Source organism: Mauremys mutica, chromosome 3 (genome assembly GCF_020497125.1).
Source record: "Mauremys mutica isolate MM-2020 ecotype Southern chromosome 3, ASM2049712v1, whole genome shotgun sequence".
NCBI classification, from domain to species: Eukaryota; Metazoa; Chordata; order Testudines; family Geoemydidae; genus Mauremys; species Mauremys mutica.
The window spans coordinates 87,714,402-87,782,129 of NC_059074.1; the positions used below are offsets into that span (position 1 = coordinate 87,714,402).

At 48.9% G+C, this 67,728-nt stretch overlaps 1 long non-coding RNA gene across 1 annotated transcript; it reads left to right on the forward strand.

Annotated features, from left to right (window-relative positions):
- The first annotated feature begins 15,933 nt into the window (after positions 1-15,933).
- Positions 15,934-52,900, forward strand: LOC123366491. The gene is made up of 3 exons (XR_006578107.1): positions 15,934-16,018; positions 49,445-49,554; positions 52,654-52,900. It is a non-coding gene; the product is annotated as an uncharacterized LOC123366491 (long non-coding RNA).
- The last annotated feature ends 14,828 nt before the right edge of the window (positions 52,901-67,728 follow it).

Here is a 67,728-nt window from a genome sequence, read left to right on the forward strand (position 1 = left end):
TTGTCAATAGAAAGCAATTTGTCCCATGAACCAGAAAGAAACTTAGAATATCCTCTTCAGTATTATCAAATATATCTTCCTTCAAGAAATGAACTACAAGAGATTTGCCTTTCTAAAGTGTTTTTTTTTCATCTTCTTTGATCAGTTACAGTTAAATGGCAGTAAAGCATGTCATCACCAATATATTCAGAATGGCAAACATATTTTTACTCTTAGGAATAAGTTTTCTCCAGCAGTCAAATTATCTACAGCACCTTTTTATTACTTTATTATTTCAGTAGCAACTCTCCTTGCTATTACAAACTGCATTACTGCCAATTTCTTTTCTTCTCTACACAATTTCATTTAAATGTAAACCTGTAAACAAATAGTTGATTGAACTGTCCAATTTTCTGTTCTAATACTGCTCCAGTAAACACTATATAATGCTTCTCAGATGGAAGCCTGCTCCTCAAATAAAAGTCACCAAGCAAGAGTCAGATTTTTAAAGGTGTTCAGATGCCTAAAGAGTCTGAAAAACACCTATTGGGATCTCCAAAAGAGACTAGGTACTTTATCACCAATGAAATCAACAGCAAGTACCTAGGTGCTTTTGAAAATCCCACTAGGCACTTATCTGCGTCTTCAGGCACCAAAAAGCCTTGAAAAATCTGGCCCAAAACTGCTCCACTGTAGTTCATAAACTGAATTAGCAGCTCCATCAAAAATATTAAGTTGTTGAAAAAAGTAGACAAAGGCCAGCTCCTCAGCTGGTGTAAATTCATGGAGCTACTCTGAATTAAGTGGAATTGAGCAAACTTACACCTTCTGAAGTTCTGACCTTTTATATGGATGTGGTGTCCATCTACATTTTAATTACACATAAAGTTAACAGTGGCTGTTATTTAAATTCATTTGTGACTCACCTGTGTTATAATGTGTTTTGGTCCAGTTATGCTTTAGAGGTTTAGATTAGGGTATCTTTTATAACCCTCTTGTAAAGTTGTTTTGTTCCAAACACAGAGACTGGGTTCACCAGTGCTTTAACATGGTTGAGCTGCACTCCAGTTTAAAAAAGTGTTAAGTTTTGTTATTTTCATAGTGTAGACAGGGCTTAACTGTCTCCTCAGACTGCCTGTGCTCAAACATTACAAAATTGAGATGACAAATGCTTAGAAAATGAAATTCAATGTCACAAATGTATTCCTTGACTAATAGATGTATCGTCGTCACTAGAACACTAGTGGTGACAGATTCACTTCTACTGAAAAATTCTGATGCAGCACTTTGTGCTTGCTGTACCTGCTCCCACTTTATAAGACCACTGCTATCAGTTTGGCTAGTACAGAAGAAGTGAAGTGCAAAAGGATGTTTAAAGCTAGCCACACTTTTAAGGAGTTTATTTTAAAAAAATCAAGTTTGTTTGTATGGGTGTAGATGCAGTACCCCTGAAATGTGCATGATCGACAGACCTGCACTGAAATCCTCTGTTTATCTACAACAGGTACAGCCTGGCAGCAGCTACGTGAGCAGTGCCCTTCCAATGTGCCCAAACCTTGATTTGAAGGGAGGCAGTAGCTGAATCTTCATAGCAATCATTGGCCAAGGGCACCAATTAATGCCAATGGTGAGTTTTGCAATGTTAATACATAGTCCATTTGGAACTGGACTGAGACCACCATGAGCTACTGAAGAGCTCCCAGATAGTACAAATCTTGCTAATTATTGATTTGAAACTGGGTACAACTAGTACAGTCCTATAGACCTTTTGCTTGTCTATATTTCTATTTCAGTGACTGTCGTCACTCTTTCCATGAAGAATACAAAAAATTAAACTGTTTTCCAACCACAATCATCCTCCCCTACTGGCAAGAGTTTGTTTATTTCTGGTGACATGAGAAGGAATTATGGTTATCAAATATTTGTGAAAGTTGAGGCAAGTCTGCTAACATCCTGGTACTTCCTGGTTCATATTCAGTAGCAATTGCTATGTCAACATGCTCTTCTAATGCTCAGGACACCTGTGTGCTCCCTTGTATCGATTCATTAAAGGAACAGTGTTTAACAGACTCAAACAGCATCTGTGTGCTCAGAGAACTGAATGCAAATAAGTGTGTTATTTACTAATATCTGTATCAGTGTTAACAAAAATGATGATTAAATGTCTTGACATTCCCTACTATTTTTATGTATCCTTCTTTCCACTGAAAGTCACTACCTCTCCCCTCCCATACTGCCCAGAAAATGCTTTGCAACCAAACAGCAGAATTCTAGTCCAGTTACCAGCCCCACAAGAACCCCTCTACCAATATCTAGGCTAAAGACCCTCTTCCAATCCCACTCTGTTTTCCCCCATACCCATCCAAAGCTTGCACTCCTGCATACGCTTGCTAACCTCACCTCTCTATCACTCCCATACCCAGATCTGTCGCCTTTATCACCTCCCCAGAAAACTAAAAAGTCATGATCAGTCTCCCTCCATCCCAGCTCATTTCTGAGGAACTTTCTCATCACCACGAGAAGATCTTCTTTTATGGGGATTGAGGGGAAATAAGGATTGTGGGCAGGTCAAAGGCCTTCTCTTCCCTTCTGTCCCAATGGCATTGGAAGGTTAGTAGGACAACTCATACGCACAGTTGGTCCTAGCAGCAATTTTTTTGGTCCCCCAAGGGACCTATATGACCAGTAATTCAAGCATTCATGTCTCTACTTTCACTGCAGCAGAACAGGAAGTGCTTCTGATATGGACAGTCTGTGCGCAGTCACTACGTTCACACATGTATGAGAATGTGAGGGAGAATGTGTGTCCCCCTGCTGCAGCAGGGAAATGACAAGAGAAGATTTACTCTTTGCCTAAAAATAAGAAAGAACAAACTTGGTGAAATGAAAGGAAGATTAAAAAACAACAAAAACATACATTTACAACTAACCTTATTGACCGTGGCCCTTCAAATACCATGAAAAAAAAATGAATAAGCACCACTCTGATATTTCATTATGTGATTTAATCAAGATCAGGACCCTATTGTGCTAGGTGCAGTACAAACACATGCAAAGACACAATCCCTGTCCCGGAGAGCTTTCAATCAAAGCCTCCCCATTGAGGATAGCATCCCTATTCGGAAAAGTGTTTAGTCAGTAAGGGTACGTCTACTCTACCCGCCAGGTCGGCAGGTAGCAATCGATCTATTGGGGATCGATTTATCACCTGTAGTGATCCCTGATCGCTCTCCCATCGACCGCTGAACTCCAGCAGTGCGAGGGGTGGAAGCAAGGTTGACGGTGGAGCTGCAGCCGTCGATCCCGCGCTGCAAGGACGCAAAGTAAGTAATTTAAATTTGATCTAAGATACATCGGCTTCAGCTACGCTATTCTCATAGCTGAAGTTGCATATCTTAGATTGATCCCCCTCAGTGTAGATCAGGCCTAAGACTTTAAGCAAGTGCTTAATGTTCAGCACATACTGAGTGCTTTCATGGATTGGGGCCTGCAGATGAGTAAAATTTTGAAAAGCACCTTTTTTACTTAGGCTCCTAAATCACTTTGGGGCTTTTGAAAAAAAAATTGCCCTATATCTCTTGAAGTAAGGGCCAAATTCTGTTCTCAGTTATGCCTATTTGAATACAGAGTAAATCCACTCACTCGGTATTCATAGCAGCATAACTGAGAACAAAATCTGGCCCTTAGCATGGAACTTAGCTGTCTTTAGCACCGAAAGGTAGCCCACTCAAAATGTGTCATTCATTATAAAGCTATATAAGTGAACTAAAAGGAGTGTTGCTTATACCTTAGAGAAAAATATGCCTGAAATATTATACCAGTGTGTGAACATTAGCAATGTTTTGAATAACAAATTCAATAAATGTGAAATACGTTTCAAAAACATCGTTACATCCATCTAATCCTTGTCAGAGGGAAAATGTGGGAACAGAAATCTGACATCCTGATTCTAATATGAAACCACTTCAAGACAGATATCAGCAAATATATGTGCACTTAATCTCCCATCTAGGAAAATGAAAGCATGAGAACAAACACTAACTTCTCTCATAGACAGCTGACATTGGTGTAAATCACTTGCACATTAGTATGTTATTTTCATTTAGAATTATGTACTAAGCTATTTATATAGCCTAGGATTCCTGCTCAAATCTATTTAACAGAAATATCCATGAGCTTTACCACTCTCCAGAAATACAGTACAATGGAATTATTCTAGTGCTGCAAAATGGCTCACTCTTGCTATACAAATCACTTCAGCAGGCACTAAATCTGACTGCAGAAGAAAAAGCTTGTGAAAAGAACTATCCTTTCAATAACTCAGGCTCACAAAGATTTATCAAATTAATGGAAGGAAGGAAGAAAAAGTGGATGAGCTTCTGGAACGAAGATAAAAATCTCTGGCTTTCACACAGTTAAAAATAAGTCAGCTGTTATTTGCAGTTATTAGGTGCCTTTGATTGATGCCCTGGAGTTCCCAGTTGTAAAGGGGAGCAGAATCTAGACAAGGAGAACAACTGGTCTCAGTTACACCAGTCACTAGTGTAAATCTGTTGAGATCAATGGAATTATCCCCAGATTTACAGCAGAGTCACATCAGTCTGACTCTGAATGTTTGTTACAAGTGAAGGTATTTCTTTCCCACTTATTGTAACGTACGTCTGTAAATGGCTGCTATGCTTAAAGAGATACTGACCGACTTATTTTGTTAAAGCAGAGTGGTTGGACAGCAGAGTTTTTAAAAAAGTTTTCAATTGCATCTGTATATTTAAATGTCCCTGAAACCACCAGCTAGCTGCATGTCTCAACACTACAGTCACTTGTGGAAGGAGGACAGTGGTCAAGTGCTCCACTGTACTGGCCTATCCCCACTACTCTGGGCCCTGCAGAGGTATCTCTTTAGGTACAGAGTTTGAGCTGGAGGAGGAGGAGAAGCAGGCAGGCCAAGGAGAACACTGAACTCCTCTAGCCCCGTGGAGACTCCTGGAAAGATGAGATAGACTGGACCTTTTCTCCTGAGGTCCCCCATCCGGGTGGTATGGGGCAGCTACAGGTAAGAAGTTGGGGAGGCACAGGGGCTAGATCTGGTGGAGAGGCCCAGGACCTCTATGTCTGCCCTCTTGCAGATTCTCTAGGATTCATGCTGATCCCTAAAGATCCATAAGGTTTGGGTGTGCCTACGCTCACCTTATTCTAGGGAGAGCAGAAACTGGAGTGACTGGAAAGTCACTCAGAGGGGATCTTCACGCAGACTTCACAGCTTTGATACCCCTCCCACAGGTATTGCCATGGGAAGGGATAATCCAGGCCAAAATTATGAGGAAAGATGTGGATCTGTTCCATTACAATGTCAGAGTTAGCCTCAAATGAAAATAACACCTGCTACAGAGCCTTGTCTTAACTAGGGAATTCACAATTATGTAAATGCCTCTGCATGTGACCTACTCAGTAACTTCCCCGAGGAAGACACAGGGAAGGCCCTGTCTTTCAGGAGTACAGCACAGCACATCTATAAATGAAGACTGGACATCTTTCAAAAGAGATGCTTTAGCTCAACCAGAAGTAGGGGTTTGATGCAGGAATCACTGGGTGAGATTCTATGGCTTGTGTCAAGCAACTAAGTGAACACAACAGTCTCTTCTGGCCCTAAATTCTATTATTTTTCACTAGGAATTTGCACAGGTGTGGCCCCTTTCTGATCATATTGTAGTGTAGATCCTTGTTGCCCAGGCTTGAAGTTCCTCACTTGCTATAACCATCTGCTCTCACTTCCTTTCTGTGTTTCACTGTCTTCTATTCTCTTTGCTCCCTCCTCCTCTTCAGTTTTCATCTCCTACAGATTGATAAATTATTAACTAAACATTGTTTCATAGAGTTTAAGTCCAGATGGGACTTTTAATTAGATCCTCTAGTCTAACCTCTTGTCACAAGGAATGAAATTTCACCCATATACCTCTATATTTAGCTCAATAACTTTAGTTAGGGGAAAACATTTCAGTCCTCAGGAGACTAAACTCCATTCCACATGCAGAGAACAGGACCTATGCTTAAGGTCCCTGCAGTGGCTGGGAATTGATTAGGTGAAATAAGCCTCGATGGTTTTAGGAGGCAATCTGTACTCCATGCTTCAGAAGAAGGTGAAAAAATCCCAAGGTCCTGGCCAATCTGACCTGAGGGGAACTTTCCTCTCAACGCCAAATCTGGTAACCTGTTTGACCCTGAACATGTGAGCAAGGCACACCAGCCAAGCACCTAATAAAGAGGATTCTAACTACTACCTCAGAGCACTGGTCCACCTTGTCCAGTGTCCCATCTCCAGCTGTTGCCAATCCCTAATGCTTGAAGGGAAGGCCACTCCTTTCCGGCAAATACATCTAGTCAATTGCATATTGGGAGAAGGGGTAAATTCTTCCTGACCCCTTCAGATGACCAGCTGAAGCAATGAAGCATGAGATTTAATTCCAAACACGGTCTTAACACAGCTGCAAGGAAGGGAATGAATAAGGGGATTGATAGATTCATAGATTCCAAGGCCAGAACAGCCAAGGCCACCCCAAACCATTCAACCCAACCCACTGCTCACACAGGTGATAGAATTTCTCCCAGAACCTGTATTAAAGCATGTCTTTTAGAAAGTAATCTAATCTCATTTTAAAGGCTCCGAGTGATAGCAAGTCCACCACCTCCCCTGCTAAGCTGTTTCAATGTTTAATTACCTTCTTGCAGAAAATTGCATCGTATTTCAAGGTTGAATTAACCTGTACAATGTAAAATAAGCGATCTCACCCTCATTAGGTTATTTTCTATTGTTTTCCTAAATAGCAGCAAACATATTGGGACATATTAAAATTTTAAATGTTTCCCATTAAAGTTTTCCATCCAGTGTGGTTTGCTCACGTTAAAGTAAGGTTATTTGTGTGGCCTGCCTCCATGGCCAGACTCTGGCTAGCTGGCCATTGGTTCATCTGCAATTTATGCTTGGTTTGAGCTACAGTGCAGCATGATACAATTTATACTTGCACTGCAGGATCCTACTTCCAGTTCACAGGTTCCAGGTCACCTATGGTATACAGCAATGGTTCTCAAACTGTGGGCTGGGACCCCAAAGTGAGTCACAACCCCATTTTAATGGAGTCATTGGGGCTATCATCAGAATTGCTGGGGCCCAGGGCTGAAGCCCAAGCCCAAGCCCCACTGCCTGGGGCCCAAGCCAAAGCCCAAATGCTTCAGCCCTGGGTGGTGGGGCTCAGGTTACAGGCCCCCTACCTGAGGCTGAAGCCCTTGGGCTTTGGCGTCCTGCTCAGGGTGGTGGGGCTTGGGCTTGGGCTTGGCCCTACCCAGGGCAATGGGGCTTGGGCAGGCTCAGGCTTCAGTCTCCGCTTCTGGGGTCATGTAGTAATTTTTGTTGTCAGAAGGGGGTTGCGGTGCAATGACGTTTAAGACCCCCTGGTGTATACTATGGGCTCAATTGAGCCCCTTGGACCACTCTTATGGTACAAAGGGGACAATAGTTGGCTTAAACAGCCAGCCGTGGATTCCCCTGGTATAGGAGCCATAGCCAAACCTATGCAAGCCCTCTTCTAAACCTGTATGTACCAGGGGAACTGTAATGGAGTGGCCTGTCCCTTGAAGGGACAGAGGCCTGGAGCTGGCCAGCCTTGAACAATTAACCCTGCCTGCCACATCTGGACTGGGATGTGAGGGTTTAATTAGTAGAACCAGCTGGGTATGGAGGACCTGATTCTCTTATAAAAGCAGCAGGAAGCTGCAGGCAAGGAATGCAGTACTCAGAGAAAGAAAGTGGAGCTAGAGTGAGACTTCAGCAGAGGCCTGCCAAGACACGAAATGGATGCTGGGAGTGAGTAGGCACCAGCAGGAGACCCTAAGGGGTTGCATGGGAATTGACTGCTTTGAGTAAGTAGATGGTAGTCAGGGAAAAGACCTCAGGTAAGGAAGGCCTGAGAAACCCCAGCACCAGGAAGAACTGGGAATATGGACTTGATGGGGATGTTCAGAACTTTGTTTGGGATTGATTTTGTTGTTTTAATAAATCCAGTCCAAGGGGGGCGTTGCTGAACCAAAGAAGAGCAGGATTGATATTTTGATTTAAGGAGCCCTGAGCAGAGTAGGGAAACCGAGGAAGGACACCTGCAGAGCTACCGCAGGCCACAGGGAGGTGCTCCGGAGGCAGCCATCCCATTGATAGGGTTGTGCACTGCACTGAACAATTCCCCACTGGTGGATGGCCCTGTGAGGGCTAGGGCAGCTGAGCAGAGTGCAGAGTAGCCTAAAATCTGCTCTAATCTACACTGTGAGCCAAGCCACAAGGGACCACGTGGAGGAGGAGGGGACTGTGAGGGACCATGCTGTGAAAGAAGAGTGGCCATGAGGGATGAGAACAAATGCTGCTCCTCTACTTGTGCTGCACCCAGCAATGACTGGGTGCATCAGAGGGCTGAGACCAGTGTCTAAACTTGCACCACTTTGACACCCTATCTTCAGCATTTTGTCCACTGTGAACAACTGGCAGAGTGATAAAACCTGAGTCATTCAGAGTCAGAGAATATTAGATTCAGTTATGACACAGCTGATCAAATACACACCTTATCTGGAGACTGGACAAGAGACGATTCAGAGGCTTTCAACTTGTACTGCTGTACAGCTATGTGGTGCTGACACAGGAGCTGTCAAGCAAGATGAATTAAGTCAGAATTAGATTTAGGCTCAGATTTTCTGAGCCACCTAGGGAATGTGGACACCCAGTTCCCATTTATTTACTTAAAGTGCTTAGGTAGCAATGAGATCTCAGTGTCAGAGTCCTGACTGAGCTCCCCTTTGTGGATGCTCATGAGGACTAATGTCCCCAGGTCTCCCCAATAGCGTAAATCCACCTTCCCCAGATCTCCATCTTTATGGCTGCTCCAGTTTACAGTTTGTCTCTTCAGGACAAGTGCTGGTTGAAGCAAGTAACAGACTTTGCAGAGGGATTTCTAAACCAAACACTTTACCTCATAGACAAATCACAAGAGACACACAGCTCTGGGCAAAATAATAAATATCTGTACACAGTTCCTTCTCTGGGTATGTCTGCGGTGCAGTAAAAGACCTATGGAACAGCCACAGCTGGCCCAGGTCAAATGATTTAGGTTTGCAGGGCTCAGGCTACGGGGCTATAAAATTAAAGTTGTAAATGTTCAGGTCAGGCTGCAGCCTGGGCTCCGAGTCCGCATTCAGGGTGAAGGTCTCCAAGCCTAGGCTCCAGCCAGAGCCCAAGGATCTACACTACTATTTTAAGCTCTGCAGCCTGAGCCCTGTGAGCCTGAGTCAGCTGACCTGGGCTCTGAGACTTGGTGCAGTGGGTTTTTCAACTGCAATGTAGACATACCTTCTGAGTCCTCACCATGCTTGAGTAGCCTTTGGGTTTTAGTGAGTGCTTTCATGAGTCCCTGGACCCTATTTCTCTTTCCTTCCTCCAACATAGTCTTGCCTTGTTCTATTTGGAGACCCAGCCACTAAGAGCAGACTTTGTCTTTTTACAACTTCCAGCCCACTCTGGCAGGTAACCCTTTTGGACAGCCTCAAAACTGCCATCACGTGATCCATTGTTTGGTTACCACTGTTGTGATTTTTGGACCTAAAAGTTTACCTTAAGTTCAATTGTAAAAAGAGTGTGAACATTAATAAGCTGTTACAATAAACTATACCAACAAATGTTAATGGAAAATAGGTCAAGTTATTTTCAGCAGTAAATGATACTGTTCAAGAAAACCAGACAAAAATTGAATTAATCCAAACAAAAAGGGCCTGCTCATATGGTTCAATGACTGTTGAAATCATTGTTGGTAAAAACAGAAAATGTGGAGCCACAAATTAATGAACCTAAATTGGTGTGGCAAATATTAGGCCTAACTGGTGGACAAAATAATGAGGGGATGAACTATGTTGCCCTCTTTTTCCCTTTTTGGGGTTCTTAAAAAGAGACTTGCATCCCTGTGACAAAGTGGGAATGTTCTTAATGTGTTCTTTGAATACTGAAGGGGGAGTATTGACCTGGGAAGGATGCAAGAGAGTTTTGCTAGGACTGTCTGCATTGGAGGATAGGAGACTTTCCTTGAGGGAGGATACCTGAGCACGTAACAGGAAAACCCAGGAGGGGGGTTGGAGACTAGGTAACACCTCTGCCCGGGAAACTGGACAAAGGCTGGGGGAGGAGCCTGGGGGAGGCTGAGTGAGACAGCTGGAGGGAGTTTCAGTTTGGAGCTTGCTGGGACAATGGAGGGGAGCCCAGATGGGCTCTGGCCTCCCTTCCCACCCTCCCCCCCAAGAGGGACCTAACTGAGGGGGTCCTATTGTCTGTATCTGCAAGACCTGCCTTGGACTGTGGTCCTGTCGTCTAAATAAACCTTCTGTTCTACTGGCTGGCTGAGAGTCATGGTGAATTGCAGAAAGCCGGGGGTGTAGGCCCTTGTTTCTCTCCACACTCCGTGACAATCCCAACTCAGCTCATCTTTCCTGACGCCAACACAGAAGGAGCAGACCAGACTGAAAGACTTTTTTACTGAGAGAAAAGCCATTAGACCTTGCTTTTGTTTAAGGAACTTTGTTTTTCTTAAAAAAATCATCATATCATAACATCCTCTCCTCAGCCTGTCAGTAGGGATACCCAGTTGCCAGCACCACAGAGCTATATAAGATCCTGTTCTGTCTGCCTTCCTTTTGTATTACTTTTATGCTTCCCTATGCCTTCCTCCTATCCTCTCTCTCACTCTCTCAGCATTTGATCAGATTTTAAATCAACTGCACTGCATCAGCATAGCATTGAGATGACCACAATCCTGCCCTGTCTAAGGAGAAAAGACCCAACCACATGATGATGTCCCTTACCAGAATGTGAAATAGGGTCCAAGCAACAGGTGTCATGGTTGACAAAGCATCCATTTGTAATGGACCCAGCCATTCCAAAAAGTGTTCCATCAAAGTCTTATTTCCCCCATCTTCTATATCCTGTTTCTCCTCCACCTTGTGTCTGTCTGCCTACCTGTTAAAAACAGAAGTAAATACCCTTCATACATCAGGACTCAGTGTAAAATTAACCATTTACTTTTCACTAAAAAGGTTGCTTAAAGACTGATGGTTTGCCTCCAAAAAACCCTGACTTTAAAAAGTTCTAATTAAGTTTGCAATTCCAATTGCAGTACAAATACTTGTTTTAATTTCTTGTTCTCGCTTGTTTTTGATAAATAAACTTTCAACTTTTGAATGCTTTTGGGTGTGTGCCAAGAAACTGAGTAAACCATGCCTCTGTAGAATAAAAGCCTGAACTTAAGTACCATTGTTTTAATGTTGGACAGTGAAAGAGTTTATAAACACCTCTAACTCTTTCAGACGTTGAGATCAATATACCACCAGTCACCTCAAATCCAGACTGAGGGGAAAAAAAAAAAGATTTATTGCAGCTTTTGCCACACTTCAGCATCATTTAACTCACTACACTGAGACCACTAGATACATTCCAGAAGGTCAGAGTCCAATACATGTGAGGGGGCAAACTCACAGTCAAGTTACCACAAGATCAGTAGGAGCAGGTATTGCAGTGGGAGCACTCCTGAGCTGGGTGAACCCAGTTGCATAGACAACTTCCTTTTCCTGTGCTTGGGTTAAATAAAGGCTGAGGACCAATCAGGATTCTCAGGGTTTCACCAATCAGATCCCAGGACTGGAGTCTTCTGTCAGAGTTCAGCTGGTATTGTAGCACCTTTTAGCAGGTCACTGTGTGGCAGGTTAGGATTCTCTAGCTCCTAAGAGTGCCATGGACCAGCGTTCAAGACCTGCAGTCCCTGACACTTGGGTCATCCTGCAACTAATGTTACTGCAAGTCCCTAAAGCCAGAGATGTAGGTGGCAACCTAACAGGGATTTGTGGGTAAGTGAAACTATTTGAGGGAGAAACAGAATGTTATGGTAGAGCTCAGAAGAAATGAGCTACTTCTCTGATCTATGTATATAACCCCCATCAGCCTTAACAGGAGATAGAATTACAGGATTAGAGCAAAATCTTGAATTGTAGTGGTCAGAGATGGAGAAAATCTGTCACATGTATCCATCCTACTGGCAGTAAAGGGTAGCAGGGTTTTTTGGTAATAAATTAATGTGGAAGGCAAAAGAAACAGAGATCAAAGAAACTACACAGAGAAGCTGCTCAGAAAATATCCAGTAATAAAAAGACTACAAACAAATAAAAAAGTGAAATAAGATTATGACCCAAACCTAAAAAATCAGGAGGTTCAAAGTTAAATTGATCAGTCCAGCCTATTTATTAATGTCAAGCATTAGGGCAGGGGTTGGCAACCTCTGGCACACGGCTCACCAGGGTAAGCACCCTGGTGGGCCGGGCCAGTTTGTTTATCTGCCGCGTCGGCAGGTTCAGGGGACCGCAGTTCCCACTGGCCGTGGTTCGCCGTCCCAGGCCAATGCGGGAGGTGGGAAGCTGCGGCCAGCACATCCCACGCTGCTTCCCACCGCCCCCATTGGCTTGAGGCAGCGAACCACAGCCAGTGGGAGCTGCGGTCCTCAGAACCTGCCGACGTGGCAGATAAACAAACTGGCCTGGCCTGCCAGGGTGCTTACCCTGGCGAGCCGCGTGCCAGAGGTTGCTTACCCCTGCGTTAGGGCAACCAACTCTCAGTTAAGGACGGAGAGTAACTATGGACTTGTAAAATTCTGGCTTGTGTGTTACCAGTTTAATATTATTTAAACACAGCACTTTTACATTGTTAATTCCATCTTTATTTCCATAGAAAGTTGGATGTGTATTAGTAATAAATCTTTAATAGAACTGTGCATTTAGGCTTTCATTATAACACATTTACCGTGTTAAATATGTCTTTTGATATGCATCTTTGAAACACTGGTGTCATCCATATTAATTACACAATGAACTGCAATTACTGCACTGTATATTTCAGTCAAGCTATGACTGAATAGCTAATAGAAATATGGTAAAATGCAAAAATGGAAGCTGATTTTTCATTTCTTACTGGGCTTTAGGTTTTCATTTCTAAGTACAGAAAGCACACAGATTACATTTGAATAAGTTGCTTTTTTCATTTTTTACATTTTAAGACATTTTAAGTGAAAACTAGTTTATTCTCTAAGAGCCTAATCCCAGACCCTTTGAAATCAACAGAATGACTCTCACTGACTTCAAAGGGCTTCGAAACAGGCCCTAAGGCCCAAATTCTCCCTTTCAGCACACACCCTGAGTCTTGGGTTGTGCACTGGGAACCAGCAGGAAGGATTCCTCTCCTATAAGCCATGAACTCACAGCTGTCACAGCTCAGTGATTGCAGCAGTCCTTGTGGTCCTAACATGCCCCCACACAGGGAGCCATCATGGAGTCAAGCACTGCACAAGAAGAGCTTAAGCTTAATTAGCATATATTTCACACACACACACACACACACACACACACACAATACTGAAAGAACATTATTAATGTTGCAAAGTCAAGTTCATTCCTTGAATAGGGTGACCGGATGGCAAATGTGAAAAATCGGGACAGGGATTGGGGGGTAATAGGAGCCTATATAAGAAAAAGACCCCAAAATCAGGACAGTCCCTATAAAATCGGGACATCTGGTCACCCTATTCCTTGAAGGAAGATATTTCTCATAATGCTCAGAGGCTACTCTAGGAGGTTTTTTTCCTATTTCATGCGACAAGCTGCTTTCAATTCACCATAGTCAATTCATAATATATATCATCTAGAAAAAGAGAACCGCTCGAGGTGCTGGGATACTGTCAGGAACTCAGCTGCTTCTGGGCTTGGTTGCCTTGCTGGGCACTAAGTGACTTTGCTCCCTGATTAGTTAGAAAAGCCATCAGATCACCATTTTAGCCCTTTAGCAGCAGCAGAACAGTGGCTGCTCAATGCCCGCAGATGGGCCAAACCTGCTTCCTGTCCAGTGCTTGCTCTTCCCCTTGCCTGCTCCACTCCAGTCCTTAGTCTCTGTATGCCTCTGAACTCCTGATTCCTAACTCCTGGTTCTGACCACTGGCTTGTCGTCTGACCACAATTCTGGCCTTGCCCTTTAGTTCTGTTCTGACTCCTGGCTCCAACCCGCATCTAACCAAACCTCCATTTCTGCTCTCTGATTCTGCAACAACCAATAGGTCAGACTCCTTATCAGACCAATAGGTGCACCTCAGTGCGTGACAATACCACTCCCCCAATTTTTGTGTCATATGCAAACTTTCCATGTGAATATTTCACGTTTTCTTACAGGTCATTGATAAAAATGTTAAATAGCGTAGAGCCAAGACTAATCCCTGCAGGACCCCATGAGACACTTACAAGTCCCCATTTACAATTACTTTTTGAGTCCTAACCACCAGGTTTTTTTCCCCCATTTTATGTGTGTCATGCTAATTTTATATCATTCTAGTTTTTAATCCAAACGTTGTATGATACCAACTCAAACGTTTTACAAAAGTCTAAGAATATTACATCAGATGTCTTACATTTATCAACCAAACGTAATCTCATAAAAAAAAATCTAGTTTGACAGGACCTATTTTCCATAAACCTATGTTGATTTCCATTAATTACATTACCCTCCTTTAATTCTGTATTAATCAAGTCCCGAATCATCCGCTCCTTATCTTGCCCAGGAACGATGTCAGGCTGACAAGCCTATAATTAGTCAAGTTATCCTGTTAACCCTTTTAAAAAAATGGTACAACATTAGCTTTCTTCCAGTCTTCTGCAATTTCCCCAGTGCTCCAAGACTTATAGAAAATCAACATTAATGGTCCAGTGAGCTTGTCAGCCGGGTCTTTTAAAACTTTTGGAAGCAAGTTATCTGGACCTCCTGATTTAAAAATGTCTGTCTTCAGTGGCTTTTGTTTAACATCCTCCAGAAATACTAGTGGAATGAAAAGTGTGTTATCGTCACTATATGATGAGACCATATCATCTGTTTTTCCCCAAATATGGAACAGAAATATTTGTTGAACACTTTCTGCCTTTCCATCTTGTAATGGACCAATAGTATTGTCAGCATTCTTTTTGTTCTTAATATATTTTAAAAACTCCTTTTTATTGTCCTTAATGCTGCTGGCCATCTCATTCTCCTTGTGTCCCTTTGCTTCCCTTATCAATTTCCTAGTTTCTGATTTATGTTCATTATTATCAACTTCCTCTTTCTTCTGTTTATTTTATACACAATTTTATATAGCTGCCTTCACTTCCCTACTGAACCAGGTCATATTTTTTAGCTAATATGGCCTTCTTTCTTGATTGTGGTATTATGGATATTTGGGCATCGGATACAGTGTTTTTTAAACTATTCCCAATTATCATTCACATTTTTCTGTTTTAAATTCTTTCTCAAACCATATTTGTCCGTTTACATAGGATGGAATTTAAAATCTCTCTCAGTACTGAAGTCCATCTGGGAAAGGTTTCTGTAGAACACACACCAGCTACCTCAAAGACTTGATGCCTTGAGATACTAATGTATCAGTGCCTGTGGTGGTGGTCATGGTGGGGAAATGTTTGCCCCTCACTGAGAAAAGAGAGAGAAGGAAAAAAGTGCTCCTGAGTTGTACAATGCTCCCAGAATTCTGCGTTCAGTGAAGGGTTTATATAAAGTGCAATAAATAAGACCTAGGTCCACACATTCTAGTCTTTTTGGTTTCCATCTGTGGTATATGAAAGATGAGTATAAAAAGAAATATTGAACAGCTGCCTCATTTACTGAGACTTATCCCTCCTGTGCCTTTAATGAGGCAGGGGCACAATGGAAAAAAACAGTACGTGTTTAAAGGCAGCTGGGACCCCCCTGTGTCCTGAATATATTTCATCACAGGAGATGATGCAACAATGCTCTGATCTCAGCAGCTGATGCCCCGTTGCTGCCTGGCAGCCCCCAACTCATTCTGACATCAGACAGCAGCAGAGGCAGGTGAGCCACAGGGAAAAATTATGGGTAAAAAGATCAGAAGGACAAGGGAGAGACCTGACAAGGAGAAGAATAAAGGTAATCCCCGAAAAGAACTGTAAAAAGGAAGAGTGACCCATGAGGGAACTCCCCAAGAAGGAGTGGACTGAAAAGAAGTGGACAAATTTGTGCACATTTTCACAGATGCAGCGAAAGGCACATCACATCCCTGACACAAAGGCCACTCAACCGCCAAACTTCAAGGGCCGGCTGCACAACATGGAAGCACTAGAGCTTCTCAGCTAAATGGTTGTAAGAATTTTGTTAACATTTTTTGTGTCTAATTTAATTATTGGAAATGGCTTAAACATTTCAGCTTAAACCTTCAAAACAAGTTAAAAAGTCCATGGGGTAATTGAGGCTGTGTCTGCACTGAGCTTTTTAACCAAAGATTTCACATTATTTCTACTCCCAATTAAGCACCAACTACTGTATGCTGGGGTAGACTGGCTGCCAATATTTTTCCCACTGTGTCCCCTAACCCTGCTCAGAGAAAATCCACTTAGCACACATGTGAAAATGCCAGTGGCTCTTCCACTGTTCCTACCACTGATGGAGCTCAACCAGTGGTAATAGCCTTAAAAAAATGGCAAGTCTAGTCTAGACAAAGCTTTAGACACATAAACCTGGTTGTGGGGGAGTGTTGAAATATGGCTATGGTTGGAGAAGTCTAAAGAGCTGAAAAGAAATGCAGATTAGCTTTACAGAAGAGACCATTTAGAATGCACTGCAAGAGAGAAATGTACCAAAAAGAAAAATGTGAAGAAACTGTTATGCATCTCCAGGGCAGCCTGAAAGAATGTTTGTTCACATAAGGATCTATGTAAAAAGAGTAAAATATTATCCACAGGGGATTTTAACAGCCTAGACATAGCTAGAATTAGAGTGGGGATATGATCAAATAAGGGTGCATCCCTCTGAATATAATACGGGATTGTTTCCCTTTAACATTGTGCAAGCATCACAATCAGAATCTATTCTGGACTGAGTCCTAGGAAACAATCCAGATCCAATAAATCAGATAGAAGTGGCTGAATATCCAGGGAGTTGCTATCATAATATGATGGTATTTGAAAGACTCACTCTGGAGGTTGATGCAAAAGATAACAGAAAAAATATTGGAGTTAAAAAGAAAGTCTTTGGACAGTAAAAAGGAACTCTTCCAGCCAGGCTTGCAATGAAATGGGACTTATCTCAGACAAAGGAAACAATCAATATTCAAACGATATTGTTCACTGCTTTCCAGCAGAATCTCACATGTAGTATCTGCAGCAGGAGGTAAGTCTCAGGTGATCATTTTACAGTCCCTCTATAGGGTTAAACACAACTGAAGATACCACGAGAGATAGTTCTGCTGTTGGGCTTTTGAAATTACAGAGATGAAGAAATATTATCCAATAGCTGTCCTTGAACAAGTCTCCAGGACCTGACAACTTCATTAGAACTCAGCCATAATGGCTGTACTTTGAGAAGGGCTGAATTTCTGAGTTCTCAGGAGACAAACAACTATGTTAGTCATATAATTCATTTACATAAGAAGGTCCCTGTGTTATATGTTTTATATCACTTCTTATTGTTGGCAATAAAATCCTCATCAAAATTTTGGCGAGCACGTAGGAAAATGTTCTGTCAGACTCCATTAATACAGATCAGTCTGGTTTGCTCTGCATAAACCAGAAGATTATCTTCTTCATGCAAATGGTGGGTTTTTTTACCTCTGTATACAGCATTGGTAAGACTGATACTGGAATACAGCATACAGGTCTGGTATCCACATTTAAGAAAAGATGTTGAAAAACTAGAGGTTGGAGAAAATAGCCATAAAAAGTGATGAGAGCTGGAGAAAATGCCTTACAGTGCAAAAGCGGTAAAGAGCCCAATCTGTTTAATTTATCAAAATGAAAATTGAGAGGTAACTTGATGGCAGTACCTTCTTGGGGAGAATATAATGAGTGCTAAAGCATGCTCTAATCTAGCAGAGAAAGGCATAAAAAGAACAAATGGATGGAAGCTGTACTCATACAAATTCAAATTGGAAACAGCAAGGGTGCTTAACCATTGGCACAAACTACTGTGACAAAGTTCCTCCTCTACCTTGGTGAGCTCTGTACTTATTGGCAGATTTGCTCACCTCAGTGATCTTCCCCACACTCTGGGCCAACTTCTCCTGTGTCTGATCAGGAGTTGGGAGGTACCAGGGCCCACCCTCTACTCTGGGTTCCAGCCCAGGGTCCTGTGGATTGCAGCTGTCTATATAGTGCCTCCTGTAACAGCTGCATTACAGCTACAACTCCCTGGGCTACTTCCCCATGGCCTCCTCCAAACACCTTCTTTATCCTCACCACAGAACCTTCTTCCTGGTGTCTATAAATAATAATAATTGGAGATCTCCTAGAACTGGAAGGGACCTTGAAAAGTCATTGAGCCCAGCCCCCTGCCTTCACTAGCAGGACCAATTTTTGCCCCAGATCCCTAAGTGGCCCCCTCAAGGATTGAACTCATAACCCTAGGCTTAGTAGGCCAATGCTCAAACCACTGAGCTCTCTCCCCTGAGTCTGATAACACTTGTACTCCTTAGTCCTCCAGCAGCACAGCCACAGCCTCTCCTTGCACCTCTTGCTCCCAGCTCCTCACACTCACTTCCTCTCCACTGGCTCCCCTTTGCCTGACTGGAGTGAGCTCCTTTTTAAACCCAGGTGCCCTGATTAGCCTGCCTTGATTGGCTGCAGGTGTTCTAATCAGCCTGTCTGCCTTAATTGGTTCTAGCAGGTTCCTGATTACTCTAGTGCAGCCCCTGCTCTGGTCACTCAGGGAACAGAAAATTCTTTCTCCAGTGGCCAGAAGATCCCCCTTTGACTCCTCTGCTGTAGAGGCTAGGAGGGAGAGGGCTGCTGCTGCTGTTGCTGTTCCTGCTGGGCCCTCGCTGCTGCTGCTGTTCCTGCTCCGGCTGCTCCCCTGGCTGGGCTAGACACCACCACCCACCCCCTTTCTCTGCTGTCTGCTTGCTGGCTGGCTAGTAGATTTCCCCCCCACCACCTCAGTTGCTGCTGTTTCTCCACCTACAGCCCCTTTGGGGGGGGGGGCTGCTGGCCCGCTCCCCGGAGGAGGGGAGTGAGGGACCCCAGCTCCAGGCCTTGTTGCTGAGGAAGCCACCACCACCATCTTCTGAGCGGGGTCCCTCCTGCCTGGCCACCAGACCACCACCTGGAGCTGCTGTGTTAGCTGCTGGGGAGCTGCTGGAGCCCCGAGGAGAAGGAGAGTGCTGCCTGCTGCTGCTGGCGGACCTCGTAGAGACTCTGAAGGCCACTGTGGAGGGGGCACCTAAGGACTGAGTATTTTTCGGACTGTGCTCTTGTGGTGGGGGCTTGGACTGTGTCTGTTGGGACACTGGGGGTGTGGCGTGGAGCCTGCCCCCGGTCCATCTGTGTCCCCCTTCGCCCCCACCACCGTCGTTGCCCCCTCCACCACCCCCGCTGGTGTTTTTCCATCTGCCTCATTCTCATGCCTCTGGGACTGAGCTGCTCACCTGGCTTGCCACGCCCACCTCCACCATTTGGGCCTGCAGCAGCAGCCAGCTGCATTGACTTTTTGCACAAGTGCCCGTGGGCGCACCCCCCACCCCCACCCCCTTGGCCTGGCCCCCTCTCCTTTGCCACATTTGTCTGCCCCACCCATTTCCCTCTGTGGCCCTGATTGTCCTGCCCCAGCCCTGCAGCTAGCCCCATGGTCCCTCTGCCCCGCTCCTAGCTCAACTTTCCCCCCCCACGTGATCCCCCAGCCCTGATTGGCCCCTCCCCTCGTGCGCCCATGCCCCCTCCCATGCGCTTGTGCCCTTCCCCCTTTTGAGTTTGCCCTTGTTCACTGCACCCCCTATGCTGTTAGCCCCCCTGATCCCCTAGTGCAACTAGAGGAGCCGGAATTCCCCTCTGGGTCGGTGGCCTGCCACCCTCCCGTCCCTGGGTCCTTGCTTGCTCCCCACGCCCCTTTAGCCTTCCCTTTCTGGCACCCTCCTCCCCTGCCTGCAGCCTAGCGGGGAGGGGTGGTCGCCTCCTTTCCCTCCCCTCCCCTTGCTGTTTGTCCCCCTTCCCGCTCTCGTTATGGCGGGGGACGCGGCGGGGGAGACCCCTCGCGATGCTCCCACCGCCCCTCCTCCCGAAACCCCCGTGTACAATCCCCAAGCCTCTACCTCGACCGCCGCTGCCGGTTTACCTGCCACTGCCCCCGCTGGGGCACCGGCACCGGCGTGTATCGGGGAGACGTCCGCTGCTGCCACGTCCTTTGCCCCTTCCGATTCGGGGGGAGCCCCCCCAGCCGGTCGGAAAGGTCGGGGTGGGAAGAAAGGTAAGGGCCCAGCTATAAAGACCAGGCCCTCCATGGCGGGGACCACCCCCGCTGCCGTGGTCCCGCTACCGGCCGCGGCATCCCTCCCCGCTGTTCCTTCTACCTGCTCCGCAGGTGTCCCTCCCCCGGCCCCCAGGGCATATGCCCAGGTGGCGGCGGCCCCCCCGCCTGCCGCTACTCCTCCGCCTGCCGCTTCCACTTCCATCTCTAGCGGCCGGGGACCCTTTCCTACCTTGACTAGGAAGCACGGCGTCCGTTGCCTCCTGGTGCCCGCCTCGCCCCACGTCGAAACCTATGTGAGGGCGTTGGCGAGGGTAGTGGGGCCCACGGCCATTGTGGCGGCCTCCAAAATGTACGGGAAGGTGGTCTTCTTCCTGGCGTCGGAGGCCGCCGCCCAGGAAGCGGTGGAGACGGGTCTGGCGGTGGGGGGCGTGTTTGTGCCCCTGGAACCCTTGGAAGACCTGGGGGTCCGCTTGGTCCTGACCTCCGTCCCTCCCTTCCTGCCCAATGCCGCCCTGCTGCCCGCCCTTTCTGCCCTGGGGCGCCCTATTTCTATTATCAGCCCTCTCCCGTTGGGCTGCAGGGACCCCGCCCTCCGTCACGTCCTCTCGTTCCGCCGGCAGGTGCAGCTTCAACTGCCGCCGGCGGCACGTGACGGAGAGGCGCTCGAGGGGTCCTTTGTGGTCCCCTACCAGGGAGCCCGCTACCGGGTGCATTATTCAACGGGGGAGGCCCGGTGCTACCTCTGCCGGGCGATGGGGCACGTCCGGAGGGACTGCCCCTTGGCCCGGCACGGAGGAGCGTCCGGGACCCCCGAGCCCCAGTATGGCGCCGGCCCCGTCACCGCCAGTGCCCCTAGCTGCCCAGCACCTGAAGCTGCCCCTCCTCCTTCTCAGTCCACCGCTGTGGAGGAGGGTGCGGCAGAGATAACGCCGGGCATGGGAGAGGGCCCGCCCCAGGGAGACTCCTCCCTCGTTCCTGTTGCCCCTCCGTTGCCTCCCCGAGTCCCTAAGCCGCTGCCCTTGCCCCCTGACCTGACCCCTGTTAGCCAGCCCCCGGATGATGCCATGGAGGGCTGGTCCTTAGTGCAGGGGAAGCGGGGCAAGCGGAAGGCTCCGGTCCCATTACATCTTTCGGATTCGGAGGCCCCCCGGAAGAGCAGAAAGGGGGTCTCTGATGACGAGCCTTCCGCCTTGCCCCCCGACGACGCCCGTTTTGTGGTGCCGGCTGGGCGCGACGTGGCAGCACCGGACGGTGACGCTGCCCCTTCTCCGGGGTCCCTTCCTGAGGAAGCCCCCGAGGGAGCCCCCCTTGCCCGCTTGCCATCCGCAGCCTCCGCGAGGACTGAGGTGGGCGTCGCTTCGGGTGTTGGCGGGGAGGGCCCCGGGGTGGCGGACGGCGATGTCCCCTCCATCTACGAGGAGATCGAGGCCCTGGGTCTGACCCCGGTTACGCAGGGGGAGGACGACCCTTTACTAGCAGGCCTCGATCTGAATGACCTCACCTCGGTCCCCCTGTCCCCGGTTTCCCCTCCCCTGACTGCCGCTTCTGCTCCTGCCTCTGAGGGTCCCCTGGGATCCTCCATCATCCCGGCTGCGGGTGGCACCCCGCTGACGGCCGCCGAGCCCATCGAGGCGACGGCCGATGCCCCGCTGCCCGGACCCGATTCCCAGGGGGTGTCCCTCTTGGGTGTGGGCCAACCGACCCCTTGCCCTACTCTTGTCCCCTCCACCTCCCGTGATGCCATTGCCGCCCCTCGGGATACTCCCCAGGGTGCGGCCTTAGTTGTTTTTCCCTGCTCTGACCCATCAGGGGCTGCTGCTCTCCTTCCGCCGCCCCCTGTTGAACTGGGGAGCGGGGCGGGCCGCGTGGCGTCGGCCCATCGGACGCCACGTCGAGGGTCTGCCCCCTGCCTGCCCGCCTTGGTGGGCCACGGGGCTGTGACGGGGGCCCCGCTGGGGGACGGTCATCAATCCGTTACCCCGCCCCCCCATGCGCTGAGGGAGGAGCTGCGGGCGTTCCTTGAGGACGTCCGTGGCTCCCGTAACAAAGTCCATCTTGCGCTCCAGCGGTGGGGGGATTTCCATCTAATCCTCCGGGCCGCAAAGGCCCTCATAGGGGAGGGTAAGGGGACCGGGAAGCAGGCCGCCGCGGCCTACCGGCGGGTCTGCTTCTTCCGTGACTCTCTCCTCACCCACGGGTTTGGTCACGGATTGCTGCGCGGCCCGACAGAGGCCGTGGGCGTGTCTGCCGGCGAGGATCCCCCCCAACACTCCTCATGGCGACGATCATCTTTGCCACTTTGAACGCCCGGGGCTGTAGGATGGGTCTCCGCAGGAGCCAGGTGCTCTCCTTCCTTCGGGATGGAGGGTACTCTGTGGTTTTCCTGCAGGAGACCCATACGGATCCGGCCGCTGAAGCTAGCTGGCGGCTGGAGTGGGGGGACAGGGTCTACTTTAGCCACCTCTCGGTTCGCTCGGCGGGAGTGGCGACCCTGTTCTCCCCCGACCTACGGCCCGAGGTGCTGGGGGTCGCCGAGGCTGTGCCGGGCCGCCTGCTGCACCTCCGGGTCCGCATGGAGGGGCTTGTGGTTAATCTCGTCAACGTCTATGCCCCGACATCGGGCCCGGAGAGGTTGCGTTTTTATCGGCAGGCGTCCGCCTTCCTCGGCTCCCTGGATCCTCGTGAGTGCCTGGTCCTGGGCGGGGACTTTAACACCACCCTCGAGGAACGGGACCGCTCGGGGACCGAGCAGTGCCCGGCCGCAGCGGACGTCCTCCGGGAGATCGTCGAACGCCACTCCCTGGTGGACGTCTGGCGCGACCACCACCCGGACGACGTCTCGACTTTCACCTTCGTCCGGGTGGAGGCCCATCGGTCGCGCCACTCCCGGCTGGACCGCATTTATCTGTCACGTTTCCACCTTTCACGAGCCCACTCCTCCAGCGTTCGGCCGGCCCCCTTTTCTGATCACCACCTTGCCACCGTGACGGCCTCTCTCTGCGCGGAGAGGCCGGGGCCGGCCTACTGGCATTTTAATAATAGTTTGCTGGAGGACGTGGGCTTCGTGGCGTCCTTCCGGGAGTTCTGGCTGGCCTGGCGAGGGCAGAGACGCGCCTTTCCCTCGGCGCGGCGATGGTGGGACCTGGGGAAGGTGCGCGCCCGGCTCTTCTGCCGCGACTACACCCGGGGCGCCAGCCGACGGAGGGATGCGGCGATAGAGCAGTTGGAACGGGAGGTTTTGAAGCTGGAGAGGCGTCTGGCCGCCAGCCCCGAGGATCCATCCCTCTGCGGAGCGTGCCGGGAGAAGCGGGAGGAGCTCCGGGCCCTCGAGGATCATCGAGCCCGGGGTGCCTTTGTTCGATCCCGCATCCGCCTCCTTCGGGAGATGGATCGCGGCTCCCGCTTCTTCTACGCCCTGGAGAAAAGGAGGGGGGCCAAACAGCACGTCACCTGCCTCCTGGCGGAGGACGGCACCCCCCTCACGGATCCGGCGGAGATCTGCGGGAGGGCCAGGGCCTTCTACGCGGCTCTTTTCTCCCCGGATCCGACCGATCCTAACGCTTGCAAAGTGCTCTGGGACGGACTCCCGACGGTCAGCGTGGGCGACCGGGACCGGCTAGAGCTGCCTCTCACTCTGGCCGAGTTCTCGGAAGCCCTCCGTCGCATGCCCACCAATAAATCTCCGGGCATGGACGGGCTGACCGTGGAGTTCTACCGCGTGTTCTGGGACGTCCTCGGCCCAGACCTAGTCACCGTCTGGGCCGAGTCTTTGCGGAGCGGGGTCCTCCCTCTTTCGTGCAGGCGAGCCGTGCTCGCCTTATTGCCAAAGAGGGGGGACCTCCGCGATTTACGGAATTGGCGTCCCATCTCGCTCCTCAGCACGGACTATAAAATCGTTGCGAAGGCCATTTCGATTCGGCTAGGGTCCGTGCTGGCGGACGTGGTCCACCCGGACCAGACCTACACCGTCCCGGGCCGCACGATCTTTGATAACTTGTATCTGGTCCGGGACCTTCTGGAATTAGGGTGTAGGGATGGTCTGTCGTTCGCCCTCCTGTCCCTGGATCAGGAGAAGGCGTTCGACAGGGTGGATCACGGGTATCTCCTGGGCACTCTGCAAGCGTTAGGCTTCGGACCCCAGTTTGTGGGTTTTCTCCAGGTGCTGTACGCTTCCGCGGAGTGTCTGGTCAGGCTCAACTGGACCCTGACCGAGCCGGTCAGCTTCGGGCGAGGAGTACGGCAGGGGTGTCCCCTCTCGGGTCAGCTGTACGCTCTGGCGATCGAGCCCTTCCTCTGTCTCCTCCGTCGGAGGTTGACGGGGTTGGTGCTCCGGGAGCCGGAGCTGCGGCTGGTCCTGTCGGCGTACGCCGACGATGTGCTCCTCGTGGTCCAGGACCCGGGCGACTTGGCGCGGGTGGAGGCTTGCCAGGCCATTTATTCGGCGGCCTCCTCCGCCCGGGTCAACTGGGTCAAGAGCTCTGGCCTGGTGGTAGGGGACGGGTGGCAGGCGAGCTCCCTCCCACCCGCGCTTCAGGCCATCCGGTGGAGCGCGGGTCCGCTGCTCTATCTCGGCGTTTACCTTTCTGCCACGCATCCGTCTCCGCCGGAGAACTGGCATGGTTTAGAGGGCGGGGTGAGGGCGCGGCTCCGGAAATGGACAGGACTACTTCGGTGCCTCTCTCTCCGGGGGAGGGCGCTGGTGCTGAATCAATTAGTCCTGTCCATGCTCTGGTACCGGCTCAACACCCTGGTCCCGGCCCCGGATTTCCTGGCCAACCTCCGGACGGCGGTTCTGGAGTTCTTCTGGCCAGGAACGCACTGGGTCTCTGCAGGGGTCCTCCACCTTCCCCTGGAGGAGGGGGGGCAGGGCCTGAAGTGCCTGCGCACTCAGGTCCACGTCTTCCGCCTCCAGGCCCTGCAGAGGCTCCTGTACGGTGTGGGTAGTCCGGCGTGGAGCATATTGGCACACACCTTCCTCCGTCGCTTCCGAGGGCTCCGATACGACCGGCAGCTCTTTTCTCTCCATCCGAGAGGTCTTCCGCGAGACCTCTCTGGGCTGCCGGTCTTCTACCAAGACCTCCTCCGGACCTGGAAGCTCTTTTCAACGACCAGGTCCGTGGCGGCCACCGTGGGGGTCGATCTCCTCGCGGAGCCCCTGCTACACAACCCCCAGCTCCGTGTGCAGGTGGCGGAGTCCCCCGCGGTGCGCCAGAGGCTGGTCTTGGCGGGAGTCACCAGGGTCGGAGACCTCCTGGACTACGACCGGGGAGACTGGCTGGATCCCCTGACGCTCGCTCAGCGCATGGGGCTCTCCAGCCCTCGTACCCCCCGGCGCGTACTTCAGGAGGTGAAGGCCGCTTTACTGCCCGCTGCTCGGGTTTACCTCGACCGGGTCCTGCGAGAGGGCATGCCCCGCCCACCTTCCACCCCGGGCCCTGTGGATCTTTTTATCGGGCCCCTGCCCCGTGGCCCCAATCACCCCCCTCGCCCTTTCACTGCAAGCCGGCTGCCCGATCTGCAGCCGGTTTTGTTCCAGACCGCGCCAAAAAAACATCTGTACACGCTCGTGCTCCACACGCTTCACTACCTCACCCTCGCGTCCCGCCCCGATACAAAATGGCGGGACCTCCTGCCACCTCTCGAGGGTGAGGAGCCCCGGTGGGCCAGCCTGTATTCTGCCCTAGTCTCGAGGCCCGCCGGGGATGTCAGTTGGCGGCTCCTTCACGGGGCCGTGAGCACGGGCGTGTACTTGGCGCGGTTTACCCCTGTCCCCAACACCTGCCCCTTTTGCGGCGTGAAGGAGACCCTGGCGCATGTTTATTTAGAGTGCGCCAGGTTGCAGCCCCTGTTCCGGCTCCTCTTGGATCTCCTATTGCGTTTTTGGTTGCACTTTTCCCCTCACCTGTTTGTCTATGCACTCCCTATCCGTGGCCCCACGAAGTCGCGGGATCTCCTTGTCAACCTCCTCTTAGTCCTGGCCAAACTGGCCATCTATAAAACCAGGGAGAGGAGGTTGGCCGATGGGATTTCCTGCGACTGTGGGGCCTATTTCCGCTCCTCCGTCCGTTCACGCATCCGGGCGGAGTTCCTCTGGGCGGCGTCCACTGGCTCCCTTGACGCCTTCGAGGAGCAGTGGGCGTTGTCCGGGGTTCTCTGCTCGGTGTCCCCATCTGGTTCCCTTCGTTTAGCCCTATGACCTCACTCCCGCTCCTGTTTTTTTCATTAGTTGTCCCACGTACTTAGTTAGTGTCCCGGCCCTGTGGATCCTCCCCTTAGGCTGGGGGGAGGTCCTTTAGCAGTGGGCGGGCTTCGCCCGCCCACTTCCTGGATACTAATAGGACCACCTCAGTTGCTGCTGTTTCTCCACCTACAGCCCCTTTGGGGGGGGGGGCTGCTGGCCCGCTCCCCGGAGGAGGGGAGTGAGGGACCCCAGCTCCAGGCCTTGTTGCTGAGGAAGCCACCACCACCATCTTCTGAGCGGGGTCCCTCCTGCCTGGCCACCAGACCACCACCTGGAGCTGCTGTGTTAGCTGCTGGGGAGCTGCTGGAGCCCCGAGGAGAAGGAGAGTGCTGCCTGCTGCTGCTGGCGGACCTCGTAGAGACTCTGAAGGCCACTGTGGAGGGGGCACCTAAGGACTGAGTATTTTTCGGACTGTGCTCTTGTGGTGGGGGCTTGGACTGTGTCTGTTGGGACACTGGGGGTGTGGCGTGGAGCCTGCCCCCGGTCCATCTGTGTCCCCCTTCGCCCCCACCACCGTCGTTGCCCCCTCCACCACCCCCGCTGGTGTTTTTCCATCTGCCTCATTCTCATGCCTCTGGGACTGAGCTGCTCACCTGGCTTGCCACGCCCACCTCCACCATTTGGGCCTGCAGCAGCAGCCAGCTGCATTGACTTTTTGCACAAGTGCCCGTGGGCGCACCCCCCACCCCCACCCCCTTGGCCTGGCCCCCTCTCCTTTGCCACATTTGTCTGCCCCACCCATTTCCCTCTGTGGCCCTGATTGTCCTGCCCCAGCCCTGCAGCTAGCCCCATGGTCCCTCTGCCCCGCTCCTAGCTCAACTTTCCCCCCCCACGTGATCCCCCAGCCCTGATTGGCCCCTCCCCTCGTGCGCCCATGCCCCCTCCCATGCGCTTGTGCCCTTCCCCCTTTTGAGTTTGCCCTTGTTCACTGCACCCCCCCCCATGCTGTTAGCCCCCCCTGATCCCCTAGTGCAACTAGAGGAGCCGGAATTCCCCTCTGGGTCGGTGGCCTGCCACCCTCCCGTCCCTGGGTCCTTGCTTGCTCCCCACGCCCCTTTAGCCTTCCCTTTCTGGCACCCTCCTCCCCTGCCTGCAGCCTAGCGGGGAGGGGTGGTCGCCTCCTTTCCCTCCCCTCCCCTCGCTGTTTGTCCCCCTTCCCGCTCTCGTTATGGCGGGGGACGCGGCGGGGGAGACCCCTCGCGATGCTCCCACCGCCCCTCCTCCCAAAACCTCCGTGTCCGATCCCCAAGCCTCTACCTCGACCGCCGCTGCCGGTTTACCTGCCACTGCCCCCGCTGGGGCACCGGCAACGGCGAGTATCGGGGAGACGTCCGCTGCTGCCACGTCCTTCGCCCCTTCCGATTCGGAGGGAGCCCCCCCAGCCGGTCGGAAAGGTCGGGGTGGGAAGAAGGGTAAGGGCCCAGCTATAAAGACCAGGCCCTCCATGGCGGGGACTACCCCCGCTGCCGTGGTCCCGCTACCGGCCGCGGCATCCCTCCCCGCTGTTCCCTCTACCAGCTCCGCAGGTGTCCCTCCCCCGGCCCCCAGGGCATATGCCCAGGTGGCGGCGGCCCCCCCGCCTGCCGCTACTCCTCCGCCTGCCGCTTCCACTACCATCTTTAGTGGCCGGGGCCCCTTCCCCACCTTGACTAGGAAGCACGGCGTCCGTTGCCTCCTGGTGCCCGCCTCGCCCCACGTCGAAACCTATGTGAGGGCGTTGGCGAGGGTAGTGGGGCCCACGGCCATTGTGGCGGCCTCCAAAATGTACGGGAAGGTGGTCTTCTTCCTGGCGTCGGAGGCCGCCGCCCAGGAAGCGGTAGAGACGGGTCTGGCGGTGGGGGGCCTGTTTGTGCCCCTGGAGCCCTTGGAAGACCTGGGGGTCCGCTTGGTCCTGACCTCCGTCCCTCCCTTCCTGCCCAATGCCGCCCTGCTACCCGCCCTTTCTGCCCTGGGGCGCCCTATTTCTGTCATCAGCCCTCTCCCGTTGGGCTGCAAGGACCCCGCCCTCCGTCACGTCCTCTCGTTCCGCCGGCAGGTGCAGCTTCAACTGCCGCCGGCGGCACGTGACGGAGAGGCGCTCGAGGGGTCCTTTGTGGTCCCCTACCAGGGAGCCCGCTACCGGGTGCATTATTCAACGGGGGAGGCCCGGTGCTACCTCTGCCGGGCGATGGGGCACGTCCGGAGGGACTGCCCCTTGGCCCGGCACAGAGGAGCGTCCGGGACCCCCGAGCCCCGGTATGGCGCCGGCCCCGTCACCGCCAGTGCCCCTAGCTGCCCAGCACCTGACGCTGCCCCTCCTCCTTCTCAGTCCACCGCTGTGGAAGAGGGTGCGGCGGAGATAACGCCGGGTGTGGGAGAGGGCCCGCCCCAGGGAGACTTCTCCCTCGTTCCTGTTGCCCCTCCGTTGCCTCCCCGAGTCCCTAAGCCGCTGCCCTTGCCCCCAGACCTGACCCCTGTTAGCCAGCCCCCGGATGATGCCATGGAGGGCTGGTCCTTAGTGCAGGGGAAGCGGGGCAAGCGGAAGGCTCCGGTCCCATTACATCTTTCGGATTCGGAGGCCCCCCGGAAGAGCAGGAAGGGGGTCTCTGATGACGAGCCTTCCGCCTTGCCCCCCGACGACGCCCGTTTTGTGGTGCCGGCTGGGCGTGACGTGGCAGCACCGGACGGTGACGCTGCCCCTCCTCCAGGGTCCCTTCCTGAGGAAGCCCCCGAGGGAGCCCCCCTTGCCCGCTTGCCATCCGCAGCCTCCGCGAGGACTGAGGTGGGCGTCGCTTCGGGTGTTGGCGGGGAGGGCCCCGGGGTGGCGGACGGCGATCTCCCCTCCATCTACGAGGAGATCGAGGCCCTGGGTCTGACCCCGGTTACGCAGGGGGAGGACGACCCTTTACTAGCGGGCCTCGATCTGAGTGACCTCACCTCGGTCCCCCTGTCCCCGGTTTCCCCTCCCCTGACTGCCGCTTCTGCTCCTGCCTCTGAGGGTCCCCTGGGATCCTCCATCATCCCGGCTGCGGGTGGCACCCCGCTGACGGCCGCCGAGCCCATCGAGGCGACGGCCGATGCCCCGCTGCCCGGACCCGATTCCCAGGGGGTGTCCCTCTTGGGTGTGGGCCAACCGACCCCTTGCCCTACTCTTGTCCCCTCCACCTCCCGTGATGCCATTGCCGCCCCTCGGGATACTCCCCAGGGTGCGGCCTTAGTTGTTTTTCCCTGCTCTCACCCATCAGGGGCTGCTGCTCTCCTTCCGCCGCCCCCTGTTGAACTGGGGAGCGGGGCGGGCCGCGTGGCGTCGGCCCATCGGACGCCACGTCGAGGGTCTGCCCCCTGCCTGCCCGCCTTGGTGGGCCACGGGGCTGTGATGGGGGCCCCGCTGGGGGACGGTTCTCGATCCGTTACCCCGCCCCCCCATGCGCTGAGGGAGGAGCTGCGGGCGTTCCTTGAGGACGTCCGTGGCTCCCGTAACAAAGTCCATCTTGCGCTCCAGCGGTGGGGGGATTTCCATCTAATCCTCCGGGCCGCAAAGGCCCTCATAGGGGAGGGTAAGGGGACCGGGAAGCAGGCCGCCGCGACCTACCGGCGGGTCTGCTTCTTCCGTGACTCTCTCCTCACCCACGGGTTTGGTCACGGATTGCTGCGCGGCTCGACGGAGGCCGTGGGCGTGTCTGCCGGCGAGGATCCCCCCCAACACTCCTCATGGCGACGATCATCTTTGCCACTTTGAACGCCCGGGGCTGTAAGATGGGTCTCCGCAGGAGCCAGGTGCTCTCCTTCCTTCGGGACGGAGGGTACTCTGTGGTTTTCCTGCAGGAGACCCATACGGATCCGGCCGCTGAAGCTAGCTGGCGGCTGGAGTGGGGGGACAGGGTCTACTTTAGCCACCTCTCGGTTCGCTCGGCGGGAGTGGCGACCCTGTTCTCCCCCGACCTACGGCCCGAGGTGCTGGGGGTCGCCGAGGCTGTGCCGGGCCGCCTGCTGCACCTCCGGGTCCGCATGGAGGGGCTTGTGGTTAATCTCGTCAACGTCTATGCCCCGACATCGGGCCCGGAGAGGTTGCGTTTTTATCGGCTGGCGTCCGCCTTCCTCGGCTCCCTGGATCCTCGTGAGTGCCTGGTCCTGGGCGGGGACTTTAACACCACCCTCGAGGAACGGGACCGCTCGGGGACCGAGCAGTGCCCGGCCGCAGCGGACGTCCTCCGGGAGATCGTCGAACGCCACTCCCTGGTGGACGTCTGGCGCGACCACCACCCGGACGACGTCTCGACTTTCACCTTCGTCCGGGTGGAGGCCCATCGGTCGCGCCACTCCCGGCTGGACCGCATTTATCTGTCACGTTTCCACCTTTCACGAGCCCACTCCTCCAGCGTTCGGCCGGCCCCCTTTTCTGATCACCACCTTGCCACCGTAACGGCCTCTCTCTGCGCGGAGAGGCCGGGGCCGGCCTACTGGCATTTTAATAATAGTTTGCTGGAGGACGTGGGCTTCGTGGCGTCCTTCCGGGAGTTCTGGCTGGCCTGGCGAGGGCAGAGACGCGCCTTTCCCTCGGCGCGGCGATGGTGGGACCTGGGGAAGGTGCGCGCCCGGCTCTTCTGCCGCGACTACACCCGGGGCGCCAGCCGACGGAGGGATGCGGCGATAGAGCAGTTGGAACGGGAGGTTTTGAAGCTGGAGAGGCGTCTGGCCGCCAGCCCCAAGGATCCATCCCTCTGCGGAGCGTGCCGGGAGAAGCGGGAGGAGCTCCGGGCCCTCGAGGATCATCGAGCCCGGGGTGCCTTTGTTCGATCCCGCATCCGCCTCCTTCGGGAGATGGATCGCGGCTCCCGCTTCTTCTACGCCCTGGAGAAAAGGAGGGGGGCCAAAAAGCACGTCACCTGCCTCTTGGCGGAGGACGGCACCCCCCTCACGGATCCGGCGGAGATCTGCGGGAGGGCCAGGGCCTTCTACGCGGCTCTTTTCTCCCCGGATCCGACCGATCCTAACGCTTGCAAAGTGCTCTGGGACGGACTCCCGACGGTCAGCGCGGGCGACCGGGACCGGCTAGAGCTGCCTCTCACTCTGGCCGAGTTCTCGGAAGCCCTCCGTCGCATGCCCACCAATAAATCTCCGGGCATGGACGGGCTGACCGTGGAGTTCTACCGCGTGTTCTGGGACGTCCTCGGCCCAGACCTAGTCACCGTCTGGGCCGAGTCTTTGCGGAGCGGGGTCCTCCCTCTTTCGTGCAGGCGAGCCGTGCTCGCCTTATTGCCGAAGAGGGGGGACCTCCACGATTTACGGAATTGGCGTCCCATCTCGCTCCTCAGCACGGACTATAAAATCGTTGCGAAGGCCATTTCGATTCGGCTAGGGTCCGTGCTGGCGGACGTGGTCCACCCGGACCAGACCTACACCGTCCCGGGCCGCACGATCTTTGATAACTTGTATCTGGTCCGGGACCTTCTGGAATTAGGGTGTAGGGATGGTCTGTCGTTCGCCCTCCTGTCCCTGGATCAGGAGAAGGCGTTCGACAGGGTGGATCACGGGTATCTCCTGGGCACTCTGCAAGCGTTAGGCTTCGGACCCCAGTTTGTGGGTTTTCTCCAGGTGCTGTACACTTCCGCGGAGTGTCTGGTCAGGCTCAACTGGACCCTGACCGAGCCGGTCAGCTTCAGGCGAGGAGTACGGCAGGGGTGTCCCCTCTCGGGTCAGCTGTACGCTCTGGCGATCGAGCCCTTCCTCTGTCTCCTCCGTCGGAGGTTGACGGGGTTGGTGCTCCGGGAGCCGGAGCTGCGGCTGGTCCTGTCGGCGTACGCCGACGATGTGCTCCTCGTGGTCCAGGACCCGGGCGACTTGGCGCGGGTGGAGGCTTGCCAGGCCATTTATTCGGCGGCCTCCTCCGCCCGGGTCAACTGGGTCAAGAGCTCTGGCCTGGTGGTAGGGGACGGGTGGCAGGCGAGCTCCCTCCCACCCGCGCTTCAGGCCATCCGGTGGAGCGCGGGTCCGCTGCTCTATCTCGGCGTTTACCTTTCTGCCACGCATCCGTCTCCGCCGGAGAACTGGCATGGTTTAGAGGGCGGGGTGAGGGCGCGGCTCCGGAAATGGACAGGACTACTCCGGTGCCTCTCTCTCCGGGGGAGGGCGCTGGTGCTGAATCAATTAGTCCTGTCCATGCTCTGGTACCGGCTCAACACCCTGGTCCCGGCCCCGGATTTCCTGGCCAACCTCCGGACGGCGGTTCTGGAGTTCTTCTGGCCAGGAACGCACTGGGTCTCTGCAGGGGTCCTCCACCTGCCCCTGGAGGAGGGGGGGCAGGGCCTGAAGTGCCTGCGCACTCAGGTCCACGTCTTCCGCCTCCAGGCCCTGCAGAGGCTCCTGTACGGTGTGGGTAGTCCGGCGTGGAGCGTATTGGCACACACCTTCCTCCGCCGCTTCCGAGGGCTCCGATACGACCGGCAGCTCTTTTCTCTCCATCCGAGAGGTCTTCCGCGAGACCTCTCTGGGCTGCCGGTCTTCTACCAAGACCTCCTCCGGACCTGGAAGCTCTTTTCAACGACCAGGTCCGTGGCGGCCACCGTGGGGGTCGATCTCCTCGCGGAGCCCCTGCTACACAACCCCCAGCTCCGTGTGCAGGTGGCGGAGTCCCCCGCGGTGCGCCAGAGGCTGGTCTTGGCGGGAGTCACCAGGGTCGGAGACCTCCTGGACTACGACCGGGGAGACTGGCTGGATCCCCTGACGCTCGCTCAGCGCATGGGGCTCTCCAGCCCTCGTACCCCCCGGCGCGTACTTCAGGAGGTGAAGGCCGCTTTACTGCCCGCTGCTCGGGTTTACCTCGACCGGGTCCTGCGAGAGGGCACGCCCCGCCCACCTTCCACCCCGGGCCCTGTGGATCTTTTTATCGGGCCCCTGCCCCGTGGCCCCAATCACCCCCCTCGCCCTTTCACTGCAAGCCGGCTGCCCGATCTGCAGCCGGTTTTGTTCCAGACCGCGCCAAGAAAACATCTGTACACGCTCGTGCTCCACACGCTTCACTACCTCACCCTCGCGTCCCGCCCCGATACAAAATGGCGGGACCTCCTGCCACCTCTCGAGGGTGAGGAGCCCCGGTGGGCCAGCCTGTATTCTGCCCTAGTCCCGAGGCCCGCCGGGGATGTCAGTTGGCGGCTCCTTCACGGGGCCGTGAGCACGGGCGTGTACTTGGCGCGGTTTACCCCTGTCCCCAACACCTGCCCCTTTTGCGGCGTGAAGGAGACCCTGGCGCATGTTTATTTAGAGTGCGCCAGGTTGCAGCCCCTGTTCCGGCTCCTCTTGGATCTCCTATTGCGTTTTTGGTTGCACTTTTCCCCTCACCTGTTTGTCTATGCACTCCCTATCCGTGGCCCCACGGAGTCGCGGGATCTCCTTGTCAACCTCCTCTTAGTCCTGGCCAAACTGGCCATCTATAAAACCAGGGAGAGGAGGTTGGCCGATGGGATTTCCTGCGACTGTGGGGCCTATTTCCGCTCCTCCGTCCGTTCACGCATCCGGGCGGAGTTCCTCTGGGCGGCGTCCACTGGCTCCCTTGACGCCTTCGAGGAGCAGTGGGCGTTGTCCGGGGTTCTCTGCTCGGTGTCCCCATCTGGTTCCCTTCGTTTAGCCCTATGACCTCACTCCCGCTCCTGTTTTTTTTCATTAGTTGTCCCACGTACTTAGTTAGTGTCCCGGACCTGTGGATCCTCTCCTTAGGCTGGGGGGAGGTCCTTTAGCAGTGGGCGGGCTTCGCCCGCCCACTTCCTGGATACTAATAGGACCAGACTCCTGTACACCACTGGCCTGGGTCTCTCACACTACCAAGGGACATGGTGGACTCTCCACCTCTTGAAGTCTTCAGATCAAGACTGGATGCCTTTCTGGATTATATGCTTTTGTCAAACACAGGTTATGACTTATGAGGAGCGGCTGAGGGAAATGGGCTTATTTAGTCTGCAGAAGAAAAGAGTGATGGAGGATTTGATAGCTACCTTCAACTATCTAAAGGGGGGTTCCAAAGAGGATTGAGCTAGGCTGTTCTCAGTGGTGGCAGATGACAGAACAAGGAGCACTGGTCTCAAGTTGCAGTGGGAGAGGTCTAGGTTGGATATTAGGAAAAACTATTTCACTAGGAGGGTGGTGAAGCACTGGAATGGGTTACCTAGGGAGGTGGTGGAATCTCCATCCTTAGAGGTTTTTAAGGCCGGCTTAACAAAGCCCTGGCTGGAATGAGTTAGTTGGGGTTGGTCCTGCTTTGAGCAGGGGGTTGGACTAGATGGCCTCCTGAGGTCTCTTCCCACCCTAATCTTCTATGATTACCATGTTCATTACAGGGGTATCTGGATGAAATGTAATGGCCTGTGATATACAGGAGTTCAGACTGGATGATCCCTTCTGGCCTTAAATTCTGTGAATTTATGATAGTGTAAGCTGCAAGGGTATGGGCAGCCTACCTAGCGATTGGAGCTGAACCTTGTTTAGCGGCTGTGGTGGCAGTTTGGAGTAGTGGTGGGCAGGACCAGATTTACACTTTACGCACTCCTAGGAGCAGCATCTTCGGTGCCTGCCCCCTCCCCCGCCTATAGCTGACATTCGTGTTTTCTGTAAAAAAATTAAACAAAAAGAAATATACATTATAATTTAAATATTTATTTAATAATAAAAAATACATGTAATTAAAACAATCACATAGGCCCACTCCTGGTTTCAGCCCTGTGCGGGGGGTGCTGGCACTCAAGGATTCAGCCCCACAGCCCTGTTCCCACCTTCAGCCTGTGCGGGGCGCCAGAGCTCAGGGCTTTAGCTTCAAGAGGAATGCTGGTTTCAGCCCCAGCGTTCCCCCTATAGCTAGAGCCCCAAGGCCTGGCACCCCACTCCCCAAGCAGGGAGCACAGCTGTGGGGAGCCCCAAGCTCCAGCGACCCACACAGGGCTCAAACTGGGAACGAAGCTGCACTTCCCCCCAGGTCTAAAACGCTGAACCCTGGTGCTCCCACGGGGCAGAAGCCCTGAGCCCCCTGCCTGGAGCCCCGGCACCCTGAGAGTCAGAAGCTCCAACTCTCACACACATACACACACCTAGAGCCCTGACCCTCCCCTGCAGCCCCAACCCCCCATGTGGATGAAGTCTGTAATCTTTCCTTCAGAGTTACGAAACATTTCAGAGTTATGGACAACCTCCACTCCCAAGGTGTCTGTAACTCTGAGGTTCTATTGTATTAACTTTTTAACTTTTAACCCACTTTTAACTTTTAGGCACCCCTAGAATGCTGGCACCCCTAGGAACGTGCCTATTGTGCCTAATTGGAAATCCAGCCCTGGTGGTGAGCATATATCCAGGACTCAGGTACTAGACTGAGGGTAAAGCCAGAATGGGGGTCAATGAGCCAAGCCCAGGGTCAGAACTGGAGTCAGGATCAGAACACCAAACCAAAGATAAGCCAAAGTCAGTGCTGAGAGAGCCAAGACAAAGGTCAGAACCAGAGGTAGGAGCAGGACAGAGAGGCAGACAAGACAGGAGCGGAAAGGGGTTAAGACTGGAACAAGGCCTTGAAGCAGGCGGGAACAAGGGCTGGAGGCGGGACCGGGGCAAGTGTAACTGCGGGTGTGGTACACATTGAGCAGCACCTGTATTGCTACCACTGCAAGGGCTCAAGTAGAAGGCCGCAGGATCTCTTGCCCAATCAGGAAGTACAGCCATTTGGAGAAGGCTCATTGAGCCCAGCTGAGCTTGTGGGGTTGTCTAGTGACCAGGCTAGGAGCTGTGCTCCTAACAGATAGTTTGGACAGCCACATCAAAACTGGAACTCTTCAAGGAATATTGGAAGAGGTAGCAAGTGGCAGTCTTATTTCCCTTCCGTTAGCTCTGTTATTAGTACATTTAAGTGGCCACAAAAGGCGGATACATCTAGGATCTCTTCTGAACAGACAATGGTTGAGATTTTCAAAGCTGAGTGAGGGATATAGCCACACAATTCCCATTAGTTTCAATGGGAATTGTGTGTCTAAATCTCCTAGTCATTTTTGAAAATCTCAATCTTCTAAACTGGATATGTGCTGGAGAAATTTCCTAAAAGTTCCTACCAGAGTTAGGTGAGAACCACAGTGTGACAGGGATCTAGAAGCCTTCGTCATTTAAATATCTTTTGTTTGTTTGTTTGTTTGTTTACTGGATCTATCTAACTTTTCCCAAAATTCAGATGCATGCAGATCTGAGGCTTGAGGTCACAGAGATGGACCAGAGAATGTAAACAAGTGACATAAGGGCACAGACCTTAACTAGGAATGTTCTAAAATTTAGTAGAAATTAGAAAAGATTCTAAATGCTTTCTCATTTCCAGACAGATTCATGATGCTAGGAAAATTTGAAAAGGCAACATACTAGGAAATTAGTTTAAATCATAGGACAAGGTTAGAAGCTATTTTAGGGAATCATGTAAGTGTAATAATAAATTATCACTTTCATCTTCAAAGTACTCTTTACACATTAACTGGTTATTCCTCAAAACACTCCTGTGAGCAAAGTAAATACACTCCAATGCAGACAAATAAACCGAAGCCAGGTCTATGCCAGAAAATTAGACTGACCTAGGTACATCACTCAGTGCTATGAAATATTTTGCACCCTGTACTGTATAGTTAGACCCCACTGTAGACGCAGCTACATGTAGACTAGAATTCTTCTGTTGATCTAGCTACCACCTCGTGAAGAGGTGTATTACCTACATCAGCAGAAGAACACCTTTCATCGATGTAGGAAGCATCTACATTACAATGCTACTGTAGCACAGCTGCAGTGCTGTAGCTGTGCTGCTGGAGCTGCTGTAGTGTAGACAAACCCTGAGACAGAGATTGTCCTGCTGGCCAAAGGTTCTTCTCTGCTGTCTCCAGCCATGCACCCACCCTGAAATTCCACAAACCCCTATACATATGCTGTTCATCCAGTGAGGTTGTTGGCAATTTAGAGTGGGATGGTTTTTCCTCCTGTTGGTCTGTGCTCACTCACACAAATCCATTAGCATGCACACCATAAGAAGCAGCAAATCATTTGTCTTAAAGTTGTGTAAAACAGCTGTGGACCCAATGAATAGGTAATAGCACTGGTTGAAAATTTTCTCTCAAAATGTTTTTTTTCAGTGGAAAATTACTGTTCCACAAAATACAATGTTCAAGGAAATTTTTTCTTCAAGGTTTGTTTCTTATCCTTATGAAAACTGAAAAAGTTTGATGAAAATGAATAACTATTTGTTTTTGTCAAAAAAATTGTCAGAGGGAAAAGAATAATTTCCCAGCTAGATCTAATGGATATTCCTTGCTGTGAATATATTTCTTGGAGAGTGGAACCATATATGTTATTATGCCCATACTGCATTTTTACTTAGAGACTTGTCATCCTCTATTATTGTATCAAGGGTGAAAAAGACTACTCTGAGGGGAAGGGGGAAGGGATCTGAATACCGTGTATATTGTTTAATCATAAAAAATGATGAAAGTACATGCCTGCTGTAATAGCATCACCTTTTTGGCTTGTTGATTAGAACCTTGTATTTAGAGTTTGCTTGCAGGGAACAGGATAATGTTTAAAAAGGAACCTTTTGTTTTTTCTGAAAAAGATAAAAGTCCTGTTGCTTAGATTTCACATATTTATCCTGGCTTGCAAACCAAAAATCCTGTGACATTGGTGCCAACTGGCAGAGAGCATAAGAGGTGCTTTGGAGTTTACATGGAACCCTAGGTCTGATGACTCCATAATAGTGTGCCTCAGGCCTTGTCTACACTACAAGACTATTTCGAATCTACTTAAGTCGAATTTGTGGATTCGACCTTATGAAGTCGAATTTGTGTATCCACAGTAAATACACTAATTTGAATTTCTGAGTCCACAGTAACGGGGCTGGCGTCAACTTTGGAAGCGGTGCACTGTGGGAAGCTATCCCACAGTTCCCGCAGTCCCCGCTGCCCATTGGAATGCTGGGTAGAGCTCCCAATGCCTCCTGGGGGAAAAATGTGTCGAGGGTGCTTTTGGGTAACTGTTGTCATTGAACCGTCAATCACGCCCTCCCTCCCTGAAAGCTCCGGCGGGAAATCTGTTCGCGCCCTTCTCTGGTCGGTTACAGCTCGGACGCCATAGCACTGCGAGCATGGAGCCCGCTGCGATCATCGCTGCACTTATGGCCGTTGTCAACTCCTCGCACCTTATCGTCCACCTCTTCCACAGTCAGCTGCTGAGAAATCGGGCAAGGAGGCTCCGGCAGCGCGGTGAGGACAGGAATTCACAGAGTGGCGCAGACCTCTCACAAAGCAGGGTACGCCGCGCCGTGGAGATCATGGTGGCAATGGGTCAAGTTCATGGTGTGGAACGGCGATTCTGGGCCCGGGAAACAAGCACAGACTGGTGGGACCGCATAGTGCTGCAGGTCTGGGATGAATCACAGTGGCTGCGAAACTTCAGGATGCGTAAGGGCACTTTCCTTGAACTCTGTGACTTGCTGTCCCCTGCCATGAAGCGCCAGGACACCCGGATGCGAGCAGCCCTGAGTGTGCAGAAGCGAGTGGCCATAGCCCTCTGGAAACTTGCAACGCCAGACAGCTACCGGTCAGTAGCGAACCACTTTGGCGTGGGCAAATCTACCGTGGGGGTTGCTGTGATTGAAGTAGCCCATGCAATCGTTGAGCAACTTCTCTCAAAGGTAGTGACTCTCGGAAACGTCCAGGACATCATAGATGGCTTCGCCGCGATGGGATTCCCAAACTGCGGTGGGGCTATAGATGGGACTCACATCCCTATCCTGGCACCAGCCCACCAGGCCAGCGAGTACATTAACCGAAAGGGCTACTTTTCAATGGTGCTGCAAGCACTGGTAGACCATAGGGGACGTTTTACCAACATCTTCGTTGGGTGGGCGGGCAAGGTTCATGACGCGCGTGTGTTCAGGAACTCTGGTCTGTTTAAACGCCTCCAGGCAGGTACTTTCTTCCCGGACCACAAAATAACGGTTGGGGATGTGCAGATGCCTACAGTGATCCTCGGGGACCCAGCCTACCCGCTAATGCCCTGGCTCATGAAGCCCTATACAGGCGCCTTGGACAGAGAGAAGGAACTCCTCAACTACCGGCTGAGCAAGTGCAGAATGGTGGTGGAGTGTGCTTTCGGACGTCTCAAGGGGAGATGGCGGAGCTTACTGACTCGCTCGGACATCAGCGAAAAGAATATCCCCGTAGTTATTGCTGCTTGCTGTGTGCTACACAATCTCTGTGAGAGCAAGGGCGAGACCTTTTTGTCCGGATGGGAGGTTGAGGCAAATCGCCTGGCTGCAGTTTACGCTCAGCCAGACACCCGTGCCGAGAGAATATCCCAGCGGGAAGCGCTGTGTATCCGGGAGGCTTTGAAAGCAAGTTTCCTCGGAGAGCAGGGTAACCTATGACTCTCCACTTGCTTTCAAGAGAAACTGACCCTGGGCCTGTGTCTGTATGTGTCGATTTCGATCTGCGGTTACATACCCCGTTCTCCAAGTTTCCCCCACTTCCAAACCATGTTTTAAAGCAAATTAATTGTTACACTCATTATTAATAAATCTTTGTTTTACTTTGCATTTCTGTTCAGGTGTTGAAACATGGACGCATACTGTGCTGGGCACGGTGTGCACTGATGTACAGACCGCTTGTTCCATAGAGGAATGACATCCTCCTGCTCCTACATAGGTCTCTGGGGTGGGGGACGGTTGCAAGTGGTTGTGCATGAAGGGGAGGGATTGCAGGAAGGGGTGGGTTTGCAGGAAGGGGCGAGTGGTGCCTTCTTTGGATAGGGGTTTGGATGACGGCAGTGGGCTGCGGGTTTGGGCGTAGGAAGGGGTGAGGGGTGTGGGGGAAGGGTGAGTATCTGTCCGTGGATGAGGGCTCTTGTTGGGGCTCAGGGCAGCGGAGAGGCTCGTTGCTACGGTGGAAGTGCATGGTAAGGGCAGCGTGCCTTAACATTAAGGGGGTGGCAGGCGCTAGGACCCTGGACAAGCATACACATCACAGAATGACCCGGGGGCAGCATACACCACACAGAGTGACCCTGGTGCCTACTGACTGCAGTGTGTGCCCTGCAGTTGATCATGCCCCCAAGTCTGTACCCTGGTAATGTAGGCTATACCGTGCAATTATAAATCCCCTCCCCCCCCCATACACAAAAAAATCCTCTGACACGAAAGACATGACCAAAACAGTGAATAACAGCAAACAGCTTTTAATAATCTAATACACAGTGGGGGGATGAAACTTGGATTTGGGACTGAGTGAGCCTGTAAGGGAAGCACTTCTACAAATTTATAGCGTGAGAGGTGTGTGGTACATTAGCGCTATGCAGTGGTGCAGTGACAGTTCTCACGGCCCCTACCGCCCCTCCGTCTTGTACTTTTGGGTGAGGGGGGGGCAGGACTTCTTGGCGGGGGCGGGCGGTTGCAGATACACTGCACGGGGGCTCTGTCCTCCTGCCTGCGGTCCTGCAGAACATCAACAAGGCGCCGGAGCGTGTCCGTTTGCTCCCTCATTAGCCCAAGCAGCGTTTGAGTCGCCTGCTGGTCTTCCTGCCGCCACCTATCCTCCCGTTCGATGTGTGTGCGATGCTGTTGACATAGGGTCTCCCTCCATTGTCTCTGCTCTGCCGCCTCGGCTCTGGAGCAGGCCATCAGTTCCGCGAACATCTCGTCCCTAGTCTTTTTCTTTCGCCGCCTAATCTGCGCCAGCCTCTGCGAGGGGGATGCCGGGGCAGTCCGGGAAAGAGCCGCAGCTGTGTGATGGGAAAAGTAACTGATTTCCTTGAACAGATACATGTTTGCGAACAGTGAACACAGTCTAGTCAGTTTCTCTGAACAAGACCATACAGGGCAACAAGTCTCACGAGATCTCAGGACAAGTTCGAGATTTCGGAATACGCTCTCATTGGCTGCGGCATTGCACAGGAGAGCGGACAAGTGGGGAGAGACAGCTGAATCCGTCTAGCAGACAGTCCTGGTAAGCCTTACAGTACATTCTGCTTATCAGTTAATGGATAGCTGTGCCCTCCCGCTAAAGGCAATGTGGAAATCATATACTCTGACCCTTTTCCAGCCACTCCCGCCAGTGCACGGGAAAGATCAATGTATGCTTTTCCTATGTGGCCTACAACACATGGCTGTTAAGCGAGGGTCATTGTTATGCAAAGTAAAAGTCAACCATTCACAACAGTAACAATACACTAATTGCCCTAATTAGATGCAGCATTTCATGAATGAGATCACCCTGATGCAGGTCCCTCGGAGTCACAAAGAGCGGATGCTAAGGGAAGCCCTGCAGAGACCAGGACCATATGCGGCCATGCTTGTGGAGGCGATGATTCCCATCTACATAAGGATGTCCTGGCGCGGAAGAGTGTGCTTCCACGGAGCACCCAACAAGGCACCTCTCCCCAGGAACCTCCTGCGGAGGCTTTTCGAGGACCTAAATGAGACCTTTCTTGAATTGTCCCTGGAGGATTATTGTTCAATCCCTATATGTGTGGACCTACTTTTCATATAGTTTTTCATTGAAAATTTTATATATAGTATTTCTATTTTTTTATACCTGTTTTATAAAAAATAAATGTTTACATGTTTATAGCACTTACTGCCTGATCCTTCCCCTGATTCAGAGTCCGGGTTAACGGCCGGGGAGGGTTGGTAGGGGATCTCTGTGAGGGTGATGAAGAGATCCTGGCTGTCAGGGAAAGCGGTATTGTGTTCGCTGTCGCCTGCGCCGTCCTCCACAGACCCTTCCTCATCTTCCACATCGGCGAACATCGAGGAGGAACTGTCCAGGTTCACTATGCCATCCACTGAGTCCACGGTCACTGGTGGGGCAGTGGTGGCAGACCCACCTAGAATGGCATGCAGTGCCTCGTAGAAGCGGCATGTCTGGGGCTGGGCTCCGGAGCGTCCGTTTGCCGCTCTGACTTTTTGGTAGCCTTGTCTCAGGTCCTTGATTTTCACGCGGCACTGCATTGCATCCCGGCTGTATCCTTTCTCTATCATTGCTTTGGAGACCTTCTCGAAGGTCTTTGCATTCCGCTTGTTGGAGCGCAGCTCCGACAGCACAGACTCCTCGCCCCACACACCGATCAGATCCAGGACTTCCCGGTCTGTCCATGCTGGGGACCTCTTTCTATTCTTGGATTGGCCGGACTCCTCTGCTGGAGAGCTCTGCATCATTGCAGGTGCTGCGGAGCTCGCCCCGATGTCCAGCCAGGACGTCAGATTCAAAGTGCCCAGACAGGAAAAGGAATTCAAATTTTCCCGGGTCATTTCCTGTGTGGCTGGTCAGAGAATCCAAGCTCCGACTGCTGTCCAGAGCGTCAACAGAGTGGTGCACTGTGGGATAGCTCCCGGAGCTACTAAGTTCGATTTTCATCCACACCTAGCCTAATTCGAGCTAGCCATGTCGAATTTAGCGTTACTCCACCTGTCGGGGTGGAGTACCGAATTCGAACTAAAGAGCCCTCTAGTTCGAATTAAATGGCTTCCTGGTGTGGACGATTGAGCGGTTAGTTCGAATTAACGCTGCTAAATTCGATTTAAAGTCCTAGTGTAGACCAGGCCAAAGGGTGGCACGGGAGATCTCTGTCAACAGCCAGTAACGCACTGTTTGGTCTAATCACTGCGAGATGTATGTACAGATGATATTGAAGGAGGTAAGTATCTATACTGGAAATTATGTTCGTAAAGCCTTGAAGTTAAAAGCAGGTCACCAGGAGGTGACAGGCCTTGGACAGTTTATGTTCAGGCAGGCAATAGGAGATGCTTTTGTCTCTGTGTCTAGTCAGGTGTATATTGTGCATTGTGTGTCTCAGACTGGAAATCTGTTTGCATACGGAGACACCAACTAATCAAGATTGCAACATTGACAAAAGATTGCAAAATCTGCAAAAAGGAACATGCTGCGGAGGGGAGGGGGATTAAAAAAATCAAAGTACTATTTTGAAATTTCTGAGGTTCCAAGGAGCGAGCCAGTAAACTTCACCAAGGAGATGAACTGCCAGAGGGTTGTGTCGTATGAAAGGAGAGTCACAGCCTACCTGGCTGGAAGATGCTACAAAGACTTTGGACGAGCTAAATTTCATTAGACAAGACAGAAAATCACAGGAACAACACTATGATCCACCAAGCTGAGTTAGGTGCCTAAATTCCCTATACAATGAATGGGGGGAGATAGCCATGTAAGAATATGACCTACAAAAGCCAGCATGCTAAGTGGCTCCCTGCCTAAGTTAGCCAATGGGAGATGCCAACCACAAAGGTGTGTGCTAAACCCTGCTCCTCTCTCAGAGATAGGTGCCTCAGGCTGCAGGGGGGTGCCTATCTCAGCTAGCAATCCATGAACAGGAACCAGCCACCTCGAGTTAGACACCTTATGCACTTCTTGTGAGAATGAGTTACATGTCTGCCTCACTTCACACATATAGTCTGGAGGAGGAGGCAGTGCTCACTTTATAACTTTTACCCTAGTGGTTAGAGCACTCACCTGGGATGTGGGAGACCCAGGTTCAATTCCTCTCTTTGCCTGAGCGGGGGAAAAGGATGTACACAAGGATCTCCCACCACTCAGGAAGATGCTATCAGGATTGAGCTATGGGCTATTCTGATTCAGGGCTCTCTGAGTCTCTCCTTTTGAAGCTGTTCCACTGTGGCTGAAGAATGAAAAAGACACTGGAGCAGGGGGAACGGACCTTGGGTCTCCCACTTCATAGGAGAGTGCCCTAATCACTGGATATAGAGTCATTCCCATTCCCTCTCTCGCTCGCTGGCCCAATGATTGTTTTAGTATTTATCCTCAGTGGATTAGTCATTGGGCCAGAGAAAGAGATAGCGTAAGACTCTGTAGTCCAGTAATTACGGCACCCACCTTGGAGATGGGAGAGCCTGGGTCCGGTCCCTCTGCTCCAATCACTCTTTCATTATTTATCCAGAATGCAACCGGGGTGGCTTCAGGCACCAGCGCAGCAAGCGCGTGCCTGGGGTGGCAAGCCGTGGGGGGCGGCATGAGGGCAGTAATTCGGTGGTGGGTACGCCGAAGGCGCAGGACCGGCAGATCACCCGCAGAAACGCCGCCGAAGCCGCCTGACTGCCGTGCGTGGGGTGGCAGAAAACATAAAGCCTCCCCTGTTGGTGTGGAACCCTTGGATTACCTGAGAGCAGAAACTGAGGGCACTCCCAGTCAGGGTCACCCTATTAAACTTATTTTTCCTCTATGTGGCTTGGTTTTGTTTGTTTGTTTTTAGCTATTTATTTAGGAAATTTGAACAGGTTTACAAATCCTTGCAAAATAAACATCAGAGTCAGAACTGAATCTAGCAATAAGCCAACGGAGAGGTCTCAAAATATAATTGCAAATAGGGAATCACCCTCCAGTGGGGTCTTACAGGGATCAGTTCTTGGCCCTACACTATGTAACATTTCTATTAAGGACTTGGGAAAAAAGCATAAAATCATTGCTGATAAAGTTTGTGGATGCCACAAAAATCTGGGGAGTGGTAAATAAGGAAGAGGACAGGTCACTGACACAGCTAGGCATGAGCATGGGTGGTGGGTGAGCCCCGCCTTCGGGAAGGCTAGCCCCCCAGCCCCACCCCTTCCACCTGAGGCCCCAGCCCGGCCCACCAGAACCTCAAGACACCCCTTCACCCCTCGGAGCCCCAAGCTCCTCCCCCCCGCCACCCCCCTACATGGCCGGAGGAGCCCTGGCTCGGCCAGCCACAGCGCTGCCCCAGGCTGCTGGCCCAACCCACCCCCAGGCCGGACCCAGCACCACCCCGGGCCATCCCAGCCCTTAGTCACTGGCCAGAGCTGAGCCCCCACCAGCTTAAGGGGAGAGAAAGAGGGAGAGTGGGGCCTCAGAGCACAACATGGGTGGGTCCACAGCTTGGGTTAGGGTTGGCTTAGCCTGCCCTGACCTTTGATACCCGCCGCCCATGGGCACAAGCGAACAATATGCATTTTAATATAGCTTAACATAAATATATACATCTAGGATCAAGGAAGGTCACACTTACAAGATGGGAGACTCTATCCTGGGAAGCAAAGCCTCTGAAAAAGGTTTGGGGGTCACAGTGAAGGATCTGCTGAACATGAGCTACCAGTACTATACTGTAGCCAGAAGAACTAATGGAATCCTTGGAGTAGAAAGGTTATTTTACCTCTGTATTTGGCTCTGGTTCAACCGCTGCTGGAGTACCGTCTCCAGTTCCAGTGTCCACAATTCAAGAAAGATAGTGATAAAATTGGAAAGGATTCAGAAAAGAGACCCAAGAATGATTGAATTATAAGATAACATGCCTTATAGTGATAGATTTAAGGAGCAGTCTATTTAGCTTAACAAAAAGAAGAACACAGTCTCTAAGTACCTACATGGGGAACAAATATTTAATAATGGGCTAGCAGGGAAAGATATAACATGATTTAATGGCTTGAAGCTGAACCTAGACAAATCCAGACTGGAACTACAGCATACATTTTTAACAGTGAGAGTAATTAACCATTGGAACAACTTATCAAGGTTTGCAGTGGATTCTCCACCACTTCCAATTTTTAAATGGAGATTGAAAATTTTTCTAAAAGATACTCTAGCAATTATTTAGGGAAATTTCTCTGGCCTATGTTACACAGGAGGTCAGAGTAGATGATCACAATGGTCCTTTCTGCCCCTGGAATCTATGACTTATTACAACAGTGAGGTTTTCTTTAGAGGAACATTATACACATAATTATCAGATCTCTTTATTTAACAGGGTGTTACCAGTTTACATAGTGAACATCTTTACACTGCCCATGACAGAACATTTCTAGTTATTTTATTAAATAGGGTGTAATCTCTGCTTATACATATTTAACAAGACAGGCATCTCTATCAAATGTTAATATTAAAAAAAATTGGACGAGTGTGCTGACTTTCTTGCAGGTGAATGTACTTTTTGTGAGAATTAGATACTTAGTTACAATTTATTCAAGTATCTATCTGTCCCCTGACTATTTTGCTGGGTACATAATTAATGTTTTAACCTTTCCATAAGAAAAAATCTCCATTTTTTTTAGACATTTCATGTAGTTGGACTATTTTTCTATTTCCAATGAGAGGCTAGCAGCTACTAGCAGATAAGAGATTAATTCTTCACTTTTGTGTGAGCATTTCCACTAAGAAGCCCCAGGAGGATTACCAAAGGATCATTTGGTAATAAATATCCAACAATTTGTGACACTTGGTTCCAAATTGCATCCCAGTACTCTCTAATGTCTGGACACATCCACCATATATGCACAAAATCTCCTCTTTCATCACAACTTTTCTAGCATTTATCCCCATTCAATCTATTTGTTTTTTAACCTGACTGGTGTGAAGTACCGCTCAAATAGTATTTTAATGAAATTTTCTGTTCATGTGCTACAGACTTAGGTTGCTGGACCTCTTTTCCAGACCAAACCCCAATCCTCTGAAGTAATTTATCTATCCAGATCCTTTTTTCCAATGTCATATATGGACATTTTTGGTTGGGAAAGTTGCCTGCAAAGATTTATATAACTAAGTTTTGTTTGTTTGTTCCCTAATTGACCAGATGTCATTGCTTCTATTAAAGTTAACTTTCTGTATAAAACAGCTTCTCTAGAAAGTTGAAAAACATAATGCGTAACTTGAAAGGACTGGTACTAAGGGAGAGTGGGCCAGATACAGGAGCGGCTCCAGGCACCAGCATGTCAAGCGCGTGACTTGGGCGGTAAGCCACGGGGGGAGCTCTGCTGGTCCCTGCGAGGGCGGCAAGCAGGCTGCCTTCGGCGGCATGCCTGCGGAGGGTCCCCTGGTCCCCCGGCTTCGGCGGACCTCCTGCAGGCTGCCACCGAATCCGCGGGACCGGGGACCTCCCGCAGGCAAGCCGCCGAAGGCAGCCTGCCTGCCGTGCTTGGGGTGGCAAAATACCTAGAGCTGCCCCGGCCAGATAAAATTAGTTTTGATCTCCAAATAAGTTGGAAAAGTTTCTTTACTAATGTTGGCCGACCATTAGTATTCCATGGCCCTCTTAGTCTTTAAAATTCTCTGGTTAGTGATAGGGGCTAAAATCTTGATAATTTGCAATGGCAAGGGAAAAGGGCTTATCTCTAATTCTGTCCCAAACCCACAGGGTAGCCTTTGCTAAAGGATGTGTATAAATTTTTGGAGGCTGTGATTTCTTTCTTTCTTTCTTAATAATCCAGGGTAGCTAGCAATATTTACACTCCTGGGTTTTCTTAATTCCAGAATGTGAGGCTGCTAATGTGTTGTTATGCATTCTTTCCTGTGATAACAATATTGATTACACTTGATTGTACTACACTGGCTGCACTGGCAATGCAGAAATGTTTGCGAATGGAGGCTGTTCTCAGGTAGTTATTGTACTCCCAGAGGAGAGTGTGTTGTGATTAGATGGTGTTATGCTCTCATTTCTATGTATGACTCTCTTTGTGACTGCAAAGAAATAGAAACATCACCTAATTCCAATCCCATTCTTATCTGCCAGTAGGACCAACTACCTGAGTATAATTTATATTCAAAACCATTTCTCCACTGCAGTGAAAGGAATAACATAGAACAACATCTTGCACTCCATGGAAAGAACCACAGAATGACACATTTTCAGTCTGTCGCCCACTGCAATTAAAACACATGGGGCCCACAGTGGATTATAGTTCATAAAACAGAGGATCCTTATAGAATAGAGCAGGAATCAGCAACCTTTGGCACACAGCCCATCAGGGAAATCTGCTGGCGGGCCGGGACAGTTTGTTTACCTGCAGCTCCCACGGGCCGCGGTTCGCCATTCCAGGCCAATAGGGGCTGTGGGAAGCGGCATGAGCCAAGGGATGTGCTGGAGGAAAGCGCCCCTCCCAACAAAAAACCAATGAAAGTGGCTGATATGTTCCCCAAAATTGACTGGGAGTGGCCAGGAAAAACAAGAGGTTCCCCCCTCACATCCTGCAGATCATTGGGGTTCCACAGAATGCCAAGGCCAATAACACATAAGCTCTATGCCTCATCATTGACTTCTATACATCATGAATGCATAGGACCCACATTCCCCAGGCTACCTGCACTACCAGCTTTCCTAGAACAATCAATGAAGAAGAGGAGTGGTTCCATAATATGGAGGGAACCCACGGAAAAATTAATGCACCTCAGGCTGTATTATTTTTTGTGGATTGTCTGAACGGCTTGAGGCTGGGAGTGGGGAAAGATGCATATTCCTTCCAATTTCATCCTTGGTCTTCCTGCTGCTGCAACTGGCCTTCCTCACCCCAGTACTACTATAATATTTCCCTGACCCCAAAAAAGGACTCTTTGAAGGATCTCAGGAGAGGAGATGGTGCCAAAGTGGTAGCTGAATGCCCACAAGTAAATGGTGATCTGCATGCAGAGGACTCCATCCATTTCTACTCCATCCTTTTCCAAATAAAACTTCCATTGAGGATGGATGGTTTAGTAGCTGATAGGGCACTGAACTTTATCTCAGGAGAAAAGGGGTCAATTCCAGTATGATCTTAGGCAAATCATTTATTCCAGCCTGGGCCTCTCCTCCTCTGTAAAATGGGGATAATACTTCCTACTTCACAGGGGATTTATGAGGCTAAATACATTAGTGATATAGAGATAGTATGGTGGCGAAGGCCATAAAACTACCTAGACAGAGTAAAAACAGACTCAGGACTTTTTCCATCCATTTTTTTTCAATCAGATATAACATCTATGCTTAAGCTGTTCATATCACCACAGTCTGTCATGTTGCAGAATTGCTATGTAGAAGTTGAGCTCTGATTAAAGAGCTTTTTATGAACTGTTCTGAGTGGTGTGTCCTGGCTACATTAACCTCCCCCTCGTGAATTTTCCCAGTATTGGTACCACTGCTGCAGAGAGAAAGGATGCTTCTAAGCTTCAGCCGCTTGACTGGGAGGACTCAGGAGAGCTAGGTTCAGTTCCTATCTCTCCCAGAGAGATCTTGGGTAAGTTACTTTGTCTCTTTGTGCCTCCACTCCCCATTTTTAAAGTGAGAGTAACAATGCTTCCTTTGTCCATCTCACCTATTTACACTGTAAGCTCTTCACGATGGGACTGTCTCTCACTATATGTTGGCTGGGGACCATGTCACCATAATGCTACTAATAAATACAAATAGTAATATTTGTAACCCAGTAAGAAGACAAGCAGCATTTAACTGGCTCACCAACATAATGAGAGTGGAAGTTTAGATGGGACCTTAGGTTCTCTATCAAGGTTTTATGGCATAGTTACAACACAGTTCTCAGAAAAGCACCTCCCTGACTACATAGGCCAGGTGTACTTTGCTAACTAACTACTCTCACAATTAATCAGAACTCAAAGCATTCCATCACTTGAGATACTAGCACTGTGAAGGACATTTGAAAAAGATAACAATACAAACCTACCTAACAACACTAATAGACCTGATAAAAGCACAGGGCTGTGGTCCAGCCCTCATTGATGAGTTTTGCCATTGGCTTCATTGTCAGCCGGGGCAGAACCTAGATCTATTAGGGGTTGATTTTCCATTTCTAATGCACCCACATACCAGTGGCAGCTTTGTAATGCAAGGAATGCAAGTTTTGGCTTTAATCTTACACATGTGCTGTTTCAATTGTTTATGATCTAGTAAATACCAAACTGTTTCTTCATGTATGTAAATGAAAGGAATAATCTAACAAATATTTAGTGATTGTTACCAAGAATGTATTTAAGAAACCTCATTTGCAGTAAAGATATGTAAATACACATGTTGAGTCATACAGATTTAGAGGCAGACCATGTTTATTTGCCCTTATCACTTTTAGCTGCAGAAAGTTTGTATTACTTGGAAAATTATTTGTGTAAGATAAATGGGTTAGTGGGTCAGCGCATAACAGATATACATGGGGATAGACATAGCCATACAAAATCCCTACTTTTGGATGTGCAAAGAAAATTCTTTTAAGGGAAAAGCTGGAAGTGCTTGAATGGTGTTCTGTATCTCCAAATTAACCTATAACCCATTAATTAAAAATTACATTAATTAAGAAATACAGCCTCAGGCAATGCTTCTAAATGATATATTGCTGTTAGCTTGATTGAAGAACACAGTAACTGTTCAAATGGAATTGTCACCGTATGACAAGTATATAGCACTTTTATAGCTCTCCTAAAGGTGAATGTTATGTAATAAATAAAATTAAAGGGAGAAATGTTTATATGGAGAGATTTCTAAACTAAGAAAATTATAATAAAACCAAAGAAGTTCCTCTCACTGGTATGTGATATTATCAAACATGAGTGGTCTATCTGTTGCCTCCCCTACTCTCTGCACCCACTCGTGCTGCTTTGGATTATCCACCACCAGGGCACCAGCATACTGCATCTGGTGAACAGAAATTAATGTCAATCAGCACCATATCTAGAGTACATCTTCCCTATGTCATGAGCTGAAGACAGTTTCATTAGTCTCAGCGTGAATTTTGGGATACATAGAGTTGCAGGAATCACAGATCTTCACCCAACATTGTCTAGGCAAACTTTGAAAATTAGTTTTATAGGGTGGACTCTGGCAGGCATCATTCTATAGGGAACCCTCCCAATGAGATCAGTTCACTGTGTATTATGCACTTGTGCAAATGACCAGAGAATCCATCTCCTACTTCAAATTGTGCTCCAGAATGTGAGGGTGTCTTTTTGTTTTGTGTGCCTTGCCCTTGTGTTTGTGAAGACATCCTTCCAACTTAGGCTATGTCTACACTACAGCCTACGTCAGCATAACTTATGTCGCTCAGGGGAGTGAATAAACCACCCCCTTTAGCAACATAAGTTACACAGACATGAGTGCTTCTGCAGTTCATGGAGGTGGTTTTATTATGCCGACGGGAGAGCTCTTCATCAGACACGCTGCAGCAGTGCAGCTGCATTGGTACAGCTGCGCCACAGCAGCACTGTACATGTAGACATGGCCTAAACCAAGAATAACTAATGCAGTGTTGTCTTCCTGAGTCTGGAGACAACCTGAAACAATAGCTCAAAAAGAAGTGCAAACATTCCTCTTCTTTTCACTCATTTGTAGATTCTGAAGACTAATGAAGGCAATTTACATCTCTTAAAAGAAACATGATTATCCCACAGTCCCAAAAGAACTCTAATGCTGGTTTCCAAATCCCTCAGGCTCCCAGCCAATTCCGATAATTAAATTGTGTATTTACAATACAAAACAATACAATACAAAAATCTGCATCCCTTGGAAAAGTGAAAATTTAGAGCAGAGTAAAATAAACTGTGTTTACTATCAGCATAAACAATGCAAGGAGAACTTTTCTTACTGAATTCTTCATTTTCATATTTAATTCCATACAAATGTGCATTTTTTAATTGCCCTGAGGCTGAATTTCCAGCCGACTGTGCATCAGAGTATCACAGAAACTGTGGGGTTTGCAGCAGAATTTAGTTCCAGCATGTTGCCATATGTGTAGTGCCCTGGGAGGGATCTTAAAAACCATGGCTCTACCTGCTCTGTCTGGACATTGAAAATTCTACAGCACCTTTGGCAAGACTTGTGATTTTCCTCAATGGCTTTGGCCAAAATTTCTCTTGCCATAATTAGAGTGCATATGCTGTAGGCTGGATGGTTGCAGCTTTCCATGCTACAGGCAGCTGCATCTCAATGCTTTTGCATATACAAGATGCACAGTGCTTGAGAATGCCAGGAACTGGAGTATATAAATGTAAGGAATTATTTATATGTTACTTGAAATTCATTTAAAAAAATTTTTTTGTTTAAATGTTGTTGTGTTTTTTCAACGTGTTTGTAATTTTAGATTTCAAAATATTTAAATGAGTCCGATCAAATGTTGGTCTGTTTCTGGGAATTTGTCATGGTAAGTACATTAAAGCTTTAAATGGAAATGTTTCTGAAACCAAAAAAATGTTACTGTAGGAGTGTAGCCATCTGCAAAGTAATCTAAAAATCATGAAAAAGAAGAAAATGTACATGAAGTATATAGGACTAAGAAAAAAATAGGGATTTTTGCCTGTGTCATGACAACCAACTGTTTCAAGTTTCTCTCAAGGTTTTATGCATGCCAGCCAAATGATTTGGATACACTCCAAGCAAAGGCAATGAAGATTCAAAAAGAGGAGTACTGTCAAAGGAGCAAAAAGCAGACACATTGCCATTGCCTTCAATAGTATTACTATTACCATAGTGTTTTGCAGCCCTTGTTATGGGTCAGGACCCCATTGTGCTAGGTGCTGTACAAACGGAACAAAAATACAGTCTCTGCCCCGAAGAGCTTATAAGAGATGACTGTGGTATCAAAGCACCAATAAACTAACTGTTGTTAATGTTTCATGGCATCGCAGCAAAGGAGAGTTTGAAGGTGGATAAGGAGGTGGCTTTGCGGGTGCTTAGTGGAAGTTCCTCCTAAGTGTAAGAAGCAGCATGGGAGAAAGCACAAAGATGCTTGTTTGAAATCTTAAAAAGTGGGCAATGGAGCCTGCACATTATTGGCTGACTGAAAGAGGGACCAGGATTTCACCATTTGTTTAACCTCAGCCTATTGCTGAATGCCCAAAAGATGGAAAGAGACTGGCTTAAACAAGCATGTGAATGTGGAAATAAGCAGCTTGTAGGCTAGACAAACAGTAAATATGAAAAAGGATATTTATATGGGTTAAAAAAAGGATATAGATGATACAGATAATGAAAACAGATCTAAACAAAATGTGTAATAGCCAACAGCTATCCAGTACATTCATAGGCCAGGAAGGTGTAAACTTTACCAAATCATTGGGGTACTAGTGAGGCTAGTAAGGTGCCCTGGTATATCCTTCGGTAGCATACCGAATGTTTTATATGTCATCTGGTGAAAAGAAAACTGACTGTAGGAGAAATTGCCATCTGTCTTTGTCAATAAAAGGCCACATTTGTTGCTTGAGCACTAAGACTGAAGCAAGCCATTTGCAGCACAGTAGAAAGAAAGTGGGGGATCGCATCTAAAGTGTGAGAAAATATAATTTAAAAGGAATAAACAAAAATTACCATGACATATTCTATTCTATACAGATTTTTATACAGAGGGGATAAAAAAATTTAAGGCAGGTGTCCACATTAAACTTATGAGTTTCATAGCTTCCTAGGGACTCCTTTCAACAAGATTATCTCAGGTATTGTTTTCTCACAATTAAATGCCATTACTACTGTACACAAAAAAGGACTGTGAATATTTTTCCTTTCCAAATCCACCTTTAATACATCATCCTTTTTTCCCCACAACAATCATCATAATGAATCTAGTCTACTAATTATTAGAAACTCTTTTCTTTCCTCCTTCCTTCCTTAATATAGACGCAGACACTGATTTAGTACTGGTATAAATCTCAGTGGTTCAGACACAATCCTGTTACTCTGTTAACCCAACAGAATTACTCTCTATCTATAATTGTAGCCTTGAGGTATGTCTACACTGCAATTAAAAAACTGGAGCTGGCCCATACCAGCTGACTGGGGCTCCCAGGGATCAGAGTAAGAGTCTGTTTAATTGAGGTGCAGCCCGAGTCTGAACATCTACAGAGCAATTGAACAGCCCCATGAACCCAAGGGCTAGCTGCAGGTATTTAATTTCAATGTAGACATACCCTTGGAGACTAAATTCTAGGGCCGGATCTGAAACATACTGAAGTCAATTAAAAGGTTTCAGTTTATTTCAGTGGGCTCTGAATCAGGCCCCAGACCTCAATATTTTGGAATTGTGTAATTTGTGATAATTTTTTTAAAGGATAAAGACTTTTTTAATTATAAGGAGTGGATGTGCATGCAGAAGAAAAATCTAGGATATATGTTTTAATAGTAATAAATCCCATTTATTTAATTGCTTGGCTAACATAACTAATTTATTATTAGAGAGATAAGGTGGGTGAGGTAATCTCTTTTTAAGGACCAGCTACTATTGATGAGAGAAACAAGCTTTCAAGTTTACACAGAGTTCTTCTTCAGGTCTGGGAAATGTACTTAGCCCTGGTCTACACTATGAGTTTAGGTTGAATTTAGCAGTGTTACGTCGATTTAACCCTGCACCCGTCCACACGACAAAGCCGTATTTTTTGACTTAGAGGGCTCTTAAAATCGATTTCTGTACTCCTCCCCGATGAAGGGTTTAGAGCTGAAATCGACATCGCCGGGTCGAATTTGGGGTAGTGTGGATGCAATTCAACGGTATTGGCCTCCAGGAGCTATCCCAGAGTGCTCCATTGTGACCGATATGGACAGCACTTTGAACTCAGATGCACTAGCCAGGTACACAGGAAAAGCCCGGGGAATGTTTGGATTTCATTTCCTGTTTGGCCAGCATTGCGAACTCAGCAGCACAGGTGACCATGCAGTCCCCCCAGAATGTTTCTACATTCCCCCTATCATCTCCGTCCCTGAGGTTATCGCAGATTAGAAGGTGAAAAAACCACACTCGCGATGACATGTTTTCCAAGCTCATGCAGTCCTCCCGCACTGATAGGGCACAGCATAATGCATAGAGGCAAACAGTGACAGAGGCCAGGAAAGAATTGCTGTGTTTGCTTAACGGCAAAAGTATCATGCCTCACTAGCTATCCTGCCCGAGCCAGGTCACTGTGTCAGCCTTGGGCGGGGGCATGACCGCTTTGTGAGCAGGAAGGCCATAGATATAGACATTGCATTAGGTAGCTTCTGTAGCTAGAGAAAACATTCCTGTGCATTCAGAAAAGTCTATGGCAAAAAAAGAGAAGCCCCGTAGTGTAGTGGTTATCACATTCACCTAACACACAAAAGCCCTGTAGTGTAGTGGTGATCATGTTCACCTAATATATGAAATGGCCCGGTTCAAAATTGGGTGGAAAGAGGTCACTGTTCCTTTTTCTGACTCCCCTCCTGCATTGTTAGTCTTAGAACAGACCGCGCTGTGAAATTTTACTTTGAATTATAGCAATTATGAGTTAAATAATATGGAAGCTCTCTCTCAGTTATAGTCCCAGGTTCCTTATCTGCTCTGATAAATTAGCTTTTTTTTTTAGGGGCAGCGGAAATTTTTCATGAAGCCTTTTATAGGGACTAAATGCTATCTAGGACTCTGAAATAATCTTAACGTTGCCCATAGAATGCAATCCTTTGTTCTGGATTTGTCATTCCACAAGTTGAACTGCTCCTTACTACTGTCCAGGCTTCATGAGCCATGGGAGCAAGGGGCAGGCTAGGGTAGGTGCGACCGTGCGGTGCTGCCGGCTGGGCAAGCAGCCTGAGGCAGAAGCCTCCAGCTCACATGATATTCCAGGCAGGACTGAATCTCCATGAGAGGAAACTTATAGAAGAGAATGACCTGGAGTCACTCCCAGGTCTGCCAGCTGAGTGGGGCTCACCCCGCTGCTGGTCTGGGGCTCCATCTGCCGACCTGTTCAGCCCACTGCCTGCCTGGGGTTCCGATCATCCAGGCATGCAGTGGGCTGAGTGGGTCCGGTGGACGGGACCCCTGAAAAAAGGTGTGAAACGATTGTCTGCCGTTGCTTTCACGGGGTGGGGGGAGGTGACGACATGTTTTTGCCCCATCAGGCATTGGGAGCTCAACCCAGAATTCCAGTGGATGGTGGAGACTGCGGGATCGCTACCCACAGTGCAACGCTCCAAAAGTGGACGCTAGCCTTGGTACTGTGGACACACTCTGCTGAGTTAATGGTCTTAAGTGGGGACACACACAATTGACTGTTTAAAATCGATTCATAAAAAATGGACTTCTATAAATTCGACCTAATTTCATAGTGTAGACATACCCTTAGGCCTGGCCTACACTAAAAAATTAGGTCAACCAGGCTACATTGCTAGATTTGACAGGTGTCCAGTTTTCAATCAGAACGCCTGGTTGAAAAGGGTCCCTGGCGGCTCCGGTCAGCACCACTGACTAGGTCACTAAAAGTCCATTTGGCTGCAGCATCCGGCATGTCCCTCTGACTTCTAGGCACAGAGGCAGCCAGGGGGCCAATGGGAGCTGCAGGGCTGCTTCCTGGGGCTGCCCGGAGCCCACACCTGGACACCCCTTCTGCACCTCAATCCCCAGCCCTAGCCTTGATCCCCCTCCTGCTCTCTGAACCCCTCAACCCCATCCCAGAGCCTCCTCCTGCACCCCAAACCCCTCATCCTCGGCCCCACCCCAGAGCCCTCATTCCCAGCCGGAGCCCTCACCCCCTCCACACCCCAACCCCGTGCCCCAGCCCTAAGCCCCTCCCAAACCCTGAAAATCCCTGGCCCCACCCCAGAGCCTGCACCCCCAGCCGGAGCCCTCACCCCCTCCCAAACCCTTGCTCAGGGGTGAAAAAAATCCACATCCCCGGGCAACATAGTAAAGCAAACTTAACCCCCCCATTGTAGACAGTGCTGGGTCGATGGAAGAATTTTTCTGTCATCTCTCAGAGGTGGGATTCCCTGCGCTAATGAGAGAGCCCCTCTCATCGGCGTAGCTAGTGTCTACAGTGAAGCAGTATGGCAGCGCAGCTGCTGTGCTGCTGTAGCGGTTCAAGTGTAGACAAGCCCTCAGAGCACTGCAGCTAAATACAAGGTGGAACAGATTGTTTAGCATAAGTAGTTAACATATTTCAAGGGACTATTCAAGCCTGTTAACTCCTCTCCAGTCACAAGGGGGAAAGGAGAAAGGAAAAAAATGTATTATTATTTACAGTTACACCTAGAGCAGTGTTTCTCAAACTTGGGACACCGCTTGTGTAGGAAGAGCCCCTGGCAGGCTGGGCCAATTGTTTACCTGCCCCAACCGCAGGTCCAGCCGATCGCGGCTCCCACGGGCCAATGGGAGCTGCTCGAAGCAGCGCAGGCCGAGGGACATACTGGCCGCCACTTCCAGCAGCCCCCATTGGCAGGAGTGCTGCCAGCTTTTTTGTTTCCCTAGGCGGCGAAAGGTCCCACCCCTGAAATGGTGCCCCTGACAGAGGCGGCGGAAGGTCCCGCCCCCAAAATACTGACGAGGACCGAGGCGGCTGCTGCCCCCCAAATGTTAGTGCCTTAGGCCATTGGCCCAGAGCAGCGAACCACGGCCAGTGGGAGCCACGATCGGCCGGACCTGCAGACGGGGCAGGTAAACAAACCAGCCCGGCCCACCAGGGGCTTTCCCTACACAAGCGGCATCCCAAGTTTGGGAAACACTGACGTAGAGGCACCACCAAAGATCACAGCCCCCTTATGCTAGACACTCCACAAGCAAATGGTAAGAGACAGTCCTTGCTCCACAGAATTCAAAATGGCTGGCAAAGATAGTATTATCTCCATTTGACAGATGAGGAATCGAGGTACAGAGAGATTAAGGGACTTGTCCAAGGTTTCACAAGTAATCTACATCAAAGCCAGGAAGTGACCCCATATCTCTTGAGTGCCAGTCCAGTGCCTTAACCACTGGCTCCTTCATCCTCTCGAATACTTTTAAAATGTCTTCACTTCATCGCACACAAAAATAAATCCTCAATGAACTCTTAATTTACCAATCCCAGAGCGTTAGAGCATCTACATCTCTGTCACACATTTCTGACACAAATAATTCTATTTGCTCCCCTGCCCCCATTGCAGCCACAACACCCACTAATAATAATTGAATTTATTTGTGAATATGAGGGAGAACATTGTGAGCCTGGGCCTGCAAAAGCCATACTCACATGAAAACTGGACTTCTTACATACATAAGGATTACTCACCTAAGAGTTTGTAGGATCAGATGCTACATAGATAATGACAAATAATAAATCTTGAAACCAGGACATGCAGGTGCTGTACAGTAACCTGAAAATATAATACAATACAATAAAAACATTAAGATTTGAAAAGAAGCAAACAAATAGAGGAGAGAACAATTATAAGAGCTAGGTTCATTGGTATTCTCCAGCTGTTTCACATTGCTCCAACAATACAAAGGAGAGGTAAATCTGAATTACTTAGCATGAATTATGATGAGCCAAGGGCTGGTCTGCAAAACAAACAAAAAACTAACAAAACAACAAAAAGCTTGGAACTAAATGGCCACTTCCATTTTAATTTTTTTTTTTTAATATTTCAGTGCAAGTCCATGTGCGGCCACTCTTTTTTTCAGATTAAGAGTCTACTTCAGTGTTTTACTGACGTCAGCTAAGTAAAAAAAATAACTATAAGCTTTGAAATATATTGTAAAGGTATAGATTATATTATATTGAGATATAGTTACAGATGTATTTCTCTACCCCAGCAGTAAACTAAACTGATGTAAACCAATTGAAACCAATGTAAGAATGTCTACATAGGGTTTCGCACTGGTTTAACAAATCGCCATCCCTGAGTGACATAGTTATACCAACCTAACTCCCAATATAGACAGCACTATGTCAACGGGACCTCACTTCTCTTGGGAAGTGGATTAACTATGCCAGTTGGAGAAGCTCTCCCACACTGGCATAGTAGTGTTTTCGTTGAAGTGCTGCATCTACACCTCTGCAGCGTTTTCAGTGTAGACCTGTCCTAAATAAGTTTAAAATTACACCTCTAGTTAAATCACTGCTACTCTGAATAAAGACAAGGCCATATAAGTGTTTCCCTTATGAGTAAAGTAGATAAAGTAAAAAGAATGAGGAGTACTTGTGGCACCTTAGAGACTAATAAATGTATTTGGGCATAAGCTTTCGTGGACTAAAAATGGATCTGATGAAGTGGGTTTCAGCCCACAAAAGCTTATGCCCAAATAAATTTGTTAGTCTCTAAGGTGGCACAAATACTCCTGGTTCTTTTTGCTGATACAGACTAACACGGCTACCACTCTGAAACCTGTAGATAAAGTAAAACTCTCTTAGGGCAGGAACCTTGTCTTTGCTTTTGTTCATACATTGCTTAGTGCAATGGCTCCTCAATCCTGACTTTTACTGCTAAAATATAAATAACAGTTAAAACTTCACTGCTTGAGCCATATACAGTAACTGGCCTATGAAAAGGTATTTTACTAATATATATTTGTGCATGTTTATGCTTTCAGTCTGAGCAGTTGTTTGTTTTGGGGGTTGAGTTTTTTTGGGAAGGGGATTTTATTTTGGTTTGTTAGTTTATTGCAAAACAAAAAAACTATCTTGAGTTACTGGAGAAGTTTTTGTTGGTTGATTTAGAAAGACAAGACACTCTACAATGCCTACAAAAAAAATCTGAATCTTGTTTAGTTCCCATCTTTCTAGCATACTGGACATACACATAGTTTAGATCTGATTTAGCAAACATTGTTGGATTTATTTACTTAATAAAAGTTTGGCAAATATTAGTAAAAGGATTGGCCCAGGCTGCAATAGCTGCAATAGAGATTGCACTGTATGAAGCTCAAAGAAAGCTTGAAGAAACAAACAATTGATAGATCATTAAGAAATCACAATGCTGAGAGTTGGGACATCATGAAATGTGCATCTCTTGAAACCAGGAGCAAATTTTTGAAACCATTTTATAAATCTTAATTTAGTTTTAGAATTTGAGACTTGTATTATCCAGATTATAGTCCTGTTTCTCAGTATCGGAAAGTATGTATAGTTTAAAACATGACTGAAATTACTTTATCCTGTCAGACTGAATGTTCCCTGGGAAGGCAAGATGTTTTCTTTCTTATGTATATGCTACATTGATACTGTGTAACAATAGAGGATAATAGAAGAAATGGCTTCAGGGGAGGCTGATGCACAGAGAACATTCTCTCTCAGTGTAAACTTTGATTATCTTTTTGTTTGTTTGTTGCTTTCTTTACATACAGCAAAGTTCTCTGTGCATCTCAAAACACAAGCAGACTTTTCAGTGTGTTCTCTGAGTTTAGATAACTATTGGAAGGGCATTCTGGGAAATGACATTCAACAGAGCACACCAAGCAGCCCACATTGGTTCACAGTTTCTGTAATGCTTTCCCCCTATTTTCAGCTTCCATAGTTTTCTTGAATTTGTGTTTTCTAAGGGCTTGTCTAGGCTGGAACAAAAGGTGTCTTTGAAAAATGTGTTAGTGAACTCTTTTAATTAACATGTTTTAAAACCCTAGTGTTGACAGGGTAAGTTGTATTTTAACACATTCATCTCAACCAGATAATGTGTTAAAATACAACTTGCTCTGTCTACATGTGACAAGTTGAAACATTAAAAAAAAAAGTTAAGAAGTTTAACATCTTAATTAAATCATGTTCGCTGATATTTTTTAAAAAATATATCTTTTATCCTGGTCTAACGCCAAAAGTCACTGCCATTTATGTGGTCTGCTGGAATTCTGAGAGCTAATTCTGGCTTTTTGCTTGTTGTGTGGGCTTGGACAAATTATTTATCCTTTCTCTCAGCTTCTCCATATGTCAAATGGAAATAAAAATATTAGATCCACTAACCACCCCAAGCACCTCAAGAAATCTGTTACCTACAGCCAGGCAGTCAACTACCACAGAATATGCTCTGAGGAGAAAGTCCAGGATACACCCTTTAACACACTTTAAAATGCCTTTAGCAAACAAGGACACTCTACCAGAGAAATAGATTGCATCATGGTACAGGCCTCCCAAATATTCCAAGAGAACCTGCTTCAATAAAGAAAAAACAATAACTCTCCAACCACACAGCCCCTGTTGTCACCTATCACCCCCTACTGGAACTCATATGGGGTATTATTAAATAATCACAACCCATACTCCATGAAGACTATGTCCTGAAAGAAATCTTTCCTGAACCCCCTCTTCTGGCCTTCAAACAACCCCCACAACCTCACCAAACTCATCATCAGAAGCAAGCTCCCCACAGACCAGGACACACCAACTCAAAGTGGCACCAGACCCTGCTGTAACAACAAATGCAAAACCTGCAGACATATCTCCACTGCTACAATGATCAACACTTCCACAACACATCTTTCAAGATCTATGGTTACTACATGTCTATCACTACATGATCTACCTCATCCAGTGAGCTAAATGTCCCAACATGTGGGTGAAAAAAGACAATCACTATTCTCTCAAATGAACGCACACACAAAAAATGATATCACTTGTTGGTGAACATTTTTCACAAAACTATAACTCTGACTTCTCAGTCCTCATTCTTGAAGGAATGTGTACCTTCAAAAGACAAGCCTTGGAGCTTAAATTAATAACTTTGCTATACACCAGAACTCATGGACTTAATAAAGACACTAGATTTACTGTTTATTATAACAATCTGTAGCAACATGGACTAATTCATTATCTGTTCCAGCTTTTATTTAGCTGTGACACTCTGGTTACCTTTCCCAGACCTGAAGAAGAGCTCTGCCTAAGCTTGTGTCTCTCACCAGCAGAAGTTGGTCCTATAAGAGATATTACCTCACACACTTTGTCTCTCTAATAGCCTGGAAGCAATACGGCTACAACAACACTTGCAACATGTAAATATCAAGTATTACTGAGAAGGAAGATCACTGCTGGTTAGAGAATGAGACTGAAAGTCTATAGCTCAAAGTCTGGGGCACATATGATTTGTTCTGTGACCTTGGCCAAGTCATTTCACCTATCTCTGTCTCAGTTTCCATCTCTGTGAAATGAAGATAATGAAAATAAATTCACAACAAGAGTGTTGTGAGACTATTTCTAAAGTGTTTTAGAAGAGGCAATGTGGTGGCTCCATGGATAGAGCATTGGACTGCAAGTCAGGAGACCCAGCTCTGCCATTGCTGGCTCTGCCTCTGACCTACTGTATGGGGTCTTGGGTAAGTCACCACTTCAACTCTCTGCCTCCCCTTCCTGTCTTGTCTATTTTATTTGTAGGCTCTGCAGCACAAAGATAGTCTCTAAATAGGGGCTGGTCTACACTTAAAAGTGTTGCAAGTATAACTATGTTGGTTAGGGGTGTGATTTTATTTATTGCTGACATAGTTATACAAGTAAAAGACCTACTGTAGATGCAGTTATAACAATAACAGGTGTCAAAGAATGGTATAATTTATTTATGTACCCAAACCAGAATAGGCTATATCAGTGTAGCTACTGTATTACAGGTATAACTGCATCCACATTAAGGGTGGGAGCATTTTGGTTGTTTTGGGGTGGGTTATTGTCACTTTTACTATACCAGTACACAAGCCCTATGTGTTTGTACCATGCTTAGCTCAACTGGATCCCAATCTCAATTGTGGCCTGTAGATGCTAATGTAATATTAATTTTCATATCCTTGAATGAAAAGCACTATATGCAGTGTGCTATTAGTGTGTAACAGTTTAAACCCACACTACGTAGTGTTGTCTCAACTGATCTCCCACGCTAAAGAAAGAAAAGCTAGCTCAGTATTCAGATGAGAGACCGCCAAGCAACAGAAACTGAGGCTAGGCCTACTCTACAAACTTTTGCTGAATAGCCATGTCAGTTAGGCGTGTGATTTGTGACTCAAATAGCTGTGCCAACAAACCCCCTAGTATAGATGCAATTATACTGGCAAAACTGGCTTTTGCTAGCAAAATAGCTTACTTCACTTGAGATGGGGCTGAAAAAAAGGATGCCAGTTCAAGCACCATTACGCTGACATAAGGGTCATACATACTAGGAGCGCTTTGCTGGTTTATCAGAAAAGCTTTTCTAATTTAGATTTGGCCTAGGATGTTGCAGGAAGTGATGAGGTAGTCATAGTTGAGGTGAGATGAGATTCTGTGGCCTGCAATGTGCTGGCCAAGGGATGTGCTGGCCGCCGCTTCCCGGAGCCCCCATTGGCCTGGGACGGTGAAGCGCGGCCAGTGAGAGCTGCGATCGTCCAAACCTGTGGATGCGACAGGTAAACAAATCATCCCGGCCCGCCAGCAGATTTCCCTGATGGGCTGCGTGCCAAAGGTTGCCAGTCCCTGGACTAGATGATCACAATGGGCCCTTCTGACCTTAAAGTCTATGAGAATACACTATGGTATATGTGTATTGTTGGGAGTGCTGTCTTTTAGATGAAACATAAAACCTGTAGGTTTTCATAAGAGTAACAGTCGTAACCTTTGTGCCTGGCAAACTCCATACTTTGTTAATTACATGCGCTGCCTTCCCTGAATTTCTCTTTCAATTTCAATCTGATATTACAGCATCCTTATTCACTTTATCTCCTAAACTGTATATTAGTGCCATTAGATAGCCTAAATGATCCCTGTGTATAGTTTGTATATTGATTAGTGAAGCACTTTGGGATGCTTTAGGATGAAAGGGACTGTATATGAATTTAATTTATTGCACCTTTGAAGGTGATTAGTGCTGCTCATGCTGGAAGAATACAATTGTTGATCAATAGACTGGTGTATTTTATTTATTTTTCATTTAGTCATGTAAATTGCTAATTGCCAACAGTTTAGAAGAATAAAGATTCTACCCTAAAACATATGTGTGTGTTGGGGGCAGAAGAGGCAATGTGTGATGGTGGACAGCCAGAAGACTAGCTGGAAGTGGTTTTGCTAAGGGGTTAAATTTCATTCTTCCAGCTCAGAATTTAGGTTATCTGCAGGGTTTGTTGGGAACTTGTGGGAGGGAGTGTATGTGTACTTTTGAGTTATTTAATTGGATTGTTGTACAACTGGTTGATCAGCACGTACCATCTGTACAGAAGAATTTGTATAAGTAATGCTGTCTTGTTTTACTGTAGAGCTATAAAATACTGAGATGACTGATGCCTGGAAAACATATTGGGATCACAATACATACTCCATCATGACTCCTACAATCATTCTGTAAAATACTTTTGTGATATTTCTCTAAAATTCAGATGAGCTGGCATATGGAATAAAGGTTTACCACTATGCCTGAACAAGGGAAAACATGGATTTTTACACTGATTTTGCAATTCTGGCTTACTCTTCAGGCAATATGACATCAGGTAATATACTAATCCAAACAAATAAAAATGATCTAATTAAAATCAAAACAAAAAGGGATCTATAAAAGGCTAAAATTTCTTTGCAAACAGGACTAGCACCATAAGGAACCTGGCAAACTGCCCCGGCATCACATTGCTTTCACTGCAGGGATATAAGATTTAGTGGGAGACCTCCAAGGTTCTTTTTCATGACAAATTGTCTCTGTTGTGTATCAGTCACTAGATATACACGCCCAACAGGTTTTACTTCCCCTGTGATGACAATAAACACTCCTGAACAGCTTTCTCTTTGTCACTGTTATTCATTTGCTGTGTTAATGCTTAGGGACCTCAGCTGGACCAGGGCCCCTTTGTGCTAGGTGCTGTACAAACACACAACAAAGAAACAGCCCCCTGCCCCACAGAGCTTACAGTCTGATACCAGAGACAACAGGTGGCTGCAACAAATAGATGGGGGAGACAAAAGGAAACAGAGAGAATTTTTTTTAAAGTTTATGTTTAAAATTAAATATACACAAGTTAAGAGGGAAGGTACTGTACATCTGGGGTCAGGCTTGAGTTATGAGGGATTACATGTATCAGTTACAAGGAACACGAGATACATACATATCACATAACCAGCATAGACCCAGATTGGGGTGCGGGAGTTTTTAAAGCTTCAGTGGATAAGTGGGCTCTGGTACGCCAGGCATGGAATGTATTAAGAGTCCAAGTCAGTATCAGTGTAGTGAATAAGTACATGGGTGGGGTTATACTAATCAGCTTGATTATCGGGTCCCTTGTTCTTCCTATGCTCTGGAAAGCTCCTCTCTCACCATCAGAAGTTGATCCAATAAAAGATATTACCTCCCCCACCTTGTCTCTCTAATATCTTGAGACCAACACAGCTACAACAATACTGCAATAAACGCTCTCTTGCCTTCCTTTCCTGGCTGAGATGTAAGAGAAAAAAACTTCAACACCCCACTTCCCTGCCCCCTCCCCATTCCTTCCTCCCCTCCCCTGGTATTCACGTCTTTTCCTCTCATTCATTTGTTTTCCGTGTTGGAAATACCTCGTGTCTGTCCCCTGCATTCCCCCCTCCCCTCAGACTAGTCCAGCTGCCCTTTCACATGCTTCCTCTGGAAGCCCTGGCACGGAATCAGCCCACTCCCCCCCTAGCTTTTCCATGCCCCGGCTCCAAAACAGCCACACTACTAGGATCGCAATTCGGGTTAGCTGCAAAGGCATGGAAACTCCTTCCCGATCTCAGCTGTGGAATCCCGCCCCTGCAGCCACCACTCCCATCTCAACCCCCCCGCAGCTACAGCCACAGCGCCAACTACTTCTCCTTCCCCCCCGTCCACCGCCCCCTCCAGGGTAGGGGTCCATCTGCTCCGCTCTGTCTCTCGCTCCCTCCCCCCACCCGCTTTCTCACTCCTCCTCCGCGCCTCCCCCTCCCAAACGCTCCGAATCTTCGCCGGCCGTCGCTACGGAAACCAGCCGATACCCAGTAAATGGGCACCCTGCAAAAGCAATGCAGCCGGGTAACAAAGAAGCCCCCCCCCCCCATGGGGTTCTGCAGCAACATCTCAAGTCCTTTTGCTCTCTGTGCATATATTGGAGGAGACGCGTCTTGCCACATAGCTAGGATCCTCAGCAATTTAACACAGCAACCACAAAAAGTGCAGATGGAGGGTATTTTTTTCCAGCTTTTCTGGTGAAGAAAATCAACAGCCTCCTCCAAAGTGCATTTCACAAACGCCTGGATGTTACTGGATTTGTCTAGATTACGTTTCTGTTTGGGACTTTCCCATTTACACAAAGGGGTTGGCTTCCTTCAACCATCACTGCCGATAGCCTGGCCAGCGTCTTTTCCCTTAAGGGCGATAAGATATGTTTGCTGGCACGATGCACTTCTGCAAAAAACTATTTACATCAGCTCTGGGGAAATATAACTTGGTGATTGAATAAGGCATCAAACCGAAGCAGTGTGTATAAAACCAAATCGTTACAGACGCTTTTCAGCTTGGTTTCGAAAAGAAAGATAATGATTAAACCAAAGAAATCGAGGCTGGTACTAAGCGTTTTCCGCGACGCGATCCGTTTTCCTTGAAATGCAGGAGGGAAGTTGCATTTGAAATGCAGCACAAGGGAGAATAAGAGCTTGATCTAAAAAACAAATGCCCCTTCGTGTGTTTTGCCCCCAAGAAATGAAATATTCCCTTGACTGATTCTCCTCTTGCTACAAATAAAGGATTGTTCATATTAGGGTTATTGAAATGCAGCGAACATACAAAGATCATCAGATTCTGCAGCACAATGCGATCTTTGGGGTCAGAAAGGTGGGCGGTTTGGACCGGTGTCTTGAAATCCTGAACCCTGGATTATTTTAATGGTTGTAACATTCTTGTTTATAAACAAATCAGACATTTTGAGATTTGATCTTTTTTGTAAAAGCAATTCCATCAGTTTTCCTCATTACTGCTCTTTAAACAGAGGTTTAGGCAGCCTTTCCCATCACTATAATTTATCCATTTCAACTGAAAAAAACAAATACCAGTCCATGTAGACCTAGGCTGCCAGACATGCAAAAAGCCACTCCTCCGCACCCCCTAAAAAAGAGATTCGGATCCCTTGTATGTCACGCAAATCATTGCTGCTACTCATGTATTTAGCAGCAATATTATTTCAAGCGAATTAGTATCAAATTACCTCTTATAATTTGGGGAACGCACAAATATATCCCTGATAACGTCGCTTCATCCATTAATTTAATGCATGAAAAATCTAAGCGGTAGCCGCCTCAGAAAACAGTTTTTAAAAATGCAAATCAAGGATAATCAGACAGCAGAATTTAATTAGACCCGTAGGCTAATTACAGAATATTTTATTTCAAGCTAATACTGCTAGGGGGAGGGGTTTGATTCCGCTTTTTCAGCCGCGGCTGCTTTTGCCATTTTCAACATCTGGCCTACAGACCTACTAATTTCAACTCGTGATCTCGTTTGGCAAAACTCGAACTCGATCTACGTGTTTTAAATACCTTCCAAATTGGAACGATAGAACAATTGCAACCAATTAAATCAAAAACTCAAACCTCGCACAGTATCTGTTGATCTTCTACAGCAGAGGGTGGAGGGGGGCGGGTGGAGTAAGGGAAAGAGGATGAAATCACAAACACACAAGTCAAACCATTGTCTCTAATTTAACACAGAAGCAAATGGGGGAGAGAGACAGAGCCACTGCAAGTCAAATGAAATCCCCTTACAGTGTTAATTCACCTCCGAACAGAAAGGGCAATAAACC